Below are 70,624 nucleotides of genomic sequence, written 5' to 3'. Positions count from 1 at the left end.
ATATATATTTTACATCCTAGTCATCTCCCGGGTTTATCGTCTTCCTCTTTTAGGGGCCTGGACCAGCATGTGAGTCCATAGAACATAATCATTATCACAATAATCAAATTTGGACCAATTAGGACGCCTGGGAAGGGCAATCATGTCCCCCGCTAACACTGAGCCCCAGTGAGTCTGCAAGTTTTCACTTCCGCTCCTGATTTCCGTGAAAGTTATTTCTGTACGACTCTGTGCTAATCTGAAAAATCAGCAGGTGGAGTCTTTGGGTTCAATTAAGTTGTGCAGACTTTCAGCCCCTCGTGGCACATGATGTCCGTCCCCAGAAGCTAAAGCCACCTCACATAGGGCTGAAGATAGACATGACTCACGACTTCTGTGCATCCAGTCACGCACACATGCAGCACCAGCTGTGCAGACACAGGCTGCAGCAAGAGCACATGTTAAGGAAGCAGCACTGCACGCACCTCAAGATGCACCTGAGAGCGCGAGCACTAAATCACGACACAGTGGCCAAAGTTGACTTTTTTCCAAGTGGTGTTTGGCAATCTGAAAAATCTATATTCTGTTCTCATCAGGGAGCACTGAGCATCTGTTTCACACATCTGCAGCATAATGAAGGCTCATATTTAGTTTATATAAATGCATCACATCTTCTTTAATGAGGAAGTCACCTAATTACATTAATAACAGACATGTGAAAGCCAATCTGAGTATTGAGAAGAGGATGTTACATGCATCCTGAGGAGTCTTCTGAGAGATCTTGAGAAGCCATTTTCCCCTTGACACAGCGTTAGAGGTCAGTAATGACAAGCTCCCACATCCACGTCCTCAGGTGGGGCTTTGAACGTGGAGCGGGGCACGCCTCAGGCTACAGCGCCGCAGAGCAAGGGATAGATGGAGAGCGAGGGCTGTCATAATCAGTCCAAGCTTTAAGTGTGAAAAAGCTCGGCCTGCTCAATGCATCAGGGGAGCTGCCAGCGTACATCACTCATCGACTTCAGGGAGATTCAGCCATGTGGGTGAAGAGCAGCTGCCTCCGTGAGGTTCTACCTGCTGGCTACTTAACCTACTGAATAATGTCCGATAGGGTGTGAAGCTTCATACATAACACAGGTTCAGAGGCTGAAAAGCAGTACTGCATGACAGCTCAAACCAGAACCAGGTCTCATCCACACAAACCGGTCCCTTTTCTGAAACCATAAGCATGCAATGATTCTTCACCTTTGACTTAAACAGGGGACACTGGTCCTTCCAATAACCCTCCCCATGGCTGAACACTCTTGCCTCCTCAGGTTACGCTGTAAAGGTATAATCCCCAATCCCCCCAGAGCAAATCCATTTCAAATCTACCTTTTTGAGTCAAAACAAAATCATTTCGGCTTCTTAAAGCACGGTCGATGGCTTTTGCGCATTTACATAAGTAGCAATAAGTTCAGGGGATAGCATTTTAAAAGCTTCCTTAACACAAATCAGCTCACAAAGAATGTCAAGAACCTCAGCTTTAGCAGCGGAGCACCTGTGGAAATTGGAATCCAAGTCACAGACAGAATCCACATTTGTTTGCTTATCCCCCTCTACCCAATGCCTGAACTTCTGGGGATATGCTTCAGGGACCAACTCCTATACATTTAACACAGTCGATTTCACAGTATCATAATTCAAATCCTGCTCGGCACATACAGCTGAATCCACAACCTGAGCTCTCCTGGGGAGGACACACTGAAGCATGAGAACTCTGTCCACATCTGGGCAATTTTGTAACAGCTACATGTTTAAAGAGACAGAAAAGAGTATCAGACTCTCATAAAAACCAAATCTTGAAACTAACCTGACACAACCTAGGCAATGAAATCCCTGTAGATAGCGTATCAAGACACTTACCTCCTGAACGGCATGTGGAAATCCAACATTGGGTCACACACCAATTCTTCCATGACAGATTTAGACAGCCCTAGCAACATAGCATGTAGCCAAACCAGAACACAGCTGCACCCAAACACCAAATCAGTGTTCACAATCAACCCCATGCATCCTCTGAAACCTGAAGCACAACACGTTTAACAACAAAAAGGAGACACACCACAAGTCACCAAGAATGTTTCATTAAATTAAATTGGACTGAATTATAGTGCCAAATGAAATAGGGTGTAGAAATCAGCAAAGGCCTTGGTGTGATGGGGAAGACAAAGCATATAGGATAAACCGAGGAAACATCACCAAACCTGAACATGGTGTTCCTCTCGAGCACAAAGAGAGTGGTTGGACTGCAGCCAGGACTAGGTAACCTAGAGACACAGGTGTTCCACGTCATGCTAATCAGCCACCTGCAGAACAGATACAGCTTATTACCGGATCACACCACAAGAGGGCACCAGGGGTCACAGCTAGCTTACTGGCAAACAAGCTAGGCCTTCATAATTGTGATTAAGTGTTTTTTTGTGTAAAGTGTTGGATTTTGTAATACCTGAAGCAATTACTTGCATCATGAACCTATGTTCTTTATTGCATGCACATAGATGAAATGAATATGCATCTAATTCCCACTAAGAGAGCAGAAAGACTTCAAGTATCAAGTATTTAAAGTATTTAACAGCACATCGCTGCAAAATGCTAATGCTAATGACACAGTGTTCCAACGGCTATGTGATTAACAACATTTTAAATTAAATATTACTTTTTTATTGCAATCATGAAGCGCCATAAACCCATCTGCCTCAACATATGCAAATCGACAACTTTCCAACAAACAAAAGCAAAAGAAGGGAGCAAGGTGTCTAGTGAATATTTAGAGGACAAAAGAGCTGCTGCACACTCCAATACTACAATATGGTTTTGCTCAAGGGCAACACAGCAGCTTCACTAGTTGTATAACTTTCAAAGTCAAGTCTGAAGCACCTCTTTATCCAGTGTATGTCAGGATGAAGGTGGATTTAGCCGGACAGAAACGGGTGCATCATGAGAAAGCATCTTGTCAGGTCACTGCATACACAAGAAGCAGCATGATGCATATTCCCAGGATTAGACACATTTGTTTTAAGTTGAGTCTGACCTCCTTTAATCCGTCTTGCCGCCTCCTCAGCCTCCCCGGTGCATTCATTACTGCCGGGAGGCGTAAACAGATCGATGGCATCAGAAAAGGTAGAAGTGGAGCCTCAAAAAGGGTCAAATGCAGCTGCTGCTCACATGTAGAACCACATTAAATAACCACAAATATCATCCATTATATATCCATTCAAAGATATATTTAAAGAAAATTGGCTTTATTGTTTTCAGAAAAAAAGCTGGAGGAGGAAGTTTTGTCTCAAGCTTTTGTTGAGTTCAGATTGATTGTTTTCTCCTTCTTATCTCTCCAGTGATGCTGGCGGGCTGTTAGCTGTTTCTGTGTTGCTCACAGATCAAAGGATAATTACAGGCTTTCCCGGCAGTCTTGAAATAGTGTTTGTGTTCTGATGTTTCTTTTGAAGGAGGAAACTCATAAATGCACATTTCCTGCATTCCAGTGGAAAGAACGGCTCATAATAACGTCCGTCCTGTGCAAAGTGATGAGAGTGAAACAGAAGCTGAGAGACACTAACTGTATTTATAGCTCTTTGAAAGGATGCCTGGACATCTATAATGGTACAAGTGAGATTCTCATAGCAGAAAAGTTTTTTACTCAACATGTAAACATATTTGGATTGTGGAGCTCAAAAGTCAGCCTCTAAAATGAATTCTGACATCCATTAAATGTTGTTAAAAATAAATAAGTCAATCAGGGACCCCGCAGTGAGGAGTGTGTTCACCTTCAAAAGTCTTTGGTGTGTTTGTTTATGGTTAAGTAGTTTCAGTAAATGCAAGGTGTGTGGCTTATCTCTGACAACAACCCTGAACTTGATATTGTTAATTAAAGGTCATTGAATGGTGTGTTGAGGACTATAATTCCGATTCATTGAAATATTCTCCCCATGTGGGGTTCCCTTATGCAGTGCAGTAAAAAGTGCCTGTTGTGTAACCCCCTTTTTGCCAAATGTGATGGAACGCTCCAGTGAGCAGCAACCCTACAGGTAAGCCAGACTGGCAGCATATCAAAGTCAGCTTAAACACTTGATTGGACAAAACCGACCCGGCCTGCTATCTGCATTATTAAACACCTATAGAAAGTGCGTAGGTGGCCCTCTAAAGTTAGAAAGAACTCGGTACAATGTGTGTGCAAGGTTACAATCTTTCTCAGGGCCTGGGTTGGGGACAGGGGGGGCGGGGGATTTACTGAAATCGGCTAGCCTAGCGCTTTCTCCACATCTGATGGATTAGACAAGCTGCAGCAGGGCTGTGAAGAAAAGCAACCCGTCTCACTCTGAGCCAGTGCAGGTGTGTGTGTGTGTGTGTGTGTGTGTGTGTGTGTGTGTGTGTGTGTGTGTGTGTGTGTGTGTGTGTGTGTGTGTGTGTGTGTGTGTGTGTGTGTGTGTGTGTGTGTGTGTGTATCTGTCTGCCTTTATGATTGTGAGCATAAAAAATGCACTGCTTGCATAAATCGGCTCGCAGGCCCGTGTGATGATGGCACAATAAAGGTTTCTACAGTCAATACTCCAGTATAGGCCAATCATTTGCACAGGGCCATGCATCGCTAGGAACTATCTGAATCAATAGGTGGGTAAATAAATTAAACCGGCGGTGGGACAGTCGAGGAAATACATCGGCGAATGGTTAAGCTGTCAGTGAAATGGAGAGAGCAAGCGCTCTGCAGAATTAATTTCACTCTATGCCTCTTAGAACTATCCAAACAGGCTGTTAAGAGCATGTAGGTGGGGGAGAGAGAGCAAACTAAATCCAGTACCACATTCCTGATGTAAAAATATGCAAATGCACATTTCTACCACCTGCAGCAAGCGTGTTCTCCACACAGCATTGATCCTGCCACATGCCGGCTCGTTCTACAGCCCTGTCACCGCCGACAGCAAATCATCTTTGCCACAAATCTAATTAAGAAACCAGCTAATTGAGGATGAAGTGTTTTGCCGGCAGAAAATAACACTCAAACACCCTCCTGGGACCGCTGTGGATCAATGTTGTCTCCAATGGGGTTGCAAGCTAGTGCTGAATTCAGGAGAGGGGGGGGGGACAAATTTGATATGGCACCTTTTGGAGTCAGGATGATTGGATAAGACACAGGAAATCTATAACAGCTGTCAGGAGCAATATTAGCCAGGGGATTGTGTCTTTCCATCAACAGACACTGAACACAGGCTCAGAAAGATGGCTGAAACTCATTCCCAGTTGGACGTCTGGTTGAAGAGACTGAAGAAGACATGGGGACTCCGTCTGAGGGCCACTCAGGTCAGATTGGAGCAGCAGCGATGTGAGCGATTACTGGCGCAGTGGGACAAGAGCTTGCCATTCTGGGTGGACAGTCAGGAATGAAAAGCTGTCTTTATTGTGCCAGAAGGAGGTCACCTACCATATGATGGGCCGAGGAGGAGAGAAAACACCCGGGGAGAAATAAGTGAGGCCCCCTGCGGTAGCGCCGTAATAAAGATGTCTGTCCACTGGGTTACATATACTAACGATCCACTTTGAATTTATTACGTCTCCTCTGCCAGAATCATCAACCTGTTTTGTATATCTACGAATAAACAACACTGGATCAATTTGCAGAACCTCTTCATAAAGAGACGTGTCAAAGAAGTCTGCTCTCTCCAAACCGCTTACTGATTGTTTACTCCACCAATCAGTGTCATCTGCAGAGACGCAGTTTTGAAGCGATGAAGGACGAGTGGTCCGTCACAAAGACTGAAGCCAATTGATGGTTTCACTCTCCAAACCACAGAGGTCACGCTGAAACAAGCCACCCAGCTTTTCTGTGGGTTTTTCTCACATCAGAAAAGCCGCATGGAAAGACTCCAGAGTGTGTGTGTGGATGTGTGAGTTGTTTGTTTACATACACAGGCATGTTGCTTTCATTGTTTCTTTACCTGTAATGTATCCGGTCTTTCAGTATGAAGGGGGTTTTACATACAAGGTCCGAGTGGGTTATATAAAAGCCTGAAGGAATCCGAAAACACACTCTGGAATCAATCTTGTCTTTTCCATGTATCTCTACCTCCATCCTCATTTCACCATCCATCCCTCCTTAGGATTGACAGAGAACTCGCCAACAAAAGGGCCATTTCTTACCAAAGCAATGCTCTCGGCTGTCCTGGCTCCTAATTAAACCTTCTCTTAACGGGTATCCCTGTGATCCTCCAAGATAAGAGGAAACTGATGGGCTCTGAGAGACACACAAGCAGGGAAAACCATGTCTATTAAATCAGTAATTAAGTTGGAGCCGCGGAGTCAATCGGAGAGGTAAAAACCCAGAGAATCCATGGGGCACAAAAAAGGCGGCTGGTGTCAACCGGTGTTATTAAGTCCTTGAAGCGTAATTGCACGAGGGAATCAGGGTATTGTTGGCGTCAGAGAGGGATTTCCAGTCCTGAAGCAGGAGGGAAGGGATGGGAAATGACTGCATGTACACACTTCAGGTCGTGGAACTTGGGGAGGAAGGAAGCCGGCCAGGGCCAGACTTGAAGCAAACAATACTTAAGATGAGAGAATTGCACGAGGGCTGAGCACAGGAGTCGAGCGCTCGCTGTTGATAAAGCGTACCATCTGTTGTTTATACCCCATACCTACCTCGTGGGCATCATCTGTGAAGAAAATGAGAGAAACACATTGGAGCGGATACAACCATTCAAATTCAATGTCCCTTTTTCCTTCTTTTACCGTCCCCCGATGAGCTCTTGGTTACCTCTTGGTCACCTCTCATGAATTCTATTGTGCAGGTCTCAAAACAACATCTTAACTTCCCTCACTTGTATTTCACAGCAGATGTGGCCTGTCGAGTCAGTCAGGCCGTGCTGGACGTGCAGGAAATGAAGAAGCAGCTCATTTCCTTTAAATTAAACTAGATCGGTATCAGAGTGTATCTGAAATGCACCACTTGTATTCATGCATATACAATGAAGGTGCACAGAGAATTTGGGTTGAGTGAGAAACACAGTTTTTTGTTCTCTGCATCATGAATTCTTTAAATCTACTGGCTAAGTAATTATTTATCTGGCATGGAAAAAATGTTGACCTTCAGCGCTTTTGAATACATTTGATATAGACGGAAAAATCAATTCTGTTAAGTTATCATGAGGACTGATGAAAACAGCGTTATCCAATCAGAGAACATAACCTTGATGCTGTAACCAGGGAAATGAGCCTGGACAATTCAAACGGAAAGTCTGCGTTCCAACCTTAAATGCAAGGGCAATAATGCAATGATATATGGTTTAGGAGGTGTGTGTGTTCTTAGGAAATACGCTATTAACATACAGGAAATGAAGGAGCCATGCGAGAGAGTAAAAGTCTTGATATCTTGGTCTCGGGAGTTCCCCAACTTTGTGGAAGTTGCCTGGGAGTTTTATTCAACATGATAAAGTCACCCTGAGGTTTAATTCTCTGCTTTAAAACTGGAGAGATGTAATTCATCTTTAGAGATAAATATTTTCCCAAATGTGATCTCCATCTCCACAAAGATAGAGCAACTATTTTTTAGGTTCACAAATCCAAACCACATGTTCAATCAAGCTCTAAACACGTGTCGGCCTCAAGAGGAAGATTAGCTTGTGAATTCCATGAACATGGGAGTAATGTTCTCCTGCATGCTTAGACCTATCAAAATGCAAATTTGTACTCTGGAAACCCAGCGGCCATAAGTTACTGTGCAGAATGAGGGGATGCATGTATGAGAAGTGCATCCCCACCCCCCCTATACACGCATACTAATTAACTTGTCATAACCTGCACCGAAGGAACAATCGTGAGAGTAACAGAATTGATTTTCCCCCTCGCCTGTACGCTGAATTCGCCTGCTAAGTGAGGGTCATTTTCTCTGGCTGTCATATTTCAATTTGTTTGATCATCCCGGTGTCGACGGCAGCTCCTGAACTGGAAGCAGAGCTCACACATACACATGTAAATTGAAAGGATACTTTATCACTGACTAATCATGTGAGCTATACAAACAATGGCTGGTTTTCAGTATCGAAAAGACCATGGGATTAACATTAAACCAAGTTGAGGTGGAATACTTGAAATATATTTTGAAGGCAGTACTTTTACTTGTAACAGAGTATTACTACACTCTGGTACTTCAACTTTTACTTAAGTATATGATCGGAGTACTTCTTCCATGCCGTCCGTAAAGACTTCAGTAAGAAAACTCTTTGGATTGATCCTGTGCATGTCTTGTAAAAGAAAAGGCTCCAGGTCACAATACTCCATTTTTGTAAACCTAGCCACTCATTTTTTGCCAACACAGAACTTTGTCCTCTAATCCGTTCAAATATTTAAAGTTTGCAGTTGCCTGACACACTGTAGGACTGTTCCCTGAAAAATTGATATTGCTTTTATTCACTCTGTTGCACACTGTCACCCAACAGTGCCTCCTACAAATAGGAACCATAACTTTTATTTTTTCCAACAGGAGGAAAAGAAGTCTCATCTGCTGCCAGGCTTAAACAGATGACAGTCTCCAAAGCTTATGGCAAGAATCCATGATACATCCTCGAGAGCGCTCGCATAATATGGTGATGCTAGAAAGCAGTTACTGCGACAAAGTTGGAATTAAATAGTGGGTGAAATTCTGACCTGGATAAAACATGCATCTTATCAGCCATGCAGGTAGGAACTAGAACAAATAAAGCGAGCTGCATATGGGTCGAAATGTCACTACATATTGAAACTAAATCAGAGCTGCAAATGCAAACAAACAACCCTCAGTAGAACATTACACTTTTTATTGGCCGCATGAATAGTTATTTAAAGAGAATGAACACAACATGGAACACAATATGGAAATTTGAAGAGAGTTTGGCCTGTTTTTTTTGTATTTCTGTGTGGGAAGAGTTGATGTACTGCAACACTGAATCACCGTGGGTCTCCAAGGTGCGTTATATTCTGACTGCGTGCATGAGTGAAATCTAATCATTGATCCCCTCTGGTTATCCATCCAGCAAGTACTTAAAGGAACAGCTTCTGACTAAGGAAAGGACAAGTTAAAGAGGCCCTGTTGTGCTTTGTGGGGGTTTCCCTTTCCTGTAGTGTTATATAGGTGCGTGTGCATGTAAATGGTCTGCAAAGGCTAAAATCCCAAAGAGCCTGTGACCTGCTAGTTAGTGGGTGGGACATTTCTGACACATCTCTACGAAATTGACCAATCACAACAGCTAGCAATACAGAGACTGGGCTCTGGTTTCAGACAGAGGGTGAAAAGAGTTGCTGCAGCAGAGGCAGAATGAGAAACATTCAAACTGTTTTCAAGTTAAATTCCACAATCTGAATCCAGTGCACGAGTGGAACCGTCTGCCATTAACTCTAAAAACTTCAGAATAAAGGACAGAATAATTGAACGTCAACCATTGAAAGGCAGAGCATAGAATTAATGGCATCAGCAATTGGGTTTTCTCATTAATATTCTTCAAACAAGATAAATCATTGTACGGGTAATTTGTTTCGGAGCTTTCAGGGGTGGTTCTTTTCAGCTTTAAAGACCCATAAATACATTAGCATTTCAGGGGTTTTAATTCTATGTACTACTCAAGAACAACTCTTGTGAGCAGATTTTATACGTTCAATTATTTTCCTTGATTATTATTATGCAAAACTTGATCAATAAGCTACTTTGCATACATAAGCAGCGTGACAGTGAAAAACCTTTTACAAGCGCTGTAAAATTATAAATGTTGGATTCATGATGATGTACACACTCCTCCATTGATGCACTCTGAATAAAGAGCCATTCTGTGGTCATTAAAGAAAAGAAGGCATCATTAGCGGTGGCAGGTTGTTGCGGTGCGCTGCATGATGAGTGTGCAGCCTGCCACCTCCGCCCGTGAGGAATAGAGGTGTTTTTCTGCAGTACAGCCAGCTGCAATTGGTCCCTGGAGAGAGTTAATTACCTCCCTGACACTGTATCAATAAATATTTGAGGAGAAAAGAGGTTCCCTGGGGTAAACAAAGAGAGCCTATTTCCTTCAACCATGAAATATGGGAGAAATGAAGCTGCAAGGAAAGCGGTTTTTTAATCATCTTTTAGTGGAGATTAAAAAATAGAACAATTTAAGAGGTTATCTGTATGTTTTCCAAACAGCAAATGTCAAACGATTCTCCACAAATGGACGTTCATGGTAAAGGTGAAAAGATTCAATAATGGAAGGAATAAAGAAGAGTCCTTGTGATTCAGAGTCAGAGCGTTTTCTTTAATAGTTCACCAAAAACAGCTGCTGCTGCGTCGTCAGCCGCCATCCGACCCGACACAAACAGGAAACTACGACAGGAACTTCACGGCATTTTTACAAACACACAGGCACAGAAATGACAAGCCTCCATTCGTTTCTAAGCTTCTCTAGGTGTCTCTCTTCTGCAAAGAATTGTTGTACAGGGCAACTTTGGACACAAGAGGAGAAATAAATATTACCGAGGACAGGAAGGAGATTCAGAGGCCAGTTATATTCTCTCAAATCACAGAAATAAAGGATGAATTATGACAGGAGCTGACCTTTAAGTTAAAGACCAAGCAGTTAAGAATATTCTATCTTGTCCAAAGTGATCTTTTATGGGAGAATGTTTAAACAGTGAAAAATTTGAAAAGCAATAACCATAACAGTCTTCTACATCCTTGGTTTTTTGGCACGACAGCGTTTTACAGTCTTTGATGGGATTTTACCGCCTTCAGATCAATAATCTCATATATCTGCAGGGTACAGACACAGTAAGGGTGAGAAAGGTACAAACGAGGTGCATTTCTTTCTCCAACCAACCCCCACTCCATCACGTGATTCATGATGGATTGGCAGAGGGAAAGGACTAAAGACAGGTTCATTTATCAGGAATGGAGTGAACTTGTGTTTGTATTTCCTGCCAGAAATCTCTTATTTATCCCGATATTCAGGAGATAAATCCCTTTAATTAACTTTTAACTCTACCAAATCCTTGAAACAAAAGGAACTTCATTTCCCTCTTTAGTTTTGAGTGAAATTATCTTAAGGACAGAGGATTTTTGCAGAATACCGGTTGCATTTAAGCCATGACAGTGACCCAGTGCCCCCTGTGGAAGCAGTGGGTCTGATCCTCTTTTAAACTTTCCCAGAAACAACCTCTGTTATGGTTTTATGGGTCAGTTGGGAAAATGGCCGTGGGCAAAACAACACGGGAAATATAAGAATGTTGTGGTGAAGGCTAAAATCCAATTCTGTGCCAATTTGAGATTGCACAGGAACATGTCAGTGTTTTTTTATCCTGGATATGTGGTTAAAAAACAACGATGAGTTTAGACTCCAACAAGCTAATACTTGTATATCCAGTTTTAAATACCCACATTTTGAGATATTGGTCTAAACCTGAGTTCAAAAGCAACAACTCATTACTTCTCCATAAAGCATTAAGTAATAATTTAACATAACCTCCTTCAGATTTCATAAAAATGATTTCCTTTTTATCTCAGAGTTATCCAGGGCCAGGGCAGGAAACCACTTGAACCTCAAGTGCTGAGGATCAACACATTTTCTGGAGTCCGCAGAGTGTGCTCATTGCTAAAAATATTTCAACATTCAGCTAAGCAGCGCTGCACTTCACAAAAAAACACACCGTTCAGTATAGTCCCATAGCAACAGCAGGAGCTGCAACCAGAGAACATGTCCCACATGACCCATTTTATCCTGAGTTAACTCCCAGTGCCTCTGCAAAACAAATATTTGCCCTATTGTAGCCCGAACGCTTTCATAACAGAATGCGTTTCTGCGGGAAGCATTAAGCTACTAAAAAGCTGAAGCGTGTTTTGATTGAATCCATTGAAGGTTAAGGCTCTTTTCTGTTAATAAGGGAGGAAATGTCAGACTTTACTTTTGTAAAGAAATGAAATTATGTTTGTATGAGATGCAAAAGCGAAATGAATTCAAATCAAAATCAGGTTTTGCAATTTTTGGGGGATAAGAATGTCTGTTTCTGTAGAGTAGAACAAAACCTCAGACTTTGGGTCTAGATGGAAAGAAAGGAAATCAATAAAAGAAAATAGAAATTATTTTTAAAAAAACTGTTGAAACAAATATTTCTTACTTTTTCCAGTCACTGGATCATCCAAAGCTTTGATAAATAAACCAAGGAACTGATTTAAACAGGTGGATAATCATATGTATACACAGAGTTTTGGTGCATAATATCACTTTTGATATACTAAATACCAAAATATCGTTTTGTTGTGTCACTGGTGTGTCATGCCATCTCTTAGTGCCCTGAAGTGTTCTGAATAAGCCTTTAGAGCAAACACACACACACAGAGAAAGCCTCTAAATCTCAAACCTTAACCATGTCAACAAAAGAAAAGTAATCAGAAAGAAACAAAGATATTACAATCATTCTGTACACGGCCATGCTGCGATACAAAAGAGTTCACCCTGTTTGTGTGTCCTGTACACTCCATTGCTTTAACGATACAGTAAACAGGCAAATTGCTTGCCTAAACATATAAAAGTGAAAAAAAACTGAAGCATCCATCTCTGCAGACGTGAGAGATATTGAACAGCGGATAAATCGATACGGCTGTTATTAACTGGAACCCTGCAGCGCACGCCCACTCCTGACCCGCTGCTGACCCGTTACTCTCACACACACACAAACACATCAGCCCGTTTTTTCTAAATTAGGGAAGGTATCTTGATGAAGGGAGGGCATGGTGTGTGGGCTGTGGTCGGGTCTTTAAAGGACGGCGGTCTGCAGGTCAGGGTGAAAGGATATGGAGAGTTCGATGAAAGCAACCGTGGGAAAACAATGGCTACTGCGAAAGAAGGACAAACTACAAACAAGACTGTTGCCAGCAATGTCTATTTTCCATTATATGTATCCAAAGAAGCAGTTTGATATTATTGGCGTCCAATCTTCTTATCTGATCTTCGTTCAGAATACAAAGTAGTCCATTATTTATCCCGCCATCCAGTTCTTAACACAGCATTTCCAGACATTTCTGTGTAGCATTCTACTAAAAAGGAAACACAACATTTCCAAACATTTTCATAACCAATGAATGAATCATTACAAGAGCAAGCGACGTCTTCACATTTAATTTCAACCAACACTCCAAAACCCAATGAGATAATAAAGAAAATCAACAAAAGTTTGAAAAGTTTTGCTCAACACTTAATTCTTTTTTTTAAATCAACCAATTTCTTCATTGCCTAACGGTTTCAGCAACCTTTTAAGACTCAGTAAAGAAACTCCCTGCTCCCTGTAACATAGCATGAATGCAACCCTTGTTTAGTCCTTTTTTGACAACACCTTTTCTAACTGCATAACAGCAACAGTTGGTTCTGAACAGGAACAGATTGTATGAAAGGCGGGGGAAAAAATGTTTTGATTTTGAGTTTCCCCAGACGTGATCCTGCAGTTTATTTCTGCAGCATCAGAAAAAACGGAGAGCAGCAAAGTCCAAACTCTTTGTACTGCAGCACCAGCTGGAGACACACCGCCTGGAACCTATACTCAGCTAAACAACACGATGATAACTGATGGACTTCTACAAACCACAGAATAAACAGGCAATCCAACGGCTGCAGTCTGAGTGTCACATCGGCCCCGCGCCCAAAAACAAATCAGCTGGCCAAAAAACATTTCTGGAGTAATTCCAAAAGAGTTTGTTTAAAGGAAATGGAAGGGCAGTAAAAGGAAGGGAGAGCAAGGTGAAGGTTTGTATCTGTATCCATTTAAATTCAGTCTCCCAATAAAAAACAAAGTAGGTCACAATGGCAGACCGTTCGTGGATCTCCTCCCTGCCCTCCTCATCATCAGTTCCTCTCTTTGTATTTTCCTTGGACGCCCATGATGTGAGTTTCCCCTCAGCAGAGTCCCATTCTGAGGAGAGGCCGGGGCCAGTGGGGGGAATCCAGGGGGGGTCCGCGGCAGTCCGAGCGTCCTCTCCCCGCCCTCAGCCGCAGGAGATGACAGTGAAGCGTTTGGAGATGCAGGACATGTTGTGCAGCACGATTCCCAGGAGGAAGAGCAGCACGCACGCCACCAGGATCACCGTGCACACGCCCGACCACGTGGAGCCCTTCCCCGCTCCTCCCCCCGGGCCAGTGACTCTCCTCTCGCCCTCACCTCCGTCCATCCCCATCCCCACCCCATCCAGACCCATGGCCAGGCCCAGGGGCTGCTGCTCGGGCACCGTCACCACCGTCATCCCCTTTTGCTGGCTGCCCGGCAGGAAGCGGCACCCCAGCTCCCCCGACAGCCCCAGCGCCCGCTCCTTGGCGAGGGGCAGCGGCAGCATGTAACAACCGTTGCTCGGGAGGCGGATGAAGACGGGCGTGTGCTCGGAGGCGTGAGGGATGGCGATGACGGTGATGATGTCCGGGTCGTCCGGGAGCTGGGAGACGGACAGGCCCGGGGGGAGTTTGGTGACGCCGCGGCACCAGGGACAGCGGATCTCCTTCTGGCTGCTGCGCATCTGGGTCAAACACACGGAGCAGCACGTGTGCCGGCAGTCCAGGAGCTTGGGCCGCCGGCGGGGGCTGTAGTAGTTAAAGCAGATCTGGCACTCCAGAATGGAATCTTGGGAAAGAGTTTCCATTTTGAAAAATATGGGGAAGTGGTCTCTTGTTATAACAGCAATGGTTCTAGAGAAGTTAAAAACAGGTCAAGAGAAAGGTGGTCCAGGTGAAGTTAAGAAAGATAACCGCCCACAAACGTCCACAACTCCACAGAGATGTCACAGCTTTCTGGAGGCAACATATTCTTCCATCTGCAACAGAAGGGAACAGAGAGCAGGGTTGAGACGCTTGGATATGGTGCAAAACATCAGTCTATCAACATTAAGATTTTCATAGCTTACATTTCATAGAGTTTGTCCAGACATGCACATGGATTTGTTGATATGATGATTTATAAAAACAGGAATCAACTGAGCAACAAGGTGGTGCCGAAAAGCAGCAGCATCCTTCTTAATATTTAGCAAATCTATCATGAAGATTGCATGTGGTCAGATATATAAATGAGGTGCAACAAATTCAATCAATACATGTGCATATCTTCCAGCAGTGCGTTGCTGTTAGTGTTTTTATCTTCACCAAATTCTCCTGTTTTCTAAAAATCAATCCTAAAAAAATGTCCTCACTCTGACACTGTACAATTTTCCATGACAGCAAAAAGAAGTGTACAAGCACTCAAAAATGCATGTTCAAACTCAATCTGACAGGGCTGTTCAAAACTAAGTCGGTATACTCATCAGCACTTTGCATTCGAAAACATCAGGCAAAAATAGAAATGCAACACTTGTATTAAAAGAGCTAGAACGTGTTGGTCTTGTATCACTTGTTGATGCGAAACATCCTCAAGCTTGTTAGAACCGAGCTGAAACAACCCTCAGGGAGAGTCAGCGGTCAAGCTATGCCTCATGGATGATAGAGTCATTATTATGCACAGCACACCGCACATCTCCGCCGCCAGCTGACTGCTGCAGGGGCGAGTTCACGAGACCCCTGGCCTCAGTATCTGTGGTAAGTACGGTTAATTCTTTTAACTGTCTCCTTCAGGCCACAGACTCCATAAACAATTCCTGCCTCCTCCTCCTCCTCTTGCACAATCACGTCTTTCGTGTTAATCCATGCGGAAGCCGTGATAGTTTTCTTTTACAGATGATTAAACACCGTCAGAATAGCACAGAGGAAACAATGAATACCAAACAGGGTCCAGCCGACATTTCGCTTCATTTTTTGCATCCAAATTGTCAAGTGTGAAAACTGCTGAAGATGAGTCGATTTTCATCACAACAGAGCCGGTGTTCCTCCGGGGCTCGGCTGTGTGGAGACAGGAAGAGTGGGACAGATGGAGGCCAGAGATGGAGAGAAAGAGCGACAGAAATGGAAGAAAGGTGACCACTGATTGTCTTGCAACACCGTACATCGCAGTCCATTATCAAAAACAAGATCTCAGGCAATTAAAGTCGTCATGGCGCCCTGTGGGGACACGGACGTGGCAATGACAGATAAGAGTGTGCTCACACCAGCCGTGTTGGAGAAGTTTATTCAGTCTGGCCTCCTTTAGTCTGGTTTATATCGATGAGAGCTGCTGATCAAATTCGACCTTGGGCAGCGGTAAATAGATATATGATAGGGATTTGATTGCATTTCATCGAATAGAAATCCCACATAGAATCCGCTTATGAAAGCCTGAACGCTTCGGAAAGGGTTTTATCGACCGACCCATCAAATATCTAGGTGCACAACTTCATTGCAGCAGCTTTGACAGGGAATCCATGATGCCCTTGTCCGCAGCCGCGTCCTCCAGCTCTACCCGGGGGATTCTGAGGCATTTTCAGGCCATATGGGATCATCCCTGCGGGGCTGCCCTGAGGTTTTTCTCCAGGATGCCCAGAAAACCTCCTTGGTAGACGTCCAGCAGGCATCTGGTCTAAAAGCATTTTCTTTCAGAAGAGAAAAGTAGCAGATTTACTCCTAAGTTTTCGAAACCATGACTACTTTTATGAACAGATGCATCCCTTCATTTGCTCGTCTAGATTCTGACCTTATTAAGTAGCTTGAGTACTTTCTTTTGAGACTACAGGAAGTGACCTCACAGGAAGTGACCTCACACAGCAAAGTGTTTTTTCTACAGTCAAGTCAACCGATCAATGGTAGTCAGCCTCATGTGTCTCCTTCCCTCTCCCTCAGCAGCACCACCAGCCCTCCCTAAGGGCCAACACCACCTCTCCAGACCCGCTGCCTCCCCACTCTGCATTCCCCTGCTGAGCTAGTTTCTCCATACTGTAACCGAGTCAAAGTCAATGGAAAAGTGCAGAAAAACCTGGCAGTCTTATGGAGAAGTGAGGAGAGAGGAGTGCACCGGAGGGGGAAGCAGAGAAAGGGAGCTGCCCTTGAGGGGGGGGAGACAGCCCTGGGTATTACTGAATCCTTTTCCCAAAGATAAGGATTAGCTTTGATCTGACATAAATGCTTTGTGGCTCAATATTCCCATACACCCAGTCCCTCTTTCCTCCTTCATCCTTCCCTTCTCCTGGATAAGCTTTTCCTCTTCCTCTTCTTCACAGGGTATTTTATTCCCCTTTTCCTCACCTCAATTCTTTCCTTTCCACCGGTAATTTTCCCCTGAAATCCTACATTTCAAGGAATAATGTAAAACTGAGGAATACAAACACAGAAAATCTAAAAAGTGCATGTGCTCTTCAGGAGCTTCACACTATGATTGAATGGTTTACCTGAGCTGTAACCAGGGCAACGTGGCTTTTCTGACCCATTTTAACACCTTTAGAAACGCAACTGTATACCCCTCCATTAAAGTCCAGTAGCAGCTTTAAACAACAGTGATTCTGGACTGGAGACAAACATGGAAGCAGTACAGATCACAAAAACTATTCGAAGGACATTTTATTACTTAAGTTCTTCCATCTGGTTTATTTTTGTAAAAGCATAAATTCAGAGTGATTTTGTGGCTTCATCAGGAGACCAGGGAAGGACATATGACTTAGTAATGACGCAGGGTGACCGAGCGGAGGTCTACCCCACTCAAACATGCCTGTGGCCCACCGGGAGAAACCAAACAGAAAACACACACACACTGAACGCACTGTACGGAAACACACACACGTTCCCTCAGGGACTCCAAACACAATCAGCCGAGGAGAAAGTGCACTCGTCCTCGCAGACTGAAGTTAAAAATAACCATCAACACATACACACACACTTACATTCCTGTACACAGTGTCCTCACAAACACACACAGATCCACCCAGCTCCATATATTATACTACCTGCGATCAGTGGGAGGTTGGCTGTGAGCAGCATGGAGGAGAAACTAGTTAATCTGCAAACCCTCAGGTGGACTGAACCGGTGAGGGTCGGCAAGATGATGATGCACAGTGTGATGTCTGTTCATATCATGCATGCTGGGTCATTATTGGACTTGTGTTAATATAAAGCAAGCGGAAAGCAGATACCTAAATTAGGTAGGGCTTTTCGGCTTATGTGAATTTCAGTCGGTAGCATACTAATTTATATTTCTCCAGCAGACGGATACAGGAGTTTTGCAACTACACATTTTAGAAAATCTTGGAATATATGAACATGTTTTTAACTCGACCTGTGTGTACACGTTGAATATCTGTTGGAAATAATACACCTTTTCAGGATGTGTTGTAGTGACACAGATCGTATCCTTTGTCCTTGGCTGAACAGTCATTGTGTGTTAGCAAGCTTAAACATCTAGAACATATAGAAAACATATAAAAACGAGGCAGCCGTAAAAATCGCTTCTGGATTGATGCCCATGTTCATGAGACTTTAACAGAGTCCATCAAAATTTAAAGCCATCACTCAACGGCACTCAAATATGCCATCTTCTTTTCCCCAAACACGCCATCTCTCCTCTATCACATATTAAAACAGCGGCGTGAGAAAACGAGCAGCACATTTCATATGTTAAATAAAGCAGAAAAATGAAACTGAAGCTCCATTTGATTTGAGCCTGTCAATGTGATTTGTGGCCCTTCCATTATGCACCAAGGGAGGCTCACTCACTTCCAGTTGACAGATAAATGCACTGTGCTGGGACGCAGGGGTTGCTTGTTTTGATGTTATGCTAATTGCCTGTCAACTATGCATGCTAAAGTATGAAATGTGTCTCAATATGCTTTTAGTTTTCCATCAGCAAATAAAAGCTGAGGTGGTAACAGAACGCTCGATAAATCTTTACATGTTTCGATCATGAAATGTTGCAGCAAGATAAACGTTACAGCATAATATGCCAAATCAAATGTGTTGCTGCTAAGTGTTGATTGTTAGGCGGTGTGCTGAGCCAGCGTTTGCATATACTTGGAGTGCAGATTTCCTCACCCACACATTTTGGATGGGAGTCGAGTACTTGTAGGACACAGCTAAAGTACTCATGCGGGAGCGGCTGGGGCTAAAGGGCAACAGCAGCTGCTTTTCATGCTCCACAGTTCGCCTGTGTGCTAATCCAGAGCTCATCAATTAACTCACACTGAGGCTCATTTTTCATATACGCTCATGCTAACTGCACAGGCGAGAAGGACAGAGAGCAGGCTGTCCTTGACTGAGGGTACAGCATGGATTATGGTCAATAAAAAAGTGCTGATCCTCACTTCTACTAAAGGGCTGTGTGTTGATGGCGTTTTGATTTAAGTCAAGTTTAAAGGAGAGATGCATATTGGAGGTTAGTGTCTATGGAAAGCAAGAACTGAAACAAATTTCAATTAATTTGAGTTTGAGATATCTCCAAAGTTAGTGCTTTTTGGAGTTTGTCCTTTCCTATAGACTTATATAGGGTTAGTGCATGTCAATGGTCTGTAAAGACTAAAATCCCTGTGTTCCCTCCAAAGGGAGTCTCTCTCTCTCTCTGAAACGCCTCCATTGGACTATTTACTTCCTGAACATAGCGACATCACTAAGTAACACTCCTGCTGCCAGCTAACCAATCAGAGCAGACTGGGCTCTGGTTTCAGACAGAGGGTGCTGCAGCACAGGCAGTATGAGAAGAGCTTTTTGAACATGAAAGCCTTTAGATGTCACAGTAGAGGCAACGAATAACTAATAAGAACCTGAAAGTGAGCAAACTATGTATTTCTTAATCAAGATAAAACTTTGGCTGGAAGTTGGGTAATTTTTCAATGCACAAACTGCCACAGGTGCATAAAAGATTAAGCTTGCTTATAGCTGTGTTGCTAAATGCACTTTTAATTACATCTTAACCTTTGCTAGAGTGTGAACATCACCACATAAATGGGGGTAATCCCATTTTTCCAGGGAATCCAAAATCTGGAGTGGAAGTTGTCAGAAGGCTCATATATGTTCTTGTGTTCCTGAAATAGAGTTCATTTTGTATTGTTTGACGTGCAATGCATTGTGTTTGCTTCTGTGTGTGTGTGTGTGTGTGTGTGTGTGTGTGTGTGTGTGTGTGTGTGTGTGTGTGTGTGTGTGTGTGTGTGTGTGTGTGTGTGTGTGTGTGTGTGTGTGTGTGTGTGTGTGTGTGTGTGTGTGTGTAGGCTCAGCACAGATGGATCCTCTGATAGACGCCTGTGCAGCCGACCACTGCAGGACACATTATGGCAATTTCCAGCTTGAGGAGCCAGCGAGCGTCAGGCAGTGCTGCTGGATGAGCGCGGTACCGCCAATCTGCCGGAGCATGACACCAACTCCTGCACCAACGGGACGAATGCCCAACAGGAGGAGTGTGGTGGTGTTTATCCACTACATTTCTCCTGGTATTTGGTTTCAGCAAATACACAGAAGACCTTTTCTACAGTTAACAACAAGTCCACCCAGGGCGAAAGGAAGGAGAGACTGTGCTGATTACCTCAGAATGTTCTTGAACGCACTTAAACACAGTCCACTGCCAAAGGAGATTGAACTAATCCACGACAAATTTAGACTTGAGGTAAGTTCTTATGAAGATGAAGATTCAACTTTATTGTCATTGCACAGAGTACAAGTACTAGGACAACGAAATGCGGTCTCTGCATTTGACCCATCCTAGTGTTAGGAGCAGTGGGCTGCCATTATGTACGGCGCCCGGGGAGCAGTGTAGGTAACCAGTGTCTTGCTCAGGGACACCACGGTGGCACTTGGTCTTTCGGGGACTTGAACTGGTGACCTTCCAGTTCCCAGGCCAAGCCCCTATGGACTTCGCCACCACCGCCCTATGCAACTATAGCAACACCTGTATGCACGTGCATTCTGCTAAACTATCCAATTAATCCTGGGCGAGGTCACACAAGAGTCCAAAAACTCTCATCAGCAAAACAAATCACCCTTCCTCAACGCTCTTTGATGAGAGGCATCTTCTGCTCTGAGAAATGTGCATTTTTTCAAAGCAGATGAAAGAGGTGAACGCTGTGATTTCTGCAGCTGGAGGCCTGATCTCCATCTACAGATTCAAATAAAGATCCTGGAGGCCTGAGATAAAGGCGTGCACAGCAGCGCTGCCAAAACTTCAAACAAACACTGACACTTTTAATTAAGCTACAAGGCTGCTTATGGAAATGAGGATTATTTAAAAACTATTAATAACTGGGAGACAATGGTGCAGTCAACATGTTGTTATTTCCACTTCGACAATAAAACTCCTGAAAAGTTCAAATGATGACAAAGACGCCTGGATGAGAGAAAAGATATTAAGGTGACTCAGAATGCTAACTGTAGGCCATACTGTGCCTTTTCCATTCATGGAAAAACATGTTTTCTTTCAAATGGAGTTTATCCCTACGGGAGAGGATTAGGGCCACTTAAGGAAACCATTTCGGGATGTGACCGAAAGTAAAAAACATCCTAATTTTCTTTCTATGATTTTACCACGAAAGCAAATTCCATACAAGTGTAAACATTCTGATATCCCACTTTGGAAATAAACACTTGAATCTACTTATTCAATAAAAGGGTTAACCACTGAGAGAGGGGGATTGAAGGTATTGCCACAGAGGAGAGGTCGAACGGCTGTAAAAAGACATTTTTTAAAAGTGTTTAATCCATAAGGTTTTTCTACCTGTGTGTGGGTTTCTGCTTGTTGAGCCTGGTAGGAGACGGTAAGTTAAAATCATTCTTGGCGAGGGGGCTACCTGAGAAGACAGGTTTTCACATTGTGCATCTTTTTGCAGCTGCTCGAGTCTATCTAGCATGGGGTGACGCAGCAGGCAGCGAACGCATCACGACCCCTGCTCCCGCGACTGAGTGTGAGATCATTCGCACATCAGCGAGCAGCACAGCGTGTGTGTGTGTGTGTGTATGCTCGTGTTTTTGAATGTGTGTTTAGGATAAGACCCATCTACAGTTTTAAAGAACTCAGCAGGTTCAGGGTAAAAGAGGTAAAAAAAAACACTTTCACTGGATGCTCCAAAACAGCCTGATTTCAGATTCATCACACGTACTCTCTTCTGTTCAACCTGCACCTCCACTCCCACATCTATCTCACTCGTGGCGACGCTTAGAGCGAAGTCTTTCAAGAGGCTCGCAGTCAATTTGAAGCGCAGACGGGTGATCTAGCATGAAGGAGACAGGAATTGTCATATCGCTGCAGTTTTGTCAAAACCGCGCTCCGAGGCACTCGCTGAGGCTAAAAGACCAGAGGTGGGAGAAGGGAAGAGGTGATGGTGTATTTTTAGAGTCGTGCCCTCAAACTGTTTCATGTCACCTTGTCAGCCTTAACACCTTGATGTTTTTCTCCGACTTGATAATTATGGGGAAACCCACTCATCTACTTCACAAAGCAATCTCTCCTATACACACACGTCTGATTTTCCAGGGCGAAACTAAGTTGTCAGGCGAAGAGAATCAGTAACGCCAGAAGAAACAGAGCATTTTTTCTTGATAAACTGCCTATTTTTGTGTCTTTAAACACTTTCTGACAACTTGATTTTGTTTAAAGTCTTAATTATGGAGTAAATATTCAGCCATAAGGAAAATGTGTTTTCAAATGTCGTGTAATTCAGCATTTTTAGTGAACTGAACTGCCTTTAAGAGCAGTCCCTTCTGGAATACACAAAAAGGGATTGAAATCCATCAACAAATTGCTGATTATTTTTCCAATTGCATATCCAAAATAAACTCACCCAGAGGGAATCAAATCCAGTCAAACCAGGTCCAATCAGTCCAAATCATAAATGGATTCCGGAAATGTGGGTCGAAACATTATCCAGCCTTTAGATGGTGGGGTGACAGCATGTCAACATCAGCCCTGAACAGAAACAGCTGTCCTTCTCTCTCTACTGGATGTATTGTAGGCCTCCTGTGTTCAGACTGTTAGTTCACTCAGCCTGAAACATGTAGGGGTCAGATACACCTACAGCTGTTGTCCTGCTGCAGGTAGCACCAGTGCTGTTTGTGGGTGGGTCCAGTAAAGCTCATGTTTAACTAAACAAATGTTTGAGACTGAATCCTGTATGTTGTTTCAGTTTGAATGTAAATGCACTGTCCCATGAACAATGAGCCCAAACAAAGCCAAACCAAAGAAGTGATAATGTCAGACATTGCCCAACTATGGTAAATGGACTGCATTTATATGGACATTTACCGTCGTTACGACCCCACAAAGGACCTTTGTGTTAGTCAACTACTCACACACACTGATGGCCAATTGGAGCAATTTTGGGTTAAGTATCTAGGCCAAGGACTCATAAATATGTTGACTGCCGGACTCATTTTTTATAGATTGATGTTGTTTAAATATCTTTCATTGGTCATGTGGCAAATGTTACAAAAATGATAATCTAATCTCACCCATCTATCGCAAATAATATTGCAATCAGAGAAAAATATTCCCGATCAGTTGCTCTATCCAAATCCTGCATGGGCTCTAAATAAAAGGACAGTGTTTGGATGTCAAAGTCACACTCCTTGTTGACCCGTCCATCCACCCACACAGCCTCCACCCTGTGGCTCTATTACAACATGGTGCTGCCTCAGCCTTTCACTGCGGTCCTGACAGACAGGACTCATAATTCAGACAGCAGCTAGAGGTCCCTGTCAGGTGAATGTAGATGTGGGTCATCTCAGGCTGCCATTTCTCTGCCGATAGCAGTCCCTTCACTTCACTGCTTAAGCCTCAATCACAATGGATCCCATACACATTGCTGCACAGTGCATCTCTCCAGCACAGGTACAGTATTACAAACATGTGTATCACTGTTAACAACCATCCTAGTAAACTGAACTTTCAGGATGTTACATATATTATCAACACTGCAATAGTAAATATCATGTACAATTATGTAATGGAGCTTTTAACCATATCAGCCACCAATAATCATCAGGCTATAAGAGGATATAAGTCAGGACGGTTATACAAAGATAAATGGCTCAGATGGATTACAGTGGAGCTAATGAATATCCAATAATGTCCTTAAACCTCTTCACAACTTATCAATGAGGCATCAGTGACATTGTTCCATAGCCTGAACTATAATTAGGAATCAATAGTGCTTATTAGCTGCAAGTGGACTGAAAACATTTAGCATGTCCTCATGTCCTGCAGGAAGCAGAACGTCCTTTAAGAGAGCTTTCCTTTTCCCCCCATAATTCCATCTTTCAAGCAAGTTGAAATACTTATTTATTATAATCCTAAATCATTTGAGTATAAACCAATTAAGACTATTTAATCCCCCTTTATGAAGTAAATTGAAATCTTGAAAAAGTGAGGAAAGGACTGTAGATAGTAGAAATCATTAAGTTACAGCTGCAGTGTCCCTGGAAGGACAAAGGGAAATGGTTGTGTTATAAAACACACATTCAAACGTAAGATACATTAAACGGAGCAAAGGACTAACTGCTTTACAGGCTTTTATCATTAACGTTTCTAAAGTCAAGTATTCTCTGTATGTGCTGCAGAAGTGTGTGCCGGGCCACCTGCTACTACACTTCCTGTTTGAGAAATGGCCGTGATGTCTTCTATCAGCTATTCTCGCACCCTCCCTCCCCCTCGCTCTCCCTCCTCATCTCTTTTAGTGAGACAGACAGCCACGAGGCTGAGGACACATTTGACGCTGAGCCAAGGAGAGGAACATTTCACAGAGACTGATGCCAGCACGGACACCTCCGGCTTGTGAAAACACAAATGGGTCGATACTCTGATTGGCACATCGCTCTCGAGTCATGGGTCAGGTCCTCCTCTGACGGATGGAGACAAATCCATCAGGACGGACCACATGCTGATCCTAAAGGAGTCTGCTGTCAGCCTCCTGCTAATTTACTTTTACAGGGGTGACCTCACAGTCCCTGTACTGCCCCCTACAGTATGGTGTAAATAGATAAAACACTAGTCAGTTAAGACCACACATGCCCAGTAAAATGTTAATTTAGTTAATTATGGTTCCATTAAAAGTGACATAAATTAGGATATAGGGTATAGGGCCTTAGGGTGGGGCTAACTTGGGACTGACAGGTCGCCACCACATGGTGTTTTTCCATCGGGGCTCTCTTTAACCCTTTTTACTTTGTATTTGCCGTTTAATAATGTTATTCTAACATGGTGGTCCCATAAAATGTGTTCTTTATCATTTGGTTGCTCCAACGGTCACATATGGTTGAACAAAAAAATGGCGACGGCCAAAAATCACGATGATGAAGGACAAACGATAAAAGTCAAGGGGAGAGTTTCTACCTTCTCTTCTTATTTTTAGTTTTTTAGTGACTTGTGCTTAAATGCTTGTTGAACTTGAAGTTATTGAACTCAGCGGTGCTGGATAATTCTACAGATTTTGGCAGGACAACAAGCGGTTACAAGTAGCATCCTTTCATCCTTTTTTTTGTTTTATTTTTTTGACAGATGACAGTAGAGAAATGGGGGAGAGAGAGATTTGTGCGTGCAAGGGTCGCAAGGTTGGAATCAAATCTGGGAGGTTATGTGGCATGCACGTTAACTGCTACGCTAACAAGGCGCTCCATGTGTACAACAAATGCTTATTACAACCATATGCTCTCAGTTTCTGCACAAACAAACAGCCCTGAAGCTTTTGTGTTTCTCCAGAGAAAGCTGAACGGGGAACACAAAGTGGTTTTGAAACAAGATCCAGTCCTTGGTGAAGTTTGGGGGACTTTAAATCAACACATAAAAGAGAAATTCTCTCCGGAGGAACCTTGGCTCTCTAACACTCACTTTTAAAAAAGGACAGCTTTCAGTAGTTTCTACTACAATCATCCTTCAGAAAATGTCCCCAGATGTTGCCAAATAAATAAGCTTTATTAAAGAGAGCTGGAGCGTCTGATGGCTGGGCGGGACCTTGTGATGCTGGTAACGACGTGAGGAATGATAACAGAAGCTCCGACATCAGAGCCCTGCAGCACTCTCACATACATACGTGCAGCAGATTACAGAGGCTAGTTAATCACCAGCACTTACACGGGCTGGGTCACATGTCAGAACACACATACACACGCTGAAATGACTCAAGCTCATTTGAACAATGGAGAAGAAAAAAGGAGAACGCCTCTGAGCACCCTATCGACACTCACTTAAGATAATGGCCCCTGTTGGGGGGGGATATAGATTCCAGAATGAATCTCCGGTCTCGTGTGGTGGTGGATGGGCGGGAGCGGCAGATAAAGGGCTTTAGAAAAAGACTCTGCAGTAACTGTGGTGGCAATTTGTCAGGATTAGAGCTGGATGGTGTCGGTCATTGTGTCCATGTGTGTGTACGTGTGGTGTGTAGTGTACTGCGAGGTCAGCTAAGGCTGTGCTTGAATCCTCTTCTACTCCACAATTTAATAGTCAGATCTAACTGCATAGCGTTCTTTATAATTCTTATTTATCGTTTGGTTTATAATAGTAATAAGTCCACCAACAGTCTAAACTCTAGGATACTCAATGTTGTTTTATTTTGTTTTGTTTTGAGATCTGGATATTTCCCTTTCTGCCTGGTTTCCTTCTTCTAGGTTTGACTGAAATCCACAACAAGATTCCACCAAAAGCTGTCTGTTTGGGTAAATGCTTGAGTTTCATACAGCATGAAGGGCATTTTCTAACAGTTCCTTGGATGCTTAGTCCTCAAAAAAAGTGTTATGTTGAATGTATTTCGAACAGGGTTGTGGTGGGTTGAAAAGCGAAAGAAAGAAATTGAGAACAGACCCAGAGAGCCTCATTTGATTTTCTCTAATCCCCGGAGCTGAGAGATGCCTTTCACCCAGCGCTGACATCAAACGCACCCTCGCTGACGAACCTGTGATTACCTCCCTCTCCATCCCCAAAACCACTCTCTTTTGGAGCACCATATCTCTCTTTGAACCTCCACACTTGTTGCCGGATACTAGAGCCCTGCAGCCCAGAGAACGAGGAGTGCACAAAAAAAAAAAAAAGAAGACAAATGTCAAACATAAAACACACACACAGTGTACATACACATCGGACAGGAGTGACCTTCAACAGTGTCTCCTGGAGCCAAATATGGGAGCGTCTACCTGTGTTCAAGCAGCCTTCTGCACATGCTTTCAAGCTACGCGGCTAATGAAAAGCACAATCTGCTACAGAGCACAGCTGATGGAAAGCCCGAGGTAAAAACAGAAAGCAATTGGTTTCCACAAAAGCCATCAGACCTGCAGCTGACAGTGAGGGCCGTTATTGGAGTGCTCAACTACATGTAGCAGACATTAAAAGTACATCACGACAAAGGACACGCTGTCCTTCCTTCTGCAGAAGTTAGGGAACATGGAATTCAGATGGATTTACTCCAGCACTTCCTCCTACACATTATGACAAAAAGCTTTTGTGTCAGATAGATTTATTAGAGTAGCTATCAGAGAAATCGCATAACACATCAAACTGTTTCATCACTTGATTTACTGAAGATTTAATTAGCCAGCATTTGCTAAATGAGCAGTCCAGGGTTCAATTATAACACTTTCAACCCGAACAGAACCATCTCCCTTTGTGCATCGATAAATCGGTTTGTAATAAAATTAAGTATGCCTTATTCTCTTTATTTGGCAACCATGCTGATGCTTTTTATTGTCCTTGAAGTGTAGTTCTGAACAAAACATGTCAACATTTTCTGGTTCTACTTTCTCAAATGAGATAGCCTATAGTAGATGAATAGTGAGAATACCTTTTTTAGATTAATACCAGAAAGGTGTTCTGATTAACAGCCTCATATTGCTCTGGGATATATAGTAGAAATTAACTGGAACACAATGACTGTGAATTATGTAGGCTACACGAAATGTGACATTGTTCTAATGAGTGAGACATTTAATATTACAGTACGTGAAGTAGACCTACATATTGAGGCTTAAATGGGGGTTATGTTTGTTGGCTTGATTGACAGCTGTCTCTGTCTATCATACACAGCCATGGTGGTTTGCCACTTTCTCAGCGGAGATCAGCTCCACACATTTTGAGTTTCTGCCAGAAGCAGCTGACAAAATGGCATTGAGTACAAACACACACTCCAGGCAGAAGCGTGCGCGGAGTCCTTAGGGCGATGTCACAGATATTGCATCGATACATATCTTAAAAAGACAGTTATAGGTGTGTGCATCTTGACACACTTCGTTGATTAAATAATCTCCAAGAGCTTCACAATAAACAACAGACTTGACAGTGTTTTTGTTCCCATCATCACTCTGCGCTCCTGACAGCAGCACAGGTGCGGATGTTACAGTAACACCTGGCGTAGCAGTTTCACAGTAACCTAAATGTTAATGACTAGAGCAGCTGGTGAGGAAATTGACAGGATAACAAGCTCTGATGAGGCACCGCAGAGTTAATCAATGCCAGGGACACACCAGGAGATGGTCGTGGAAGGACGTCACACACAAAGGCAGTCAATGGGAGGCAAATGCAGTCAATGGAGAGTGCAATGCATACTCAGCAAGTGAGAGCTGAACAGCCTCCGGTGTGAGGGGGAAAATAGTCCAGTTTTTTGGGGTCAATGTCAAACGAAATACACCGAAATACAAAACAAATGGAAGCAGATGGGAGAGGAGTTGTACAGCAGGAGTGTTGGTGTGCTACAGAGGTCATAAATCAGCTGCTTGCTCTCGTGTGTCGTCAGCCAGGCAGCGGAGTCAGACTGCGGGCGTGTTTCAATCAACAGGCCAACATGCGATCTGACAGCAAGAGACGAACAAACGCCCCGGGACTATGACGAGCTGGATTAGGATATAAGACGCCCAAAAAGATCGACATCTATCAAGCTTTTTTTAGATCCTGAATGAACTCTAAAAGTGGGCATATGCAAATTGACCCTTTAAGTCAGGGATATGGGTCATACAACTCCGGAACTAACAAGCATTGCAGCCTAAAAAGATGCTGTGCCACATACAGTACAGAGACTCAATTCCTAAGCAGAGTCTTTATCTGCGTTTCTTTCACTTTGGCTCCTCAAAAAATCCTTTGTTGTCTCCATCTATGCTCTGCTACAACAAAGCAACTTTGAACAGGTGGTTACGTCTGATGAAAGCATGAGAAAAGGAGATTTTACAGTCCTTGGAATAATGGAAAAAACAGGATGAAGCCAGAAAGGTTAAGTTAAAAGCTCATTATTGTCCATTTGCTTTTACGGTTGGGATGGAATATTTATTCCAGTATGGATGAGAAGACACAAAAGCTGCCCAAATAGGCATAAAATGTGCTCAGATACAAAGCTCCAGTCAGAGATGGATTTGAGGGATTTCACGGTCATGAAATGAAACACAGTAAAGATACAGTTTTGAATATTACTGTACAAAGCTCCACAGGGTTGTAATGCATATATGTGGCTCCAGAGTAGTGATCCAGAAGGGGAGTCTATAATGGCTTGAAACCAAGCATTGGTGATCCAGCTCACTCAGTAACAACATTTCCTGCAGTGATGTCCAAACAGACACCAGAATTTGCTTCCGACAAACACAGAAATCTGCATTAGAGAAGGCTGGCACCGCCTTCCTGCTGCAGTCCTGGTGAGGGATTTAGTCTGCTGTAATTGGGCATAATTATACATGAAAAGCCTGTCTGGTACGGCATTAAGTAAACACAGCCACAGGACATGCAAACACTCATTTGGAGGCCAAGTGTGGACATCCTGCAGATTCAATCCTGCCGGTGGGATTTCAAATATAGCTAGTGCACAGAAAACATGAGCTCATTTCCTCTCGGAGATCAAGGGAAACACGTCGATACCACTTACAGATTCTGCCTTTAGCAAACCTGCAGCTCGCAAAATGGAAACCCCACATGCTCCTGGTTAGGCGCTTTTCCCCACTGGTTAATTTCTCTGCAACAAAGCTAGAAAAGTGGCGAGGTAAGGCAAGGACAGCGTTGTTTGATCAGACAGCCAGCCTCTGCTTCCCTCAGGCCACCCGAGGAGTGGACAGATTATCATCGGCTGTCTGGGCGGAAGCAGAGCTGTGGGGATCAGTCGCATGACCCTCTGAGGTTAGGCCTCTGGATGCAGATAAAGCTTTCCTTTTTATCAAACGCTGCGTGCAGAAAACCATCGCAAAAGCTGCAGTGTGGCGCCGCAGAACTGTCAGACTTAACGCTACAAAGTCGTTGAATTATAAAAGAGGTAATGGAAGCCATTTCAAAGGGCACCTTAGGAAAATATGCTTTTCTTGAAGAAGCCATATTACTCTGGTAAAAATTGGGAAATTGTTTGGTTATAACTTCAGCAGCGCTTTAACAAGTTAATTTAAGAAGGCAGTACAAAGTGTCATCATCCTGACATAGCCTTCAAAGCTCAACTTCAAACACTCTAGAGAGAGGTATCTTTCATAAACATCTGCAACACCAAGAGAACTTCAAACCAAAAGCCCAGAAATCGCGGGTGCAACAGATTTCTGATGAACAGAGTCAACCAACACATTCTTTCCTTCCTGTGAGCAAAGATATGTTTCATAAAACATGCCAGAAATGATTTGGAAGTAATCCGTGTTGGCTCAGGTATTGTGAATGAATAACACTCACTGTTCAGCCTCATTTTGTTATCTAGGTTGAATTTTCCTCTAAAGCTTTAGTGCAGCTTTGAAAAGTGAATTGGATTTTGTGCCACCAGATATTTGTTTGTGGAATATGTATCCTATTTATTTAACGTTATTTGACACCCTTCTGGTAACAATATGAACAATATGCCAGATATCTGCTACAATCAATGGGTTTTGGGAACCTGTGATGAACATATTTTCAATATTTGGTGACAGATGTAAATGCAGTCATATAGTCTCTTTGTCAAAGCAAGATGTCTCATTACCACACCTGCTGCAGGTGCTGAATTTAAATCAAGGCTACTGAGGGAGGAGCTAGCTCGACACAGACACCAACATGGACACCTGTGGGCCCTCCTGTTGCCATGACCACCAGCAACAGTCAGCAGAGTCACTGTAGCGCCGTCGTTAGGGGAATCAGCGCTTCCTAAACAAATAAGCCAGGAGAAAACTGCTGAGGCCCGGACGCTTTAATTACATCAACCTGAAACCAAATTATGGGCCGACTCTGCTGCGTGTAATAACTAATGCACATCAAACACTCTCCTCCACCCCCACCCCTCACTCGCTGTCCCACTCCATCATCAGTAGGAACATTTATATCAGGGTCTTCATTCCCAGGAGACACAGAGAGAAATGTCAAGACAAGGGAGACATGGCTTATCCTTCCTCCCTGGCCTTTTCACTTCTCGTTCTATCACTCCCTCCATTCTTTCTGCTTTCCCTGCTCCTTTTTTCCCCCCTCATTCATCCGCCATCACTCGGTCTCATTCTCTTTTTATCCTGTCATCTACATTGTGAGGAGCGTCAGCAGTTCCCTCTGAGCCTCGGCTGTGTAAGCAAAGCAGGCGAGATGAGTAGCAGAGGTGCTGCACGCAGAATAGAGAAGCACAATATGTAGGATGGGATTCAAAATGATGCTACCGGTGGAGCATAGAGAAAATAAAGGTGTTCTTTGTTGAATCAGGAAATGATAATAATTAAAAAAGACATTTCAGCTGTGCAAAGATTCAAAAACATGCGGAAAATAAAATATAATTAGCCATGAAATATTCCTGTTGTTACATATTCATAGGTGACATTTAAGGATTTATCTCAAAATGAATATATGAAACAGGAACATGTGGCACTGCATAACCCTGAGGCTCTTATCGGTTCATTATAAAAACATTACGTTTGCAACTGCATGTTCTCCCGCTCACCTTTTCAGATGGAAAGACAAGAAGAGCAGCGTTGTGAAGGCAAATCATTTTGTTTATCTTTAAACCATTACAGCGCCATCCAGGCACTAAGGCAATTAATTACTGAATTATATCATGCTGGTGCCCAATGAATGCGATAGGTCCTTGGGGCTCCTTTCTCATAACCAGGTACACACTGTCCTACACAAGCGAAACAGGGGAGCATTTAATAACATTTAGTATTCAGATTAAACTCTTGTGTGCAGCCAAAGCTCTGGCTTCCAGGGTTGTGGCTGCAAAGTAGGATCAATTTACAATCCAATTAATTCAAATTGTGTGGAAACATGCTCACGAGGACGAAAACAATCTGCTCCCTCAGTAATGGGGGTCTGGAGCTGAAAGAGAGTGGGGGGGGGGGGCACCTGATGTGTTTGACATGCCTGCTTTGATGCTTCAGTACACAGCAAATACAACAATAAAAGGGGGCGTGCGGGTTCAAATCCTCTGCTACTTCAATGCATTGCAGTGAGCATTTGTTGTTCTGCAGACGTCACCGAAAGGCTTCCATTCGTGTTTCATTATCAAAACAAGTTCAATTAACCACAGATTTTCTTTTACTGTCACATAAAAACAAAAGGTTTCTTTGACTTTGAATAACATTTAAAGAAGCTCCACTTTTATAATGCCTCTTTTGACAGGCATACATTATTGTTTGTAAAGTATTTGATATGAAGTTAACTTTGGATTTATTTCTCAAAACTTTACCTTTATCACTCTCTCCGCAATTTCTCAGCAATCCTCTCGCCCATCTGCGTGTGTTTGTGTCTAAGTGTGTGTCAAAAAGGGTCAGATACCCCATGACATGGACACACACACACACGCGCGCACGCGCACACGCACACACACACACAGATGTCCAATGTAGCGGAAGGCTGCGTGGCCCAGTTTGTCTGTTTGTGTGATTCTGATTCAGACTTGAAACAGGTAAAGCTGAAAGAACAAAGGGGGGTGAGGGGGGGTGAGGAGTCAGTGAAGCGCTTCCCTGTGGCAGTGGAGACACATTAGAGCCCCAGTGGAGGATTTGTGATGGATGAAGTAAATGGGATGCTGCTGCAGACTCCCTTGTGGCCGGGATGACATTGTTTCTGTTATCTTGTGAGGAGCATGTGTGAAACTCCCGGGGACTTTTACTTTGACTGTAAAATACAGGAGAGAACTTTTGGTTTAGGACTATACAAAAGAAGGGCATATATGAGACAGACTAGTCTATCACCATCACCGGCAAATCACACACATGACATCTAATTTCCACATCTTGTCTCAGAACGGTGTCCTTTCTCGAATGGAAATGAAAAATATTCATTTCCACACCACCACCCCTCCTGTGACTTGTTTTACATCCAACAATGATCTGAGTAGCCGCTGCCAAGCGTATAAATTTGGCTGCGATGACAGGCTCATTGGCAGTGCTGGACAGAGCGAGCGGTGGTAAATCCAAGAGGCAGTACGTCTTTATTACGGTGCGAATGGAAGGAGCCAAAGAGAGATCTGATTTGAAATATCAAGTAGTGGACAAAGAGAGGAAATGTGTTCCATTTATGAATGCTATGCACGTGGTAAAATATAGTCTACCAAAAGCTCAGCATGGTTAGCAGGTTAAAATAGGTCTAAATCAGTGGCCGTTTCCCTATGTTCTATCTTCCCCTGAATAAATTGATACGTTTGGCCAATCAGGAGCTGACAACATTGACAATTGATCAATAAAAAGACGTTGTGAAATTAATGATTAAAAAGGTCTTTTCACCCTCTGTCTGAAACCACAGCCCAGTCTGTTCGCTGGTTAGCTGGCCGGCTCTGTTGTGATTGGTCAACCCCTCTTTAAATGCTTTCTGTAGTGACAATCTTTATCAGTTTGCAGTGCTAAATAAACATTCAGAGGCTCACTTATGATTCATCCTCTGGGAACAATGAACGCAAACTTTCCATCTTCTGATAGTTGTTGGGAAGTTTAACTTTGACCAAAGTGCCGGTCCGACAGACTGGCTGCTCATCTGCCTCTGAGCCTCCTGCTGTCTCACTTTTATCTGCTCTCTTTACCTTGATCACTCATCGTTCTTCTCTCCTTTATCTCCCCTTCTTCTTTGGGATCTCATTGCCAAAGTTTCATCAAACCACATCCCTCAAGGGGTTCTGTCCTTGTGTATCAGAGGAAAAAAGGAGGTTAAAAAAACAAAACAATTTCAATCACAGCAGGCGTGTGTTGTGACTCCTCTACCCTACAGACACAACACAGCATGCTGCCTTTTTTTCACAGAATGTCCCCAAACAAGCTCCGCCAGGTTAAAAAGGCTAGGTCACCCTGGGAAAAAAATACATTTCAACAAAGACCTTCCCCTCCCAGGACACCACCCATATTAACAACCTGTGCCTGGAGCTTGCGAGATCCTAAAATGTAAAATAAACTCACTATACCCCGTCTGACTGCAGCCACCAGAGCAAGACGTTCCTTTATGAGGTGAAATAGCTTTTAAATTCAATCCCCGAGTCAAATCCTAACGTAAAATTTGTTGCACAAAAACTGGACCGACGTTGGAAGCAAATAAAAAACAGCACCAGTGGATATATCTTTCATAGCCTCGGTGCAATCATTAAGTCGCCATATGCTTCCGCTTTTTCTCATGATGCTTTCATGAATAGCGGTTGTCACAGATTGTGTCATGTCCCTATAATAAATAATGCAGGCGTTTGCGAGCCGGCGGAGGCAGACAGCCCCAGATGTTGGAATAAAAGAAAAGTGGGTCAGGTGCCTGGCTGATGCTAAACACACCGCTGACGAGCAGATGGCGCCGAATAATCGGACGAAATCGTGAAACGGTGGTTAGAGAATGGATTTTTTTAAAGAACTTTTCATGCTTTAATCTATATTCACATGAGAGGGGTCACTTACACCTGAGGGGTTCATTTTGAAAATCAGTCTGTTAGCTGTAGTTCATTAAAAGGTCGCGAGGTCAGGTGCAGAGTGCAGTCACCTGTAAATGACTCCCAGGGGTCTTGTATAGCTCCGTCAATGCATTATTTAATGTTCTGTGCTGGGAGGGGGGTGGGGGGGGGTTATGTGCACCTTCACAGCTCATTGATGTTACACAAGCCCATCCATCTATAATACCACACATCCATTATCCTCCATATCTGCCTCTGATGTGTATCCCCAGCATCCCTTTCGCATCTGATCAAAAGTGACACCTAAACCTAAAAATAAAAAAGGCTCCTCCGGCGAACACTGGATCATCATGCAAATCCCGCCGTTTATGACGGGCGTCGTAAATCGACCATAAAACCTCAAGCTCGTCAATCATATCTGGGTCCTTTGATGAAGTGCCACGCCCATGTCAAATTAAAAGCTCCTTATTCCCCGGTAATAACAACAGTAGTCACTGCAACATTTATTAACGCCTCTAAAAGACTAACACGTCATGTCTGTGGCTGCAGGATGAGTATTGTACCCATAACGACCCTGACATGTTTAGTGTCAATGATTTGTTTTGCTTCAGTTGCTTTCTTACGCCACAGGCTGCTTGTATAATTACGACAGTTAATTAATTGTGGATGTAGTCTCTCCCTGCTTGGACAAATGTCTTTTTTCTCTTTTTCGAAACCAGGTCCAGATACAATATGACCAAATAAACGTGCACAATACAGCATGGTTATTTTGCATGCTACGGCAGGAAGTCAAGGACAGGGGGGTTGCATTGAGTTACATTGTAATGCAGGGCGGAGTTGAAATTTAAGGGTAAAATTAATTGTTCAAATAACATCTTGTAGTAGTTCCTCAAATAAATGTTTTGCATTTCATACTTTTTTACATTGATCGATCCAGTTTGAATTTAGTGCGTTTGAAATGAAGTCTGGAGAATAAAAGTAAAGCTCATGTCCAGGCATGATTCCTCTGACCCCGAGAAGAAGAAGTCATTGCCACTGGTGTGTCGGAGTTACATTAAAAAGGCACTTTGAAGAACCCAGAGTGCTGAAGTGTGATGGTACCTTGCAGGTCCATCCTAGGGAGGATGCACGAAACAATGACGCACGTCTGACACAGCCTGCAGGTGACTCAGAGGAGAGGGACTTTCATCCTGAAGGCTGTAACATGGTTCATACACACCTGACTGCACAGGAAGAAAAACACCCATTGAGGTTCTCCAAATACCAAATCGATTTGTGCTCCAAAGAAGAGAGCTGCCATTAACTCCATTACTTGGGTTTATCTAAAGGAACACACATGCTGCAGCTACATCTCTATCAGACGGGAAACTCGCCCATCTGCTAGTCTCTGGTATTGTTTCCACTTGCAGCTGGATTTTAAAAGGAGCAGCATAGCACACAGTAATGTAATTTCCGATAACGTGCCACACACAGCTGCCATTTCCACAGACTCTACTGATTTCAAGAAGCCTGCAGCAAGGTCTTTTACGTAATTACACACTCATGCAATGATGTTCAAGCCTTTACTAAATGTATTTTCTCACAATTACACATGTAACTAAGTATAATATTGTTATAATGCGCTAAAGACACAGATTGGACTAGAACAAGCAAATGCTTGGCATGTAAAAGCAGGAAAAGAACAGGTGGCAGTAATAATAACAGCTGCACTCCATTAACTCATGCCAGTTTCAGGGCCTTTGTGTTACACACGCAGATTGGCATGACTTAATGTGCAGAAACATTAAACAATCCCTAGTTTCAGATTTGTCAATGTGAGGATTGGCTGCTGTGAGTAAAATAAGATTGTTGTTGTGCTGTAAATAATAATAAGATAGTCACTTTTCTACAAGTAATGTGAGGATAACGGCTGAGGACATTTTGGCACTTACATTTACAATCATAACATTAGAACAAATGGTTCATAGCCACAGCTCTGTCGAGGCAGTAAGTTATGCATGTTCTTTGATCTGCTGTGAAAAAGTCATCATTGTTTTCTGTCCAAAGACATAAAAGCCAAACTACATCTGCTATCACCATGCAAGTGCACTGACTTCACAAAAACACCTCCATATATCCAGTGTGGCTGCTGGAGGCTGTGTTACACCACATTAAATCACTCTAAATAGGACCGGTGAATGATGGCTGGTTAAGCTGCCAACCTGGCTGTAAGAGGAGACTAACCAACCTCCAACAGACTCATTTTAACAGAGTTGGCACTTTGCGACATGAATTAATGTCCGTAAAGGCACATGTATTATGTGAAAGGTGCAGAATCCTCAGATAAATTCTGTCAGTGTCATGAGCGGAGTGAAACCACCTCTGCCAGACCCAACTTTTATCCTTCTCATTGACTAAATGGATTGTGAAGGCAAGGTAAATGATTTCCCTCCGACAACAGACGATGCATTAGCCTTCACCATTCGTCACCGTTTACAATCCATCCTGCAAACGGGAATAACGGCATCTATCATCGGGGGAGACACCCACAAAACAACGGGAACACCGGGGAGACTGTGATTGATTCAAATGGGATCTTTTTTTCAGCAATCCTGGGCAAGAAAGGAAGCCAGCAGAGCCAAATGGCACAGGTTCATGGCCTTTCCCCCCCCAAAGAAGCATGCAACATTGTCACTAAGGATAGATGTACGAGTCAGCGGGTTTATATGCCTGTGTTTGTATGCATGCAAGCCTCATTTTAGATAGAGAGGCAAACAAATGGAGTGTCAACGAAACTCGGCAGCTCATACAAGCTGCAGGCAATCAAAATACCAAGAGACCAAAAACACAATAAGTGCATTAAATAACACATCTACTGATGTGTGCAATTCTCTGGGAGCATCTCGGCTTGTGGGATAACCTTGGAGGTCTAACACTGCCAGTTACTTTTATCATCTTCCTTCAATTGCCACTTTAAACCTCATCCGCTTCTCATCTCTTCTCCTATATCGCTTTTTTCCTTCTTTTTTTTATTATGGCAAATTAAATTTACCCAAGCAATACAGCCCTGCCTTCCTCCTGCTGAGGAGGAACCCCCGGCAGGCAGATATGGAGACCTTACCTCATTACAGAAGGTCATCGCCGGCACCCCGTCAATTGTCAGGAAGCTCTCAAAAAGAGCTTGAAATTGATTTATCACCGATAACTGGCTCTCAGGAGGGGGTCATGTGACAAAACATTATGAATAAAAATGCGCCGAGAGATGAGGAGGGGAGGTGAAGGGCACAGTGGAGAGCTCGGCATCAGACCGAAACACTAGAGTGTTTTTAATCACTCAGCAAGATATAAAATATACATCAACATGTACTGTGATATGGAAAATGTGGAATGGGGGGGGGGGATGGGTCAGGAACTTTGGGATTTTAGCCTATGCAGACTATTTACATGCACCCCCCCAAAAGCCTAATAGGGCCTCTATAATTACAATTTTAAAATGGCAACATCATGGTTTGGATCCTGTTGCTACAAAATGAATCCCTGTAGTGTTTTTATAAATGGCTACCCTCAGACATCAAACACGGTTTTCTCTGTTGCTCCTGAATGTTACATTTAAAGTACAGTCCCGTGTGAGAGCTAGCAGTGTCTGCTAAATGAAACATGTTTCAACATTTTTTCTCTTCAGGTGGCAAAGAGCTCAACAAGCGTCTCTTTATCCTGTCACTTCCTGTTTTTGGTTTTCGGGGCACTTGTTAGACCTGCACTTCCTCCTTTGAACCTTTATCTTTACACAGAAAACTACCCGTGCATCAGATAAGTGATTGTGAAATTAAAACCTCAGACTGCAGGAAGTACAGGTTATGTGCAAAGCAGAAGAGAGCTGCAGCTCAAAATAAAACCTGCTGCAAAAATAAAGATATTACTTCATTTCTATCCTTCCTCTTGCCTCAGGAAACTAGACGAATGACACAGTAACACGATAAAAACTAAATTATGCATTTTGTGCACACGTGTTGTTCCAACAGATTCCCGAATGCTTTGTCTTGCAATGAAAAACAACCGCAAAGATGTCAAAGTTACACCTCAATGATCACCGGCTGCGACAATACCAAGAAAACTAAAACAGGGAGGGAAGAAACTAAATGAAAACGGCAAAACTCCTGACACAAATTACCCAGGATCCGTGAAGGCCGCTTTCTCCCAGCAGATGGGAACCAATTAGCCACCTGACTCCCAGAAAGCACTTGGGCAACCGTGTGGAGCCAAGATGCAAATGAAGCAGAGGGAAAGGTGGAAGCAGTCCTGCCAACTGTCTGGGGAGAGGAAAAATTAATAGAGGAGACAGCAGAGGTGCAGTTTTGGAAAATGGGAAGTAGAATAAAGTGGGAAATGATGTATGGAGGGGAACGCGGATCTGGACTGTACGTCCCCGGAGAGGTTACAGAAACAACCAGCGCAGGGCAGAAATATCTGTTGATGGAGAATGTGGGCTAATCCTGCAGGCGGTGAATCCTCCATCAGCTGACATCAACATCAGCTGGACATATTCAATCTGAGGCTAACGTGAACTCATTGATCTAGTTAATGAACAACGTGTCATATGTATTTAAAGTGATGCATTGAGAAACCCAGGAGGGGCTAGCACGGCAGAACATCACGACTTTCAATCACAATGTTGAGGGAGAAGCCAGTTAATCAAATCTCTTCTGCAGTGAAGATAGATTTAATTTAGGGGTCACACATTTGTATTGTATTTTAAATGTCTACATCATGGAAAATATGTTGTGACCAATGATGGCTGATTAAATCAGGCTACATCTAAGAGCATCTTAACTCCCAAAAAGGACAAAATAAAAGTGCATTACGTATGTCTGGTTGTGAAAAGTAAATACAGTGGTCTATTGTGAGCGTGTTAGCGTGCTGACATTAGCATTTAAAAGCTTAAAAGCGCCACAATGTCTGAGGACAGCCTAACAAAGAGGTTGCATTTGTGCAGAAAATTGATAAGGAATCATTCCTCAGTTTAAAACGAAACTCATTTCTACATGCCAATTCTTACACGACATCATTCAACTTTTCAAAGAATGAAATCCAATAAAACATGCCTGTTTCATTTTGACAAATAACAAAACTGAGATATTTTCAGTTGCCAAACTCCCAGCATCACATTTCAAATATATCACACGCCTCCAAACTAAGAGGAATATAGAAAGGATGAAAAGGCTGGAATAAGATGCCAGGACAACTTAAGCTCTTAAGGACAAATTCAAGCTGTGAATGTGTCTAAAGCACCATGCCTCAGCAAACTCACAGGCAATGTTTACCTTCATTCCATCTGACTGCTCACAGAAGGTATCAGGCAGCTGTTAGATAAAGCAAAGTAAACATAGGTAAGTTAAGGTGATATGAGGTGACATACTCCTCCTGAGATTCAGGGGCTACAGCAGCTAAATCCAATCAATCTGCATAATCCGGTTGTTTTTTAAAGAAACTGCATGAAATAAAAGCAGAGATATCTCTCTTTATTAAACAGGGAAATATTAATTTGAAATCTCATCACTACTGCTGCTGTTAATTTCCATGGCAACCTTCAAAATGGTTGGAATGGTTGCAGGGCCTGATAGCACTCAGGATATTTGGATCACTCCTAATAATACCAACATAGAGAATGAAAGGGATTCCTAGTATTCCGTATGTTCAGTTCCTTATTTCGTTCAAACAACTAGAGCAAATTAAACCGATGCATTTGAATAACAGAGGTAATTATTTTCTTTGCAGCTCTGGACCTTCTCTCAGTATTCTACATTTTAGTTTAGGACAAAGAGCACAATGTCTCAGTAAATACCTCAGCAGCTTTTCCATTTCTGTGAGTGCAAATCGGATAGGTTATAACAGTATTCCCCAGGTTGAGAAAAAGTGCCAGTTAGATTCTGAAATGATGATGTAGTTAAAGATTAAGAAGTGATGACAGACAAAACTGGTTTTATGGGTAAAATCCTTCTTCTAATCCCAAACTGTAAAAAAACACATACACAAATCCTCCTCGTTCCTCATAAGAGCAGAGAGCTATTGGTTTTGTTTTGACTGGCCGTCTCACTGCCAAATTCTCTAACCTGGCAGGTTGACAGGTCCCCTCAACTACGTCCAAAAAACCAGCATCTTACGGACTCATGTGACTGTTGTTTAGAGAATATAATCAGCCAGTGTGAACTCAGCAATTCCAGGAATGTAAACTAATTCCTTCAATAATAATGATCTAAACAACATAAACTATAATGGACGTACAACATTGTGCAGGCATGACTACACGAACTGAACCATCAGTCCTCCTGCAACATGTGGACCTCTTTACACTCGTAACAACATCGTCTCCTTGTGAGTCACCAACACTAATCCCTATTCAGTAAACCCAATGCACATAGACATAAATCAATTGTTGAACACCGGTTAAGAAGATGAAGATCTCCAAAAAGCCATATCCAAACAAGAGTTCGCCTATAGTGACAATTTCCCAATCTTACGTTTCCCATCTTTTGTTAAACCATTTAAGGTTTGAAAAATGTCCACGCCTTTCCATTTCCACTTCTTTAAGCTTTCATTAAAATGTTTCCAAGCCAAAGTCGTGATAACATACACAGACGATTGCATTGAATTAAATGTGTAAATTGGTGGCTTGAACCTTTAAAGTGGGTTTCTCAAAGCCCCCCCCAAAGCAGGTTAACCCAGCCATTATCACTCTTCAAATTCCTTGTTTTGTCAAAACAACACACCAAACCCCTTAGGTATTCTATTAGACCACGCCCGTCAATACAAGTTGCAATCCATACAGTTGTTAGCACGCATACGCTGCCTATACATAACCCAATTGTCATCTATTGCATGCCATCGTCAGCGCACTGTGGGACAAAAAAAAATGCAGGAAATGGTTTTATAGACAAGGAGGGAACAGCCCAGAGCGCAGTGAATATTTACAGCTTGCAGAACAAGAAATCAAACTGACATAAACTCTCATTCTAACGCAGTAATCCTGCAGGCAATTAAGTTAGCAGAGAATTAAGTGAGAGTTGACACATCCTAAATGTTGGATGAAGTCCAGCAGCAGCAAATCAGGCATTTAAAGAAAAGAAAGAAGCAAGGGGATTACAGGGCTTTTTTCAAATTCATGGAGGAAGAGGAAGACTTTAAATTACAAAAGAAGAATGCAGCGTTTACAAAGTGCAACCCAACTTTAAATTTAGATTGCTGGGAATTCTCCTCGGACTCTTCCTTTTTTTTCTTGCATTTTACAAAACTAAAAACATCAACAAGCTCTTTCTTCAGGCAGAACATAGACAGCCCAGCAGGGGCACTTATAAATTCTTATTGTGCAACTGAAAACACACCGGAGAGAGGAAGTATGCCACTTACATTTCATTATCGCCTTGCACTCCCCACTACAGGAGGCTGCAGGAAAGATGCTTTTTGCAAAATCAAAATCTTAAAACCCTAAAAAAGAACATTGGACATGGAAGGATGTGGCCAAAGTGTTTTTATCTCACAAAAAGTCCACATTCTTTTTTGTAGTATTGCAAGAGTAAGGTAAACCTTATTGGATTTTAACAAATCACTGTAACAATGGGTGTCAATGACATTAGAGAGAAAATTAGAGATTTGTGGTGGAGCTACAGGAACTGAGATAACAACACAAAGGACGTCTGATAGTGAAACAACAAAGGACTCAGATAAAGCACTAACACAAATACTTGTGGACCATTGTGCTTAGATGTGAAATATCAAGAAAGAGTGGGAATATAAATAATTAAAATATCTCAAAATCTTAGAAATGCAATGAAAAGCAGCGTTTTTACAAGTACATACTTCTATTATGAGTGATAAATAACTGGTACATTCATGCATTCCGTATTGCCTGACTGACTGGAACACAATGCCCATGCAGAAGTGTGCAGACAAAGCCAAACAGGAGGATGCGGCTGCCACCTTTTCACAGACAAACAAAGCAAAACCCTCAAATCGGAAATAACTTTGTTGTGTTTCCTCAATGTTTCGCCAGCCAGACGCCATAGAATAAATGCATATTTGTAAAGAGGAATGAGAAATGTGGAGCTCACCTTGTGTTAGTTCCTGTGCAGGATACCAGTCCTCCCCTGTCTGTCTGTGGGTGTCTGCTCTCCTCCGTTCCTCCGTGGATCTAATCAGGGCAGCGGCGGTGGTTGCGAAATGTTGATGAGCGCTTCGCCTTGTTCAGTGGGCGTCGAGGCTGCTTTCTTCCTATGTTTCAAACCAGCGAAAACACGGAGAAGCCCTCCCACTGCCGCTTTACTGGCTCGGCCTCCCTCTCAAAGCGCACGCCCTCTCACTGTAGAACAACACACATTACAAGCTTCGCAGAGGATGAAACCGTGTCACCACAGGCTGGGGGGTGGGATGTGATGTGAGTCTAGCCGGCGGTGAGCAGACCCAAGCCGGCAGCCAGCGCTACTGCTGCACCGTTGCGCTTCTCACTGTAAAAAATGTCCATCCTCCTCACATGGCTTTGTCCCTGACACAGTTTTGAAGTGGCGACAGAGGCGCGTGCAGAGGGGCACAGCATGTCCTGCACGCGGGAGGCCCAGGTGGTGCACTGTGCTTGTTAACCCACTTTAACCTGTGCTTACCCAAATGTCCCCTCCAGAAGTAAATAGCTAGCATAATGCTACAAACAAAATAGATCATGGTTGATATTAGGTTTTCCCCTACAACAACAGCCGATCAAACTAAATCAACATACACAGACCCCAAGGCAACAAATGTTCAGCGTGCAGATGTTTAGTGGTCTTGTTAGCAACTGTCTCTTTTAAAAACATGTTGAAGCTTTATGTCGTTGAAAGGAACATACATATCTCATAGGCTTGTGTTAACCATTGAACTTTTTTCACGCATCTAAGCCAAAAACACTTTCAAAAAAACATTGACTTGAGCGTGGGAATACGGAAGTGCTATAATGCTAATTACTTTCCGTGTTTAGGATTCATTTGGGAACGACTCTATTGGCTTTGTGGCTTTGTCTCCTACTGGTCACCCCACGCCTTTCTTGTTGATAAAACTATCTGAAATGACCATGTGGTCGCCCAGGCCCTTCAGGCTAGCCCAGGTGTAAAGGTTGTCACCCACGATCTGATCCCCTCTGAACCCTTTGAGAATCCCCCGCGCTGGTGCAGGTATTTCATGGTTTTGGAAGTGAGTCCATACAAGTACGTCCAAAAGCTCCCATGAGCTCAAAAGCCTCAACCCAGAAGAGAAATATCCCAGTGCCATGTCTAGCTTCCCTTTCTTTATCTAAAAAGGGCCTTAATTACCTTATGCAGTTGAAATTTCTTGCAGTGTGTGGCTGTTCAGACAGCTCTCTAAAGAAATGTTTCAAATCATGTTAGGACAGATGGGCCTTATTTGTACCAATTATCACTCAAGCATAGGCAAGGCTTAATATTTGTTTGCCTTGAGGCATTAAACCATTTAAAACATAAAGCACTCTGGATAAATGTGATCTAAAATAAAAAGGGTGCCATTTAAAAAGCTATAATGCACTTTAATATTGTGATATTCCTGAGAGGAGAAGAAACATACCAACAATTATAATAGAATCAGGTTCAATTATCTAGTAGTAGCACCACAGACACTCGTAATGCTCCTTTGCAAGCATTACAGAAGTATTATTCCATCTACCAGGGAAAAAGCACTGTAAAAATCATGTCACCACCATCAGACTGCCCTCACATGTGGGGACCAGATTATCATTTAAAGAAGTGGCTGTTAAAATTCCCAGGAAAACAACGATGACGTAGGCTGAGATGGCTCACTGTTTTGGGGTTAAATTACTAAAGGAGACCCTGAGGATGCATTTAACAAGATGCTATATTTATATACGTGTCTGTTTGAACATCTTAGAAGCCACCTGGGCTGCAGGCCTGAGCCTCGGTCCCTCCGGAGTTCACTAACAGTATTGCTGCAGTGTTCGCAGTCTTTGATATGTTTGCTTTAATTATGGAGGATAATGAATTTAAATGTGTGATGCATAAAGGCTCTGAGATGGCAACCCACCCCTGGAGTCTGCCCAATGGCTGATACTGCTTCATGCTCCTGGGTAGTTTAGGGAAATCTTAAAGAAGATCGAGTTAATTGAAATAGATGGGCCTCTGAAATGCTAATGTTGACTTTTGGTGCCTAAATTTGGCTGCCGCCCCTGGGACACAGATCGCAGCAGAGGCCCACTGGTGCAAATACAGAACGCGCTCTAACAGGGAGATAAAAGCTAACCTATAACTTATCCTCGGATTAATGCTGTACATTTAGTTCATAGACAAATTACTCCACAGAAACCAACAAATTGTGGTTGGGAGATCAATCGAGCAGGGAAAAAACCCCACTTCATTCTGTCGGAGAGCAGCGAAGCTTCACTCTGCCTCAATTTCTCACCCTTTGTTTCACACAGAATGATATGAAGCGTGAGTTCTGCTCTCCGTCGACAACCATACTCGCTCAGTCCGCCCACGTGTATCCGAGCCTCTGGCAATTAATTAAAGGAACCACATGCACCGCTCAGCCGGCTTGTCAGGCCTGCCAGTCATCAGTGTGGCGTGACAATGATCTGACCATCACCGGCTTAATTGGCATTCGGAAGACATTTTTCTCTCTCACTGTAGGCTAAATAAACACACAGGAAGGTAGGATGCAAACATTCAGTCCTTGTTTCTCCTGATCAATAAACCCTGCCACACCACATCTGACACCTGAAGGGGCTTTCTTTATCCTCTGTGTTATGTTGACGGAGCAGGTTTGACCCGCACAATTACAGATTCACAACAGAGGAGGGAACAAATAGAAACTTTTTCCGAGGGAATGTTAAAAGTTTCAATTCAAAGTAATAGCCTTTTTGGGATTTTCCCTTTCCTGTAGAGTGTTATATACATTTTAGTGCATGTAAATGGTCTGCAAAGGCTAAAATCCCTCCCCAAAGTATTTAGTCAAACCAATATGTTAAGATGGAATTTTTTCACACATCTAATCAAAAACCCCACAAAAAAAACATTGACTTTGAGATATTACTGTACTATTTTAGGAGTATTATCAATGTATTAACATGTCATCTTTACAACTGTATACATACATATACATTTTGTCCTTCCATGTTTGTTTTCACACATGGAAGTGACCAGACTAAGGTGGACAGTTGTCAGGTTGCATCCTGTCAATCAGGGTTCAGGGGGCGGATTCTCCAGCCCTCAACTTGGACCGTTGACAGGTCCATAAGAACGAAAGCTGCCCTTTCTCCAAAGATGCCCTTCCCCTCATTGCCTCATATAAAAACTAGGAGCACTTACATTCCTGAAAAATTAGGTCAGCCGTCAAAACGGAGCAAAGCCTGGGAATGGGATGGGGGCGCTGAGTTAAAGGCAGCACACTTCCCTGGATATTTTCACCGCTTCCTGTCGACTTTTACATAACACAACATCAACCACCTGGTAGTACTTCAGGCTGGAAAAAGAGAGTAATTGGAGGAAGGAGGGGTAGGCCTTTCTTCTTCTTCTGCACAATTTAAAGGCATCAGAGCCGAGTGTGAGACTGTTGTGTAATTGTGTTCATAAGTACTGACAGCACAAAGACAGAATCCTTCAAGAGTGCAGTGTTTTTCAGAGAGCAAATAAAGGTGATTGTGATTTTTCTCCTGCTGAGATCAGACTCTTCAAAAGGATCCCAGTCTCACCCCCACATCCTCCCCCTTCTCCCTTTTATATAGTGTTTCCTGTGCTTCCATGGGAGCTTCTAATTGCCTATTGTAGTTGCTGCTCGGCTGTCTGGGTGATGCGCAGTGACAAGCCGCATCCTCAAAAAAAGTGATGTGTACTCCCGAGGTTCTCCGGGAAGAGCTTTATCTGTCTCTCACATGATTTCTCTCCCACACAAATCTCACAGACCCCCTCCACCCCTTTGTGTCTCCTGTAACGTACTAAAGTCTGTATGTCAAGTGGAAGCATAATCTATGTTGAGCGGAAAGTGAGCAGGCATGCCTTGTTCCCAGGGCAACCGGCATTAAAAAAAAGTTGAGCAATTTGTCAGTTGCTTACAGAAGTTTGTTGAAAAGTTGAGCTCAGAAGCTGTGAGCCACTCTGTGAAGGAAGGACAAAAGAGTGTGGGATAAGCTCTCTATTATCTCCGCAGAAGGCTGTCGAGCATATTCTCAGGTTGGAAAATGGAAAAAGGAGGAATAGAAGCTGTTTCTTACAATTCACTGCACCGTGTTACTCAGGAAATATCAAAATCAACATAATTTGTTCCCTGTAGAAAAACAAAGGCAGTTACATCTTTCACACAATAGTTTTTAACATTCTCATGTAAATATCTGCCAGATATCTCTCCCAAATGTTACAGTATTCCTTAAAGGGGTGGTACTGTGCTTTTGGGGGGTTTCCCTTTCCTGTAGTGTGTTATAAAGATTTGTCTGCATGTAAATGGTCTGCAGCGGCTAAAATCTCAAAGTTCCCTCCATTGGACTCCTTTTTTTACTCCCTGAAAATAGTGACATCATTATGTACCACTCAAACTTCTATTTGCTACAGCTTCAACACATTGCACGTGATAGGCTAAAGGGGCGGGACATCTCTAAGTGGTTGACTAATCACCACAGAGCCAGCTAGCTAACCAATCAGAGCAGATTGGGCTCTGCAGCTCAGCAGGCCACATAAAACGTCGTAAAATAAACGGAGCCAAGGCTACAGATGAAAAAAGGCTAGATAAGAAACTGTGTATAGCAATCTGTTTCGCTCTCGCACTTTATATTTTTTAATTGCAAATTATGAGCCTCATAAAACTCATCATCAAAGAGACCAAAGATGAGTTATGCTCTCTCTGCAAATCTGTCAGTGATCTTGAAACACAACCAGCTCCAGAAATGACTCCAAAACAAGTCAATCAATGGAGTATACTACAACTCTACAAGCTAACCAGCAAATGTAGTAGAGTATAAAGTAGCATATGCCATCTCTTATGTCCAGTCCTGCTGATAACATGCAACATATTTTCCAGTATAACAACTCAAGGTCAGCAGTGTGGAGAGAACTGGGATCACAAAGAGATGAAAGGTAAAGTCAGACAGCTGCACAACAAAAAAAATCAACTGTACAAAAACCACAATTTGTCCTGGTTCTCGCGTCCTGCAGACTGAAATTAAACTCATCCGTTAAATTAGTGTGATCACTGAACCTCTCACAATGGCTCATCAGAGGATGGCTCCATCCCCCCATCTGCTCCCTGCCAATTCCACTCTGGCGCTGCCCGTCCGGCACGCTGATGGGACCCGCGGGCCTGGCATCGGGTTCAGCCACCATCATCAGGATATTTACATTTTAAGCATTTGGCTGATGCTCCTATAGAGAGTGATTTACAGTCAGCAGGACCTGAGGGCGGGGGCTGACCTTGTGAATCACTCTTTGTTTTACGATCCGAGCTGTGTGTGCACACTCATGTTGTGTGTTCACTGTTATCAGGAGGAGCAGGAGCTTTCTCACAACAACATGTGTTTCAAACTCTTTTTGGCTCTAGAATGAATTCAATCAACCGGAGCACTGCCTGGCGTCTATGTTCACTTGGTGTACGAAGTGTTTGTCGTTTATTGTTTTGTTCAGCAACAGTTGGACTCTCACACCTGTGACATTTTACCCTGCACAAACAGTGTTTAACATAATTAAATGAACGATGCATAATATAAAGGGATTCTCTGTGATTTTAAATAAGCGCACATTATTGTGCAGGTTAATATATTTAGACTCTTCTGGCATATGGATAAAAGTGGTTATAAGTGGATAAATTGCACAATTTCTATGAAAACCTTTCAGCATATTTTAATCCAGGCAGTCTGAGAGACAAAGCACTACTACAGCTGCTATTGAATCCAAAACAGATCTACACAAAAGGGAACCTATAGCCTTTGATGGGACACTGGCCAATCAAAGGTCATTTCAGAGAAAGGGTGTTCCTATTGGCTGTTCTACATGTTAGTTCTTTCAGATACAATGCAACATGGGCCCTCTGAAACCCATTATTTCTAATGGCAACGGCACTAATAGCTAATAATAGCCACTGGTCATACATGCATGAGCACTTGTTTTGTTAACACATGTAACTTTTCATGAGTGAACATTGAAATACTCCTGCAGCTTAATTGTTGTTTTACATAAACCTAACCTGCTGTGATGGATTATTTTAAAGATTAGGAATAGCCTTTTACATGTTATAAAATATGTACAGGCTTATATGTTATCCGCTGACTAACCTGCATCCTGGATTTTCAGCCCTGCAAAGAAAATACTTTGCCCCCCCCCCCCATCATCACCTTCAGCTCAACATCAGAGGAGGGTTTGAGGATAAAGAGGAATGTCTAACTAAATCATCACTCTTCAAAGAGTGCTGTATCACCATTCATAAAGACACTGTAGCTCGAGATATTGTAGTCTCTTGATAATGCGAACCACAAACCTGTATGCAACCACACACACACACACACAGGCTGAGGAGTGATAAGGCATCTGCTGACTCATCCCTCAACTGACCACCTGACCACCCACTTCACATTTTAATTGGCAAGGCTCCCCTGGCCCTCTTTTACCCCCAAAAGCATTTCTCTTAAAAAAGATGGAAAGGGGTGCTAATGAAAATTCAGCTTATACACCCCCCCCCACCATCCAGCTTCCGCCTCACACGCTATCGCCCGATCAAATCCCCCTTTCAACCTCCGCTCGATGAGGAGGAGATAAGATTTAAGGTGACCTCGTCTGAATCAGCCGGCGAGGCTGTATAATTGGAAACACTGACATGAGATTGAGTTTATCGCAGGTAGGTCTCAGACAGAGCGGTTCTCCTGCTCTGAGATGGATGTTTGTGAATGAGAGTAATCAGAGACTAAGATGCAGCTCAGAAGCAACACTCAGTTTGAACTGGAGCGAGGAAAACCAGAGGTTGACTTCCTATTGCGTCTTCATGGGTCAGGATGTATATTTTTTGTAACATGCATTGCTTTAAGGATTCCATCAATTCGGTCAGACTGAAATATTTCTATTATAACTACTATGTTAATCAGACATACAGAAGCACAGAACATACAGTATGGGTTTTTTTGTGTGGCATGCTGACATGCTAAGCTCAAAGGCTAAACAGGATAAACATTAGCATATTAGCATGTTGTCGTTAGCATGTCAAGCATCGTGACGCCCAAGTACAGCCTCAAAGAGTTTGACATGTTCCAGAATTACAGATAAAACTAACTCCTCTTGGTTGGTTAATCTTGTCCATTTAAAAAGGATCCCTTTAAACGTATCCTGATAGATTCTAAAGTGTGGTTTTAATGCTCAGTAACCCACTCTCTGATGTAGTTTAAATCAGCATCTATGTCTTTGAAGATACAGAAGTTAATATGAATTCAGAGGGAGAGGGAAATTTGAGTAGAGGTCAGATCAAACACACCTTCAAGCTGAATCTGATGAGGTGCAAATTAGTAACTCAATGTCTTGAAGTTTGACTATGTATGTCAAAGTTCAATCAAATATATCTCATTTACAATTTGTGTCTGTAGTTTTGCATCTGCGTCTTTCCTAAAGTTAATTTTCAGCGATGACAGTGCAGCATTTGGCTTTACAGTGCCAATGATTGAAGCATTTCTTGAGACTGCAGGAATTCTTCAAGAAGTTGTAAATCCACAAAGTTTCTGTCTGTCACTCGCCTGCTGTATCTCACTCTGCAGACACACACTTCCTCCGTGCTCCAGTACATGTTCTCACTCGTTCCGTCTCACTTTGCCCCTCCATCTTTGTCTCTCCGCCAAATATGCTCTCATCTTTCTCTCTTTCTGTCCGTCTCTCCCTGTCTAATTAATTCCTTCATCTTTTCATGACCGTGGGTGATCAATGATCTCTCACTAATTTAGTTGGCACAGTGCAAAGTTGGCCCCTATCTGGGGGGGAGTTTGGTGGTGGCTACATATCTGCAGTGTATGAATTGAAGCGGATATTTAGGAGGCTGTATTAACGTCTCTGTCACAGCCCGGAAATGAAGCAGAAATTGAATTTTGAGGCCGACCGCTTCTTATTTCAGAAGGCTGACCTTCAATTCTAATATTAAGTAGAGATGGATGAATATATTATGTATTGTGTATACAGAAACCGCCCGCATACACACACTGCATACCCTTCTGCAGAGGTTCTGGGAAATTTCTGCACAGCCTCCTGTGGCGCCCTGAGGTCTAATGACCTTATTATGAGATGATATCCATGGAGAAATTTCATGCATTTTGAGATGAACCAAACCATGACAGTAAATTTGTGCACTTTTACACCTGAATGCCGCCTCTGCCCCTCAGCTCCATCTCCTCCTCCACCTATGATTCCAATTCAGCTCCCCTAATCCATGACAGAGGTGCAGCGGGGTCTCCAGAAATCAGTGGCTGGGTCAGATATTTCGTATCCACAAGGGATTATCTGAGCTTCCCTCAGGGATAAAAAAGCTCCATATCTTGTGTTTACAGGCTACAAAAAAGCAGGCAGGAGATCAAGTTTTTCCCTCACATGTGAAGGTTTATTCATCGCAGTTTAGGGGATAAGCCTATTTTATGGGGAAAGCGTTACATTGGCAGAGTTACCTTGACAATCAGCTTCAGTTTGCATCTGATCAGCTGAAAGAAGCCTCTCCAAAATAAATCCTCCAGTGTTTGAGTGTCAAGATTTAATTAGGTTGTGAAATGTGTTGTGGAAATATCGATGCCGGCACACAGCATGAGTCTTACAAAAAAAGAGAGAAGGACACTAGACGTCTGGGAAGAGTGTTTATGTGTGATTCTCTAAGCAGACAACATGTGAAGTTTTCATGCCATCTGTGCTTCAGTTTCCTCATCTCTAGTGGAAATATAACAGGAATGATCACAGGAAGACCACAGAGAGCTCAATGGAGCATTATGGTATCGGACAGTATGAAGACCGCAGTGAGCAAACCAGCAATGTGTCGCCTTATTATATATATTAATAATAATCCTTCTGAAGGGATCTTGGGAACTGCAGATTATTTACATGCACAAGAACCTATATAACACGCTCCAGGAAAGGGAAACCCACAAAAAGCATAATAGGCCCCCTTTAAACCAGCAGAGGAGAAGGTAGAAGTAGTATCTTCACAGGTGGATGTTTTTTCTCTGCAATAGCACACCTTTTTTCCACTACGTTACATAATCAGGATTAAGTTATTAAGCCATCCTGCATGTTATCGTTTGCTATCCTGTAATCCTTTTTTCTGCAAATGAATGCTCAGCCACATCTGGTGCATGTTTCTGGCAATTAGGCCCGTAGGGGAACACTGCGTTCCTTCTTGCCCTCAGAGGGCCTCCGCTACATGTGTTTGCAATCTCTCTCTTCCTGAATTTGGTCGTCACTGGCATTCGCCCACTGTGTTTGTTTGGGTAAAACGCCCTGAGTACAAGCCCATCCCTCTGCAGAGCTTTGACCGAAAAGCCCCAAACAGCGTGCTGATTACCTCCGGATGGGGTTGTAGCGCTGCCAAGAACTCAACCCAGCAAAACAACTCAGCGCTCTGCATTTCACAGTGCCTCATCTTAGCGGATGTGCTCAACAAGTGAACATTTCAGGGACGATTATTCCCACAGCAGAGCTTACGGAGTCTCAGCTGCCATGCCTTTTTCTAACATAAGAAAAATGACATATCCAAGATACATCATGACCACATTGTGTGCAAGGTGAAAAAGAGTAGACTAAATCTGTATTCATGCTTGTAGCAGGGAACTCATTCACCCCCTTCTTTGCATGAGGATGTAAAACCATCAGTAACAGATTCATTTTACACCTTCTGCTTTCCCCTCACACCATCAGCACCACCCTCTGGTATAAACCATTAAATTCTCTAACGGCTGCTTTCACTTCCTTTAAAAGCCTGGACCATGCTCTCAGGATTCATTCACCACCACTGGCTGCTCCACAAGTCCCGAGGCTTGCGAGGTGCACTTTATAAACACAGGTCATTTGTCAAGTGAAAGACATTAAAGTGTAAAAGCCCCTGGTATTAAGACCGTAGAGCATGAGCTGATCTATCTACCGTCACCTCGGTGGTGGAGAAATGCTGAGCCTGCAGCGGGGGCCGGTTCTCCACCTTGCTGTGTGATGGACCTGTTTTACAGCTAACAAGTGGACACGCTGAACTCTGCAGCTTCTGCTCCCCTCTGGGCTCACAGCTATTACAGTACATGACACCTGGAGACCTTACACCATATTCCTTTTCACACCACACTGACTCAATATCCGGCAAGGCCACGCTGCGTTTTGGTTGGAGTCGCAGAGGAGGGTCAGGCGAGATTTTTCTGTGTTGTGGTTCTGATGCTCTCTGATGTATACAAGTGGGGCTAAGAGGGCACCGGTCCTCAAGCTAAGAGCAGCATGATAGTGTGAATCATACCCAAAAGAGGGGGGAACAACCAAATGCACCCTTGACATTTACGAGTGGAGATCAAGAGCAGCTATGCATCAGCAGTTTTTCAATTTGACCTTCTCAGTAAACACTTGTTGTGAATGTTTGAAAATAATAATGGAAGACGTGATTCATGATTTATTAATTTCCCTTCCATGTCCAGACAGTGAGCTCATACAAAGGAGAAGAAATCTGATGATACGTATCACAATGATTTAAAATGAAAACTCTGACAAGCCTCCATTTTATTTAGCACTTAGCTTCTTTTCTTTTTTTAAACACGTTTTTTAATATTTCAGGGATGATGTTTATTGATGAACAGGGGAAATAAAGGAAATGATTAAGTTGCCGTTTAAAGAGAGAAAGAATGAAAACATAATGCCAGTCATTTTGATTTTATTTAGGCTTTAACAGGCCTCTTAGTACTAACTTATGGAAATCTTTATGCAACAGCAAAAATGAAAAGCATGTTGTAAAATTCTCATACTGGTCTGCACACTTTTGGCCGTGTACTGTATTAAAACCTGATCATTTTGTAGCTGCTGTGTAAACGTATTCAGCGTTGTGTAAGAGCAATAACAGTCAAGGTCGTGTTTCTGCTGGCTGCTGGCTGATCTACACTTCCTCGAGTTACAGCTGACTGCTGCCAGTAACCACAGCTCAGCGCGACCTTCATTGTGTTATTGCTTAATTGAGTGCATACACCTGAGTGTGATTTGGGGGGTCCCAGTGGAAAACAAACCCCCAACCCTGCAGACGTTAGTGCCTCTAAGCAACACAAGACCACCTCTCTGCTGAAAAATGACCATTCAGACATGCTTTTGTGTTTTTATGTTTCAGAATACAAATGGACCTAATATATAAAAATATTGCAGATAGGAAAAACTTTTGGTTAAAGCTTCGTCAGTGCTCTTGAGAGGACTAACAGAGTAGCTTTGTTACTGTGTCAGGTGACCGATGGGCTGTGCTGCCAAAAGTCGGTGTGGTCCACTGAGTGAGTGATGCTGCCCTCCTACCTTCGGTCCAGAGTGGCCAGCCGTGGCCGGCCTCTAATTGGCCGTCTGGATGACAGAAGGGATCCTTCAAAGACACATCCATCATGTCCTTCAGGAGCTGCAGACCAGCAGGACACCGGCCAGGCGTTTATCTTCCGCTGAAGGAGAGGTCAGGAGCTGAGAATGTAGAAACCAAGACCTTCACTAACATACTCCATTGAGAGTGAGTCAGTGCTAATGAAAGAAATTTACATTTGTGTTGAAATGTTGACCCTGTAAGTCAGAACAATTAGCTTTAAGAGGCTAAAAAGCTTCAGAGAGCTACAGTTGTATTCCCGGTCAAAAATGGCCAATATTTTATTCGTAAAGAAAGAGCATAGGGCCAAAACTACTTGCAAAATGCTTTTAAGGTGCGCATTTGCACTAATTTAAAATAGGTTTTGCAAGTTATTAAAGGATACATAGGTCTATAATATGCTCAGTTTAAACTGTAACTGTGTAAACTGTGAATGTGTTGACTCACATTAACTAATTTTCACCAATGTGATAATCTCAGCTCTTCTCTTTATAAAAGGGAGTCAAGAGCCCTTGAGGAAACTCTCCTCTCAAAGTAATCCTGTGAGCTGATATTGCTTAGTCATCTCTGAGACGTCGGTATATGATGAGCATTTCAAAACACTTGAACCGTGAGCCGCACTCTCTGCTGTTCTCCAGGAAAAGCGACCTGACAGCTTGACAGAATCACTCTAAACTGTTAAGGAGGCAGAAAAGATGCTCTTAACCTCCCACGGCTTTATAGAAACATAGAATCATAGAATCGGAGGATGAAACCCTCTTTATTTGTCACATGCATGCACACAGCAGAGCACACACAGTGAAATTAGTCCTCTGCATTTAACCCATCCTAGTACTAGGAGCAGTGGGCAGCTATCGTGCAGCGCTATCGTGCATCTCAAGGAACTATACACCCACTCAGAAAGCACAGAGCAGAGGCATACACTGACATGAACACACAGAGACAATATCAAGGGAAGGTTTTAATATGTATGTATATATTTGTACGTCCATAAATACTCAGAAATACGATCTATCCGTCTCATATATGGACATTATGGAGCTGGAGTACAGATCTCTTATAAACATGTTGTGGCTCACCATGCTGGATACTAACATTATGCTTGGTGAGGTCATTTCCCTACTACTCAACATCTGGCATGACATAACAAATGGGATAACCTACAGCAAGGCAATATGCTCAGGCAATAGGTGCTAACACTGTAACAGAAGGTAGTCTACTGAGTATGCAGTGAAAGTAGGCTCATTTGTGCATGTCAAGAGATCAATTTAAGTGCTTACCTCTAACACAAGCAACAACAGAGACCAAGGACAGGGCCAAAGGAGTAGGCTAAGGCCGGATGGTACCGTCTACACTCTGGCCTTACCTAGGGAATGGTTTAGGGGAGGATTCCTGCCTGCATTCACAACACACTGCACTGAACTTAGTTAGGGAGCATTCCCCACCACACAACCAGGAGAATGATTGTTAGATAACGGTATACAGTTTCAATTTACTAACATACACATTACTGAAGTTAAAAAGTAGACATGATGTTCTTATTATAAGCCTGCATTGTGTCCTTGCAGCCCGCCATACTGAGCTAACAGCTAACTAGCTAAAGGCGGCTAGCAGTTAGCGTTACTTTAGCAACAGGCATAGCTTCCTGTCAATCAAACTCAACAAATCCCACAATGTTGCTGAAAGGCAGTAAATCAATCATAATAACCCTTCAAAAACTATAATTCAAACAATTTTCTACCAAAATGATGTAAAGGGGTGAGAAGGAAATGTGTTTTTGTTATGGAGTAGGCCTAAGTGAAAATAGTTTGTATATTTGTGCTGTTAGTTTTATTTTCCATGCCCTTAAATCCAGAGATGATGCTCGAGTCTATGGAGTGAGGAACTATGAAACGTCCTTCCCTCTGGGGATTTTCCTCATCTTTCAATCTGTAATGTTGGTATTCATGCATTAGAATATATATCAACTCTCTACCCTGTAAAGGGAAATCACCACTGCTGTATGTTTCATCCTCAGAGACATGCCTGTTTATGTCGAAAATGTGCCTCCTCAGGCTTTATCTGACACAGCATTTAAGACATCCTTCCACTACCTCCTCATAATGTAAATCCCCCTGGGAGCCAATCACACCGAACGTTTTCACATTTACCCATAATGCAGGCGTCATGAAGATAGAATGGCAGCAGGAGGAAGGAGTCTACAAGATGCGAGCTCTGAGACCATCCAAACCATGCTGTCCATCTCTGCCTTGAAACTGACAAATCTGAGGGGAAATCATGTGTTGCGCTTCAGTGCTGAAACTTCCCTCATCCCATCTGGCCTCCCTCACCAAACACTGTTAGCATCAGAGACCCTCTCCGTTTGCCAGAAATCACTTTATTTAAAAGGGTTGTTTCAAATTGCAAAAGCTTTTTTCCTCCGTCTCTGTTTCCGACAATGCACAAAATCGAGCCTTTATTCTCTTTGAAGGCTGTGTGTGGGCTTTCTTTGCGGATCTCTCCATGGAGGATGAGGAGCAGAAAGCAAAAGCAATCTGAGAGGCAAAGCCAGCAGTCATGGGCCTGTTGAGAGACCTGAAAATCACACACACATCGTATCCCACATGGGGCTGACGGAAACATACTCTCAGTCAGGCTGTTTACCTCCCCTGCAGCCAGAAAAGCTATTATGGCTGCACATGTCATTAAATGTGTCATTTGAAACAATTTCAGTAAAATTGGTTTCATTACCTGATCTGAAAGGCCTGCTGAACACTGCATAAACTCTAATGGTCTGGCCCACAATTCATTATTTATTCAATACATTTGTGTATTTTTTCCCCTTTGGTGGCAGCATTACATATTATCAGTCAATAATGGGGTTCACAGTCGCCTTAACACAATACTATGACTCTAATAATGTCCTTTTTGACTATTAATTCAATAGTGCGCAAACCTTTGTTTTCACACTAAGAACCAGTTAAAGCTGACGTTATCAGAAAGTCGTTGGAGGCTGTATTCAGCCACACCTTATTTTAATTTTCACAATGAAAGCACACTGACTGTGCAAACGTCACTATTTTATCTATGCACACATTCATAGTGGTTGATAAAAAAACCAAATACAAATTATACAAACAAAGCTGAAGCAGACTTTTCTTTTTACAAATATATATGAATTTCGATCAGGATTATGCAGTTTAAGAAGTTAGTCTACCAGCATGACTAAGAGAGGCTTTAGGTTAGAGGTTCCACAATCTGGTATCAAAATGTCACAGCTTTGATCCCCCAGAACCCACCAGAGACCACCAGTGACTCATGGTGATAAACACATTAACGTTGACTGAAAGTCATTCCAGATAACACTGTCTGTAAAAGGTCTTGTGCAAATATGAGATCACAGTGGCATAATGAATCACGAAACGATAACCGTCAGATGTTCTTTTCGGAGAGGAAATTAGTTTGTCGTAATAGACCAAAATAGATGCGTCTTTCTCGGGAAAGTTATCAGTTCAAAAAACTGACTTTGTATGGATGTTTTCTATTTAAATTGACATCTCTAAATACCCTGTAATAATATATTTCCTTAAGTTAATTTGCAAAAAAATAAATCATATTTATACATCACCTTTTTATTTTATAGTATATATATAGTGGAATATAGTTCCATCTAGAGGACAAGTATAGTTACTACATCTTATACCCCAAAACACATAAACAGGAACTGTAGGTGCAAAAATAGAAAAATACAATTAGAATCAAAAAGTTGTGTTTATTTAAATTATAATAAATAGTGAACATTTTGACTTATATACAATTCATTCAAGTGGGAATAATTTAAGTGACACTTTTTAAAAAGTGGGTTTTTCACTGTTCAATAGTGCTCTCGTGCAAATCAGCATCTTGTGTCTTTTCTACAATTTCCTGTGGAGATAAAATCAAAATGTCATGCATGCATTTAATATGTGCATAATTGAATTCCGGAAACGACAACTTGAGTAAAGTGTGCTCATGCAACTTTGATATCATTTATGGTGTTATGAGGCTTGACAATCTGTATTAAATGAAAGAGAAAATGTTGCAGATACTACTTACTACAGGAAGGAGAAAGGCTTCTCAAACAGAGCAGTGAATATAAAGGAAAGATCTACTAAATGCCATTTAGTGCAGCTTTTATATTTTATAAACACTTACCTTGTGATTGTGATTTCTTGTGTCTATTAAAATATGGTGATCTGGCTTCATTCTTGAAGCGGTCAATGTCAGCGTTTGGCAGCACTGGTTTCCAAGCATTATCTGTCAAATAAGAAGTCGTACAGTTACAGACGAAAAACAGAGTTAACCTTCCTGAGGTAAAATACATTTGCCTACCAGTTTGCCACCTGTGTGTCAGGTAAGTCTGATCCATTATCCTCCATTTGTCCTGGAGGGAAACCGGCATTGCACAGTTCTCATCCATTTCCTGGATGGCGTTGCCGTGGGGACAGTGGTGCAGCCTCTCCCATGCAGTAGACTGGTGCTGCGGCTCATTGCACACACAGTTCTTTTCCTTCAGGTTTGGGTCCATCGCTGCAGGACATCTCTCAACATTTTGCTTTGAAGCCAGCGGCCTCTTGAGATCATTGAGCTTCCTGGGAGGATCCGCCGGCCTCCATTTTGAGCGGAAGCGACACGAGCTGTTCTCAGAAGATTCTCCCTCACTGTAGTGTCCATGATGAGGGCCACAGACATCAAGGCCAGAACCTTTTCGTACCAGCGGTTGCATGGGTTGAGATTTGCAGGCTTCACATGTTGGCAGGAGTGCGTCATTCCACTGTTGGAAAAGAGCAGCTTTTCTTTTGAAGGTGTGACCATCGAGTCCTGGACCAGCAGTCCTGCTCTTTACTACACATCTTGAGCAAAGTCGCTCCCTCTTGGACGCATAAGGTGTAAATGCATTCTCATTGAAATTGCTGCTAAGGCAGCATTCATGGTCAGAGAAGCTTCTCCGATCCACCTTCCCTTTGGGTTTGAACCTCTCTTTTGGCTTTCGAAAGGTAGGTTGTTCTTTGTACCCTAGGTCTAGTTTTCTTCTTCTGCTAGGCACATCGAAGCCACGGCTGCTCAGTGGTCTGTCCTGTTTCTTTGGAGGTGGAGGGATTTTGACACAATAGTCAACATTATCAAAGTCAGCAAGCCAGCTGGTAGAGGGGAGATAGGCAGGCAATGATTCAAAGGAAGTATCCTGGTGATCGTGAGCGTTCGTTTCTCGCCTAGGTTTGATGTTATCTGCCTTAAGAGGGGAATTATCCAACAATGGCACTGTGTGTGTGATAAGATCTTCCTCTGTGGTAGGAATATTCATCGTAGTCCACATCTCATCCCCAGGATCCTCCACAGTGGGGTACATTTCCTCCTCTTCATCCTCTGCCAGAGGAGGCATCTCAATCTCAGGGACGACCTCTTCTGTAGGAGCCTTCTCCCTAACAGTCAGCAAGTCGGCGGAAGGCACTTCAGCTTCACAAACCAGGGTTTCATCAAGAGACTCTGCGCGGCTATTTTGCATTAGAGATTCAGGTGAGGGAATCACAGTGTCCTCTTTTGACCATACAGTGGATTCCATCCTCCACAGCTCATCCAGGTATTTTGGGTTTAAGGGCAGGTGAACAACTTTATAGTGGAAGTTATCAGACGTTGTACTCTGATCACTGTCACTGCTGGAGTCAGAGGAGACGGTCACAGAGTCTGTCTGGTTCCTGGACTCCTCCAAAGCAGGTATTTCCTCCCTGCTCTTAGGCGTAGCGACTAATGAGATGTCAGGACAAACTTGGACAGCCTGCTCCGATTGGTCTGCAAGAAGAGGCGGTACCTCGTTCTGCAGCACACGGCCCTGGAGGAGGGAGCTACTGCACTGGACTACGTCTTCGGAAAAGTTGTGGGATACTTCTGCCGTCTCATGAGAGTGCAGGAGTTGTAGTCCCACCGGCGTGGTGCAGCATTCAATCCTCACCTCCTCTGTCTGAAACACAAAGCTGCCATTCGGTGGCGACCTGGTGGTGGTAGAGGGTGCCTTATCCTTAAGCTCCAGAGAACAATCCCTCTTCTGCACAGCCACGACTAGTGAAGGCGGCTGTTTGATGGGTACACTTGTCCTGCTGTCGCTGCTGCGGGCTTGGAGGCCACCAGTGGTCTCCGTGTTGCTGGATCCTGGCGTGCTGGTCCTCTGGGTAGCAGACAGTGGCTCAGTCTGAACTTCAGAGCTGGTCATTTCTCTGGTCTGGCTGTTGTGCTGGTAGCGGAACCTACGGGAGTGGTAGGCCATGGTCTGGTAGTACTGAGGGTTGAGCATGCGTCGGTAGTCCATCAAGTGGAGGTTGGTATGGGGTAGAACAAAGGTAGGTGGCTCCACAAAAGGACTTGGCTGATAGTGGGGCATCACTGGCATGCTGTACCCTTTAATGGCAGAAGAAACGTAGTATCATTAGTCAACAACCACACTACTTAACAGTAAAGCTGAACCAAAATGCAACACCAATGCTGACAGGCTAGTGTCTAGCAGGTTTAATGATTACCTTGTTCACCATCTTAGCTTTCATTTATTTGCTGTTTAGCTATTTAAAAAGGATTACCTTGCAGACTTTTAACCATGTTTGAATTTTTAAAAGGTGGGCCTTTAAAACAATGAAAAGAGACGAGTCATTAGGTATGTGGGGTTTAGTCATTCTACAGTATGTAAACAATCGACAACTTTAAATTGATGATGGCACTAGTGTAGAGATATTCATAGGAGTAGAATATAGTCTTTGAGAAATGTAATAAAAAAAACAAAGACAAACTCATGATAGCACCTTGCCGGGGAAACATATGTCTCCAGCATGGATGCCATGAGAAAACAAAGAAATGGTTTTAGTAAAAAACTACAGGGGGACATTATTGGAAGGCACTTCAATTAATTGTGGGCTGCAACATTGCCTTTTAAATCAGTGTTGCTGCTTCATAGCATACAGAATAAATTAATTGTTTTCAGGGAGAATTGCACAACCAAAATCAAAGAGTTGCACCAAAATAGTTAGTGTTAATTGACTTACCTAAACCAGGGTAGCCATAGTATGGGTTGTAGGACACAGGCATGGGCACAGGTACAGGCCACTGCATGGGCATGTATGGCTGCGAGGGCTGGACGTAGAAGTAAGGCTTGTGGTGCTGCTGCTGCTGGTGCTGCTCCTCAGGACGTGGAGCTCTCGAAGGCCCTGGAGCCGGCTGGTGGGGTCCCTGGGCCTGTTGAGCGCCATATGACGGGTCAGGACCTCGGGGGTCAAGGCCGTAAGCTTGTTGGTAGGTAGCTGTGGCTGCTGCCATTTCTGACAGACACTAGAAGCAAGGTTGAATCATTTAAATTGTTTGTTATTTATCCGTAAACTTGTGACACGCTAGCAGATAGTTTCAGTGCTGTTTCAATCAAAAAACATACTTAACAAATGTCAAAACTGAACTTTACCATTGACAAACCAACACAGCTTTCAAAGTACGTTTCAAATCAAAGGTGTGGACTCATTCAGGTGAGCTGGTCAAATGCTGCACTGATTGGCTGGAGTTTGGTTCCAGGTGACTCTTTGTCAAATTAGAGTTTGATGACCTAATTCTCCAGCCAATGAAAATGTTTCTATCCCAAAGATTCCCTCCCATTGTGGTGGAGATGTGTGGGAGCAGTACGATTGGTGGCTTGAGGATAAGAAGTAGCCGAGGCGAGAAGCTGATTGACTTTAATTAACAAACCTGCAGCTTGTCAGAATCATTGGCACAGGTTGCACATATGTTGCTCAAAGTGGTACATCTTATCCTTTACAGCAGTGGTTCCCAACCTGGGGGGTGCCATTGCTCCCTGATTTTAAGGGTTGTAAGACAAACTTAATTTCTGTGCATAAAAATAAAGTTGTTTGTTTTTCAAATGTGGATTTTTATAAGATATACACTTTATTCTCATTTAATGATTTAATGGCATGGTGAAAATTAAAGATAGAATTTTCATCAGTAGAAACTATTTTTATGGAAATGAAAAACAATTAAATATGTTTGTTTAAAATAAGAAATAATATAAACGGGAAACTTAGATACAAACTCCTCAAAATAAGAGGGTAAAGAAATAATCAGATCAAGAAGCATTGAATGACTTGATTTACTGCATGCAGTTATTAAGTTCACTGTTTGGGTGAATTGTACAGTTTATTTTTGGATCTGTACTGTTATTGGATAATATATGTCACTTCAGAGGGGTTTTCAGTTTACAAAAAGTAGCCAAAATTGGTTTGGGAAGCACGGCTTTACACCGTCTTAATGAGACTCACTGTCTTGTCATCTTATTGCAGAAAAACAAAACAAGGCACTTCCATGCAAAGCACATATTCACACAGGTTTGACCCCTAAAAAGCCAACCAGGGAGCACGTTAGATAGCCTGGAGCAGTATTCATAGATGCATTATCCATGAAGAATGAAAACACTCCATGAGACCAGTTTGTTTACTAGGCCAGTCATTTTAATCATTATGAACATGTGTGGGAATCTGGTTTACTTTTAGGTCAAAACATCCATAAATAGAGGTATTTTTAAAGGTCAAATTAAATACTTATTTACAACCGCAATAAATAGTTTAGCCATTTACAAGAACAGAGAGAGGTTGCCATTTGGTCCATTAAAATGTCAGAAAATAAGGAATAAGTCCCCATAGCTTTTCAGTTTCCTCAATACATAAAAGAAAGAAATCGCCATGTGTAATGCAAACCATTGCAACATGTGAAATGATTCAAGACAAAGTTGAAATAATGACAATATTTTTATTGGACTGGCCCCAAACTGTGGCACACCATCATGTGCAACACGACCTTCAGCCCATATGACATTTGTGAATTCCTAAATAACGAATAGTGCAAGACAGTGTCGCTGCAGAAACTTTATACATTTTTTAAAGCTTTTATCTAAACATAAATAGGTGTGTGGTGCATTTCACCTGGTGCTCTAAATATTTTTTTACATATTATTCTTGACTATTACACCTTTAAGGGGGACCTGGGGAGGAGAGAAAAACATTTCGTTAAGACGTATTTTCAACGAGAGAAGTCTGAACACAACGAGATGGGTCTGAGCAGTGTGCATTTCACCTACAGTTCAACACAGTTTGGCTTCATTAACATCTTGGTTCTCTCGTCGTAGAGCCTGACAAAGATACAATTGGAAAAATAAATAAATTGCATGCAAAGAAATGTGACAGTCCATGTTAACAACGTCATTATATTAACCTTTCTCCCAGTGTAAAGGGGGTGGCTCGTCATCATCCTCATCTCTTGGCCTGTGGTACATCAGTTTCCTCTGAGTACTCATCTCTGTCCAGTTATAATCAGAACATAAAACCAGGAGAGAATTTCATTTGCTGAATGCTTAGAGAATAAGCATGTGTTATATATAAAAATTGAAGAAAAACAACAATGACCGCAAGGCAACTCCACAGAGCTCAGAGATTTGAGTCGTGCCATGTCCAAAACGCTTATCCTTTCACAAATGTAAACCATATTTTGTCAATTGTTTAATAGTGAATGTAGGGAACTTAAGAGATTTTAAATGCTTCTGAATCATTGTTTTGAGGCATAAATTGTACACAACTTATGAAGTAAATAGAGTGTAATATGTGCCAGATATGCTGCCATTGTTGACCCTTTTTTGGGCCCACATGCCAAAATGACCCTTGATGCTGGTAGCCATTATGTGCCCTAATCATGTGAATTGTTCTCCCAGCACTTAGCATTTCACAAACATAAAAAGGGCCAAAATAAATATGAATTAGGGGTTAAAACTCATCAACCTTGACTGCCGATAATTCAAACAATGCTGCACCAGCTGGTCCAATTTTAAAATGTTTTTTGCTATATTTAGAGCTGCAAAATGATTGCCCCTGTAAACAGAGAATGAACTTGAGCTAGTATTTTCTGCAGGATATTTGAGTGAATTCAACCTTGTCGTTGCAGAGCGAATGCTTGTCTCTGCCTGGGAATCAAGTCACCGTCTCCCCACCTGCCTGGGTCTGCAAAGGTCAGATCTTCTCTGCAGGGTCCGTCTATAAAAAGGGTTCACTTATTCAGTGCATATTTCAAACATGGTTACACAATTTGACTAAAAACATGGCAACTTACCCTGGCATATTCTGCGTTGCAGCTCACTACCAGTCATGTCTCCAGCCTCATCAGCTGGCCCCTGCTCACTGACATCATGATCTTCCTCCTGGGTCACTGGATCCAAGGGATCTTTGTATTGGCCTCTTTTATACGAGGATTTTGCAGCTTGTCTCAGTGGGAGAGACAGAGGCTTTTTGGGTGCAGAATGCTTCCTCACAATCACTCTGACGGGCTTCTCACAGGCTCTCTCAAACCTTTCATCCTCAGAGTCTCCGCCCTCATCCCTGTATATCTTGGAGCTGTGGACTTTACTCCTTGTGACTCCTTTTGCGAAGCTTTTCCCACAGCACGCACACATGAACCTCTTTGATCCTGGCAGCCACACTTCATCTAATTCTTTAGCAGCTTGCGGAGGCCCACTTACAACCTCTGCAAGCCTCCTGCCTGTATACACGTGTTTGGGGCAAAGATCTGTATCATCCAGATCTGTAGAGAACATCTCGTCTCTGGAAGAGAGCTCGTCCAGAGATGGACTGAGCACGCTCATCCGCTCATGGGTGGACTGCATGGACAGGTAGTTGTAGTAGTAAGGAGCACTACGGGGGGAGAGGGAGGTGGCTCGAGCCTCTTTGGGGGTCAGAACGCTGTCAAAAGGCAGCTTGAGGATCTGGTAGCTCGGACAACCTTTGTGATGTTCACTCTTTGAGACTTTGTCAACACTTCTAGCATCTTTGAGTGCCGACTGACTGAAGGTAAAAGATGAAGATGGCAGGATTGGATCCACTCTCTGTTTTGGGAGCTCTTTAGCGTCACATTTGGTTACACCTGCATTGGTTGCTGACATATCTGACTGGAAATCTGCAACTTCTGCTTTCTCTACAGGGAGGAAGTGTTCGTCTGCTGCTGGCTGCTTCAACTCGGGACACTCTTCGTGAGTTGAGGAGCTATCGAGAGGCAACTCCTCTTGAAATCCTGTGGACCAGCATCCTGCGGGACTCAGGCCATCCAAGCTGCGTTGACTTGACTCGCCATCATACACCGCTGTGGTAGAGTCACTGAAGGCCACAGCAGGAGACTCCAAATGACTGTCATTAGGCGGCGAGGGCAGGATTTGACCCTGTTCTCCACTTTTTTTCTCTTCTCCTGGAGAAAACATTCCCGAGGAGTGTGAGGCGACTCCCGAGTCAAGCTCTTTCTCAGCGCCATGCTGCTCTGTGGCTCGGATTTTATCCAGGCATTCAATGAGTTGGGTTATGGCGTCGCTGGGGTCGGTTTGAGCCTCTGAACAGGCCATTTCACGACGCTCATAAGGCTGTGGCTGCTGGTGGAGGTACTGATTCTGGTATTGGTGGCGAGGCATGTCATGCCAAGGAGGCGCATGGAAGCGGGGTTCATACATTCGCCTGTAATCCATTGGATATAATGGGGCATGTGGGTAAACAAACCCGGGATACTGCATGTACTGGTATGGCTGCATGCAGGGACGGCCAAAGTTTAGACCTGGGAAATAAAAAGATGTGCAATGCTGACAACTGAAAGTAGTGGAGAAGAGAATATTTAGCACGTAGTGTACTTGAGTCACAAATTTGATCATTTTAAACCCATAAAAATAAAAACAACTCCACTAGAAGCACACCACCAGTGACCCCTTTTGATATAAATACGTTATACATTCCTGATGCAATAGTTATACTTAACTTGAGTATTTTCACAGTATGCTACTTTATATATTTATAAATGTATTTTACAAATGGATGTACTCCCTACTTTGCATGTATGGATTTATAAGAGAATATAAAATCAACTCTTAAATCACTTTGTATTATTATAGGTTAAGCAATATACTAATTCATTTAAATAATCCCCACCTTTACCAAGTGCAACATTGACATACTGAAAAATGTTAGATCTTTCAATCTGATATACCAGAAAACAAGTAGTTTGACTTTTTGTACTTGAAGTATATTTTGATTTCATTACTTTTGTACTTTTACTTGAGTAAAAATATCAGAGTACTTCTTTAACCTCTGCTTAAGACAGAATGAAAATCAAAAAATGTGATAAATGATGCAACAACAAAAGAATGCAGAAAAAAATACTTCTCTGTGACAACATAAAAAAAGGATTAAATATACCTCCAGGTAAGCCATACTGATTGTATGGGTTATTCATCTGCCATTGCTGGTACATGTAGTGTGGTTGAGAAGGCGGCTGGACATAGAAGAAAGGCCTGGAATGTTGAATTCTTTGTTGTCCGTTCCCATATGTGTGTGATGATTTGCTTCCATCTACAGGAAGCAGCAGTTAAACAGATAGATAATATTATTTTCAACAGTTCCTGCCTGCACTTTGGGGTTAATAAAACACGGTTAAAGTTGGATATGTAATTAGAAATATTTACCGTCCATATTCTTTCACGTGCTTGCTCAACCTTAGAAATAAAACACTGCAGAGAGATGAAAACCGAAAATACATACCCCAGCTTCATAAAATGAAAGTTACGTTTTACAGTACATTTTTTTCGACAAACAAGCAGAAGTAGAAACGCTTTTTCGCTGAGGTCCACCTAACGTTCTGCTTACACAAAGTGAGGCATCACCGCTAATTAGTAATATAGGAAACACCTGCTGCTGCTAGCGGGCAAATTGTGTTCGAGTTAAATAATGATTAAATTAAGCCCAAAAGACGTGTGCAACTCTTAGAGCTTTAATAGCAAAATAAAATAGAAACTAGCAGTTATAATTTCAGAGTTTGTGTTTAAAAATAAAATGTGTGTGTATGTGTATTCTCCATCTGTCCACTAGGGGACACCATTTATCTCTTAAAAGGACAGGCCGCTTTGTCTGGGCGCATGCGCAGTATCCTCATTTGGCCTCTAGTTCTTTCAGCGCTTATGATGCGCTGAAAGGTTGTCGGTTGCTCGGCGCTTCAAATCAACTGTTTAATGTCTAAATTCGGCTTGAGGAGCTTACTTGGCACTTTCTGCTCACCAGAGAAGCCATCGCGACGCTTTACTGTGCGTGGAGTCCGCCTACAGTCACTGTAAGGAAGCAAGGATGTTGATTGTTGGAATGGTTAACTTGAAAAGTGCCTCTAGCTTACGTTTATTTAGCTCGTTTAGCAGTTAGCCAGTTAGCTGTGTGTCTGCTAGCAAGCATGATTGCTTGCAAAATGGGTTTGCTGCAGAGGGTTTTTACCTTTTTTAAGGCCTTTCTAAAACCTTTTAAGAATTGACCAAATAATGTGAGACCATTGACTGTCCAGTATGTGTCACCAGACAGGGGCTTATAACTACGTTATCCCGGAACTGTGGAGCTAAAGTTGCTAACTTGCCGCGAGTGGGAATCAAGCAAGTGAGCTAGCGATATAACATTATATCGATGCTAGCTGATAAGATGTATTGGTCGGTTTATCAGAGCCATGGGTGGTTTTACGTGTATTTTGAAACAAGTGAAGATTTATGATCATCTTTGTTGTGTTAGCCTACATCAGCAAGATGTGCATTTTGCAACAGGCCCGCCTCACTAATGTTACTTTGCCATGTTTTAGATAGCAAGCAGGGTTTGTTTTGGACATGGTGGGTAACGGTAACGTGCTAATTTAGCTGTCCATCCCTGATCGGGCAAGTCCAGATTGATTGTAACGATAAACTCTTAATAAAGGTCAGCTTTTACTTTAGTGAACCGTTAGTAAGCAGTTTGTTGGGGTTAGATACGTCGCTTATGTATAGTCGTTAGCCTGCTAGGTAGCTAGCCAGTTCCAGGGGTTTTCAACCGGTGGTCCGCGGACCCCTGGTGGTCCGCGGCGGCATTGCATGTGGTCCGTGACAAGAGCCTATGTTGATCAGTTCACCATTGTTTTTTTTTAATATAAATTCGCTTTGATATTTCAACACATTTCCAGAATACCGTTACATATCGTGAAAAATATGTTTAAAATAATATAAAGGAAATTCAAGCTGACAGAATGTAGCCTTGCGCCTATCCAGTCTATGGTAGCCTGTGATTCGCTAATGGTAATGAGTTGCGTCGCTAACCTCACTTATTATTCATTACGTACAGTCTTGCGAGCAAAGTTGACACACATTTATAAGCATAGCCGACGAGAGTATTTTAAGATAGGTTGTAGTACAGCAAACATTTGTTACATATGTACTAGTCTAGCTATATATCTAGCACCAATGGATCGTTTTGTAGTGAGGAAAGTGCCAGAGGGACAGGCTGCCATGACAGAGGGTCAGGCTGCCACGACAGAGGGACAGGCCGCCACGATAGGGCAAGGACAGGCTTCCGAAGGGTCAACTTCGCAAAAAAGACGAAAAAGAAAATACAATGAGGAATATGTTAAATATGGATTCACAGTGACGACAGACAGAGCAGGAGAGGAGGTACCACTGTGTTTCGTATGTTCAACAATTCTCTGTAATGAAGCTATGAAGCCGTCGAAACTTACGCGGCATATGGAGACGCATCACGTCCACTTGAAGGCCAAACCCGTTGAGTACATGCAACAGATGTTGCGTGATTTCAAAGGACAGCCGGCTACCATGAGGAAGAGTGCAAAAATAAATGAAAACGCACTGAAAGCATCGTATCTGGTCGCTCTCAGGGTTGCAAAAAGTAAGAAGCCCCATACCATTGCAGAGCAGCTTATATTGCCAGCAGCCATAGATATGTGCAGAGCTATGGTAAGCGAAGAATGTGCCAACAAATTAAAAACTATTCCGTTGTCAGACAACACAATCGGAAGACGAATTGGGGAAATGGCAAATGATGTCAAAGACCAGCTGATGGCAAAACTTCAGACAGTTCTGTTTTCCCTTCAAATCGACGAGACGACAGATGTTACTAATGATGCGCAACTGTTAACATTTGTGCGATACGAGGACAGTGGCACTATGTGCGAGGAATTTCTTTTTTGCAAACCACTGCCCGGGCGAACTACCGGTGTAGAAATATTTAAAGCACTGGACGATTTTTTCACGGAGCACAATATCTCGTGGCAGAGGTGCGTTGCATTATGCAGCGATGGGGCCCGAGCCATGAGTGGCAGCAAGACTGGACTGTTTGCGCATGTAAGGAGGGTGGCTCCGGGGGTAATTTGGACACACTGCCTGATTCATAGAGAGGCTCTCGCCTCCAAAGATCTCAGTGTTGAGCTCAGTGGTGTGTTTGATGTCGTTGTCAAGACGGTCAACTTCATAAAACGAAACGCATTGAATACACGCCTGTTTTCATCCCTATGCCATGACTTGGGAAGTGAACACAGCTCTCTCCTTTATCATTCAGAGGTGCGTTGGCTGTCTCGCGGCGCTGTGCTCGCCCGTGTGTTTGAACTACGCGGAGCTATCTACGAGTTCTTGTGCGAGAAGCATTCTGATCTGGCTTCCAATTTCAACGATAGTTACTGGTTAACTAAGCTGGCGTACCTCACAGATGTTTTTGCAGAGCTGAACAAGTTGAACAGCTCCATGCAAGGGAGAGATGCAAACGTCATGCAGCTCTACGAGAAGCTCGACGCATTTGTGAAAAAAATGTCAAAGTGGATCGAACGAGTGGAGAGCAATAACTTGGCGATGTTTCCTTCAGTTGAGGAATACCCTGACAGCACTGACATCAACGACACTATATGTGAGCATTTGAGGAAGCTTGTGCGTCAATTCGCAAAGTACTTCACTGATTCGGAAGAGTGGCGCCGTGACAGCAAGTGGATCCTGCTCCCATTCAGTGACGATGCATCAGTAGGGTCAAGTCTGACGGCTGTGGAAGAGGATAAGCTGATTGAGATGTCCACAGACTCTGTCAGGAGGCATATGTACGACACACAGCCCCTTGTTAAATTCTGGATAAGTTGCCAGACAGAATTTCCACAGCTTGCTGCAAAAGCAATGAGGTGTCTTTTGCCCTTTCCAACCACATACCTGTGTGAGAGTGGTTTTTCTACACTGGCGTACTTAAAGAATAAGTACAGGGATCCAGAGAATGACATGAGACTGTCTCTGTCTACCATTTCGCCACGAATAGACAGGCTGTGTGGACTTCACCACGCCCAGATATCACACTGACAGGTAGGCCTAATTCTCCCATGTTTTCACTGTTACGACCCTGGCGGGTTTAGGCCCCGCCCTTTGTTAATGGTAAGCCTGTTCTCTCTCCCTGCTTTTCTCAATCTCTCTGTCTCTACAGCAGGTGATTGGTGACAGGTCTGTCCTGGCTGGGTTATAAAAGCCCTGACCAGCCAGCAGTTGAGGCTGCCTTGGTCTTCATTTGTTGGATTTTGGTTCTCCGGTGTTGTTGGATTTTTGTTCTCCGTTGTTGTTTTGTCACACACCTAGACTGACTTTGCATGACATTTTTAGTTACTTTTCCCAATACT

At 42.9% G+C, this 70,624-nt stretch overlaps 4 protein-coding genes across 9 annotated transcripts in view; 1 reads left to right on the top strand and 3 right to left on the bottom strand.

The window, feature by feature from the left end:
- Positions 1 to 10,241: 10,241 nt before the first annotated feature.
- rnf152 (ring finger protein 152) lies at positions 10,242 to 42,917 on the bottom strand. 2 transcript variants are annotated; one of them, XM_063873871.1, is made up of 3 exons: positions 42,673 to 42,913; positions 39,889 to 39,927; positions 10,242 to 14,794 (listed from the first exon to the last, which is right to left on the bottom strand). In XM_063873871.1, exon 3 carries the CDS (start codon positions 14,621 to 14,623, stop codon positions 13,979 to 13,981), a length of 645 nt encoding a protein of 214 aa, XP_063729941.1. In that variant the 5' UTR covers positions 14,624 to 14,794; positions 39,889 to 39,927; positions 42,673 to 42,913; the 3' UTR covers positions 10,242 to 13,978. The 2 variants fall into 2 exon arrangements, with proteins under 2 accessions (XP_063729941.1, XP_063729940.1); XM_063873870.1 differs by lacking the exon at positions 39,889 to 39,927 and having other exon boundaries at positions 42,673 to 42,917.
- Positions 42,918 to 57,858: 14,941 nt separating this feature from the next.
- On the bottom strand, positions 57,859 to 61,695 carry LOC134883846 (uncharacterized). 2 transcript variants are annotated; one of them, XM_063912302.1, is made up of 5 exons: positions 61,584 to 61,695; positions 61,174 to 61,456; positions 58,478 to 60,538; positions 58,301 to 58,402; positions 57,859 to 58,030 (listed from the first exon to the last, which is right to left on the bottom strand). In XM_063912302.1, exons 1-5 carry the CDS (start codon positions 61,584 to 61,586, stop codon positions 58,002 to 58,004), a joined length of 2,478 nt encoding a protein of 825 aa, XP_063768372.1. In that variant the 5' UTR covers positions 61,587 to 61,695; the 3' UTR covers positions 57,859 to 58,001. The 2 variants fall into 2 exon arrangements, with proteins under 2 accessions (XP_063768372.1, XP_063768373.1); XM_063912303.1 differs by lacking the exon at positions 61,584 to 61,695 and having other exon boundaries at positions 61,174 to 61,577.
- Positions 61,696 to 62,897: 1,202 nt separating this feature from the next.
- LOC134883821 (bucky ball-like) lies at positions 62,898 to 66,896 on the bottom strand. The gene is made up of 7 exons (XM_063912258.1): positions 66,651 to 66,896; positions 66,385 to 66,537; positions 64,268 to 65,749; positions 64,090 to 64,191; positions 63,380 to 63,463; positions 63,246 to 63,296; positions 62,898 to 63,149 (listed from the first exon to the last, which is right to left on the bottom strand). Exons 1-6 carry the CDS (start codon positions 66,655 to 66,657, stop codon positions 63,268 to 63,270), a joined length of 1,857 nt encoding a protein of 618 aa, XP_063768328.1. The 5' UTR covers positions 66,658 to 66,896; the 3' UTR covers positions 62,898 to 63,149; positions 63,246 to 63,267.
- Positions 66,897 to 67,118: 222 nt separating this feature from the next.
- Positions 67,119 to 70,624, top strand: part of kbtbd2 (kelch repeat and BTB (POZ) domain containing 2) — an 11,115-nt gene continuing 7,609 nt past the window's right edge. For 2 of the 4 annotated variants that reach the window (XM_063912699.1, XM_063912697.1), the window contains exon 1: positions 67,119 to 70,316. Coding sequence is in view for 2 of the 4 variants with exons in the window: in XM_063912697.1 (XP_063768767.1) it covers positions 68,241 to 70,313 (2,073 nt within the window). In the remaining 2 variants the exon portion in view is untranslated. Of the gene's footprint in view, positions 70,317 to 70,434 lie in introns of all 4 variants that reach the window. The other 2 variants (XM_063912698.1, XM_063912700.1) reach the window with 2 other exon arrangements.

This window comes from Eleginops maclovinus, chromosome 21, assembly GCF_036324505.1.
Source record: "Eleginops maclovinus isolate JMC-PN-2008 ecotype Puerto Natales chromosome 21, JC_Emac_rtc_rv5, whole genome shotgun sequence".
NCBI classification, from domain to species: domain Eukaryota; kingdom Metazoa; phylum Chordata; class Actinopteri; order Perciformes; family Eleginopidae; genus Eleginops; species Eleginops maclovinus.
This window is presented reverse-complemented; position numbering and strand designations above follow the sequence as displayed.

Bases quoted from the DNA above. Each gene is read 5' to 3' on its own strand.
- rnf152 (XM_063873870.1), bottom strand. From the start codon at position 14,623: ATGGAAACTCTTTCCCAAGATTCCATTCTGGAGTGCCAGATCTGCTTT.
- LOC134883846 (XM_063912302.1), bottom strand. The intron at 58,403-58,477 runs GTAGGCAAATGT...CTTATTTGACAG, and splicing joins GACACACAGGTGGCAAACTG to ATAATGCTTGGAAACCAGTG. The intron at 58,031-58,300 runs GTAAGTGTTTAT...TTATCTCCACAG, and splicing joins CAAGAAATCACAATCACAAG to GAAATTGTAGAAAAGACACA.
- LOC134883821 (XM_063912258.1), bottom strand. The intron at 64,192-64,267 runs GTAAGTTGCCAT...CCCTTTTTATAG, and splicing joins GCAACGCAGAATATGCCAGG to ACGGACCCTGCAGAGAAGAT. The intron at 63,297-63,379 runs GTTAATATAATG...TATCTTTGTCAG, and splicing joins CCCTTTACACTGGGAGAAAG to GCTCTACGACGAGAGAACCA.